The sequence below is a fragment of the Carya illinoinensis genome, chromosome 2, assembly GCF_018687715.1.
Source record: "Carya illinoinensis cultivar Pawnee chromosome 2, C.illinoinensisPawnee_v1, whole genome shotgun sequence".
NCBI lineage: Eukaryota > Viridiplantae > Streptophyta > Magnoliopsida > Fagales > Juglandaceae > Carya > Carya illinoinensis.
Window position 1 is genome coordinate 1,166,176 of NC_056753.1, and position 72,089 is coordinate 1,238,264.

The 72,089-nt window shown below is 36.6% G+C and overlaps 5 protein-coding genes and 1 pseudogene across 8 annotated transcripts in view; 4 read left to right on the top strand and 2 right to left on the bottom strand.

Annotated features, from left to right (window-relative positions):
* Positions 1 to 5,548: 5,548 nt before the first annotated feature.
* LOC122296138 (probable indole-3-acetic acid-amido synthetase GH3.1) lies at positions 5,549 to 8,374 on the bottom strand. The gene is made up of 3 exons (XM_043105587.1): positions 7,897 to 8,374; positions 7,431 to 7,532; positions 5,549 to 7,295 (listed from the first exon to the last, which is right to left on the bottom strand). The coding sequence occupies exons 1-3, from the start codon at positions 8,214 to 8,216 to the stop codon at positions 5,918 to 5,920; spliced, it is 1,800 nt and encodes a 599-aa protein (XP_042961521.1). The 5' UTR covers positions 8,217 to 8,374; the 3' UTR covers positions 5,549 to 5,917.
* An 18,296-nt stretch (positions 8,375 to 26,670) lies between these two features.
* On the bottom strand, positions 26,671 to 29,339 carry LOC122296144 (annotated as a pseudogene).
* Positions 29,340 to 42,776: 13,437 nt separating this feature from the next.
* On the top strand, positions 42,777 to 46,053 carry LOC122301950 (probable receptor-like protein kinase At5g24010). Its single transcript, XM_043113294.1, has one exon. The coding sequence runs from the start codon at positions 43,124 to 43,126 to the stop codon at positions 45,602 to 45,604; it is 2,481 nt and encodes an 826-aa protein (XP_042969228.1). The 5' UTR covers positions 42,777 to 43,123; the 3' UTR covers positions 45,605 to 46,053.
* Positions 46,054 to 52,651: 6,598 nt separating this feature from the next.
* Positions 52,652 to 53,471, top strand: LOC122301951 (F-box protein GID2-like). The gene has a single exon (XM_043113295.1). It carries the CDS (start codon positions 52,808 to 52,810, stop codon positions 53,318 to 53,320), a length of 513 nt encoding a protein of 170 aa, XP_042969229.1. The 5' UTR covers positions 52,652 to 52,807; the 3' UTR covers positions 53,321 to 53,471.
* Positions 53,472 to 58,325: 4,854 nt separating this feature from the next.
* LOC122301952 lies at positions 58,326 to 59,497 on the top strand. The gene has a single exon (XM_043113296.1). It carries the CDS (start codon positions 58,641 to 58,643, stop codon positions 59,259 to 59,261), a length of 621 nt encoding a protein of 206 aa, XP_042969230.1. The 5' UTR covers positions 58,326 to 58,640; the 3' UTR covers positions 59,262 to 59,497.
* Positions 59,498 to 60,737: 1,240 nt separating this feature from the next.
* The window catches only part of LOC122296153 (protein MRG1), a 12,918-nt gene continuing 1,566 nt past the window's right edge, over positions 60,738 to 72,089 (top strand). The window contains exons 1-9 of one of the 4 annotated variants that reach the window (XM_043105611.1): positions 60,738 to 61,010; positions 61,874 to 61,927; positions 62,475 to 62,488; positions 65,118 to 65,263; positions 65,674 to 65,709; positions 66,555 to 66,595; positions 66,905 to 67,006; positions 67,222 to 67,301; positions 72,072 to 72,089. The exon at positions 72,072 to 72,089 is cut by the window's right edge and continues 152 nt beyond it. In XM_043105611.1, the coding sequence (XP_042961545.1) occupies positions 60,873 to 61,010; positions 61,874 to 61,927; positions 62,475 to 62,488; positions 65,118 to 65,263; positions 65,674 to 65,709; positions 66,555 to 66,595; positions 66,905 to 67,006; positions 67,222 to 67,301; positions 72,072 to 72,089 (629 nt within the window). In that variant the 5' untranslated portion in view covers positions 60,738 to 60,872. Of the gene's footprint in view, positions 61,011 to 61,873; positions 61,928 to 62,474; positions 62,554 to 65,074; positions 65,264 to 65,673; positions 65,710 to 66,554; positions 66,596 to 66,904; positions 67,007 to 67,221; positions 67,302 to 72,071 lie in introns of all 4 variants that reach the window. The other 3 variants (XM_043105604.1, XM_043105619.1, XM_043105627.1) reach the window with 3 other exon arrangements.

The following is a 72,089-nucleotide window of genomic DNA, read 5'->3' on the forward strand; positions in this document are numbered from 1 at the left end:
TACTCGAAGAATGTAGAAAAATGTTAAACCAAAATTTAAATTGACTAACACAGGAGTTATAACTAAGTATATATGCCATATAGATGATAGAATCCCAAACTATCCACTTTGGACAATTCAAGAGTTATACCCAAATATTCTTTAAGAGAATATTTGGCCACAACTCTCGAACGGGTCTAAGGTTTAACTGCATGTAAAATAACTACAAAATCCAAACACTCAGTAATAAACATAACAAGCATATGTCACAAATACATGGGAAGATTACATTACAAGTATACATGATGGGCCTTGAAATATTTAATACTTGAGTACTCAAATATCTTCACATATTTAATTATAATTTTTTAATTAAATATCTTATTATTATATTTGGAGTATTAAGCTATTTAATTAGTGTACTTAGATATAATTAATTATACATTAGGTATTAATCATCTTATTACTTGAGTACTTACTTATGTTCAAATATGTAATTATAATTTTTTAATTAAATATCTTATTATTATATTTGGAGTATTAAGCTATTTAATTAGTGTACTTAGATATAATTAATTATACATTAAGTATTAATCATCTTATTACTTGAGTACTTACTTATGTTCAAATATGTAATTATAATTTTTTAATTAAATATCTTATTATTATATTTGGAGTATTAAGCTATTTAATTAGTGTACTTAGATATAATTAATTATACATTAAGTATTAATCATCTTATTACTTGAGTACTTACTTATGTTCAAATATGTAATTATAATTTTTTAATTAAATATCTTATTATTATATTTGGAGTATTAAGCTATTTAATTAGTGTACTTAGATATAATTAATTATACATTAAGTATTAATCATCTTATTACTTGAGTACTCAAATATCTTCACATATTTAATTATAATTTTTTAATTAAATATCTTATTATTATATTTGGAGTATTAAGCTATTTAATTATCACTGCAAATAATAAGTATTTAATTCTGTGATACTGTTCGAACAAACACTCTATAAGTTCGAATGGAACGCTGGTGAAGTTATATTCTGTTCGAACAAATAAAAATTAATTCGAACGGTATTCAGAGCGTTCGAATTAAACCAACCCAGAAACCAGTCACGAAACAGAGCACAAAACTGATAAACAAAACACAATTTCTGCATTCATGATGCCATATTTCAATACAACAAACTCAAAACATCATGAATATCTCTAAATATGATTATTAAAAAACTTAGAAAACTAATAAAACTTACCTCTTGTACTAGCAATTCAAACTTTAGTCAATCCACAATACCTATATATACATAAAACACATTAAACTGTTGTTCTATCCCAACAAATAAATGCAAAAACTCTATAGATATTTGTAAACGAAAATCGGAATGAAAAATACAAAAAAACACAACTTACCTCTTGTCCTTCTCCTTTCTCTCTCAAGAATCTCTTCTCTCTCAACGCTTTCAAGCTCTCTCTCTCCACAACACTCTCTCACAGCCTCTGCCACGCTCTCTCTCCTTTTCTCAATCTTCAATCCGAGTGAAAAATGAAGTGAAAGGATCGGATTAATAATATGTGCATTTCAATTCGAACTAAATTTTAATCAGTTCGAACGCGAAAGTCCAAATACCGCTAATTTTTCCCACAATTTTTTCGCGTTCGAATTAATATTTTTCCAGTTCGAACAGAAAAAGGAATATTCTCCAGCATATACTGATAACTTGGCGCGAATTTTCCCTCCAAACAAAAAAAATTCGTTCGAACATGAATTATCTCTATTCGAACTAACATTATATTAGTTCGAACAGATAATTAGATAAATATATAACTATACACATAATACACCCAATATTATTATGTGTATATGTAAAAATTATATAGACTATATAATACTAAGTGTCACTAATATCATAATACTAAGTTTCTTATCAATCTATAATATTAAGTATTTAAAATAGTATAATATTTTATTTACAATCACTAATAGTGTTATACTTATAAGTTAGTATCACTATAAGTATAATACTAAGTATCACTAATAGTATAATACTAAGTGATATTAAAGTATAGATACCATCAAAATATGAAAACTAATAATACTGTAATATTTTATAATATAGTCCAAGTACTTGGTTTATTATTAATATACAAACTAAACATATTAGAAATATGTTTTTTATACTAGTATAATTAATGCAATGTTTTACTATATACTTACTATATTTACTTTATAATGCAATACTTTAGACAATACTATTTTATACTCATCTAATCCATAATATATATACTATTACATATATATATACTAGATACTTACAATATATATAAGTAACTAGTATAAAACTCTATACTATCGATATATAGTTATCTAATATATATTATTATATATACTAGTGAGAAATTTGGCCATTAGTACTAGTATACTCTGTATTATATACTATTATTACTAATACTTCTCAATTGTTTTACCTCTTGTACTTATATATATATTTTTATGAAGTATTATATAATTCATTCGAACTTATACCCTTCTAGTTCGAACTTATACCCTTTTAGTTCGAACTAATTATACTTCCGTTCGAACGAAATCACGTTATTTAAGCCGCGAACCAGTTTCTTCCCCAGGAGATTTCGTGCCTCCTCTCATTCGAACTTTTCGATTTCCTCCGCCGTTAGCAGCCACAACGCCGCCACCAACTCCGACCAACTCCTCAAATCTCCTAGAACAAGAGGTATGGGTTAAATGTTAATTATTTTTATAATTTTTTTAGTTAGTTTTGGGGGGGTCGGATTTTGAATCAATCCGGCCCCATTTTGTTGTTTTGGGGGCAAATGACACAACTATAATCGGTAGAAATGATAGGGATTTACTCCTAAATCATTTCTACCGATTAAAATATTGGATTCCTTCATAAAAATGAATGTGTCGGTTCGGTTCTGAGTCGACTCAGCCATGTCTGTTTGGCTCAGGTCCGTTCGAATGAATACAAATTTCGTTCGAATTGAAGTCAAGTCCATTCGAATTAAATTTATGTTAATTCGAATGGAATATAATTTTATTCGAATGGATTTTAGGCTAATTCGAATGGACATATCTGAGGTCATTCGAATGAAAATTATGTTCATTCGAATGAATTTAAATTTCATTCGAATGAATATAATTTAATTCAAATGGAATTAAAGGCCATTCGAATAAGCAGTTGTCAACCATGATAGCACAATATCATCATTCCTCTAATTCACTTTAATTAGATCACATATATCTTTTATACATCAACAGTATACTAATGGCAAGCAGCAGCGGAAGAAAACGTTCCAGACCCCAGACAGTAGAAAGTACCTCCGCATCTCCTTCTCAGCCGGCCGTCAGGCCTATACTAGTTGAGCGGGAGATCATTTTAGGTGACTTCCGTGACCTCACTTGGGAGGGGCGGAGCATACATGACATCATCACCGATCGTGGATGGACCCCGATCTGTCAACAGAGGGGCACAGCATATCCTGAGATGGTCGGTGAGTTTTACCGTGCCATGGGTGAGCAGCCTGGTGATGCTCTATGCTATAACTTAGTAGTCCGGGGAGTGAGTATTATATTCTCTCCTCGCGTTATTGCTGAGTTCCTAGATTTGCGGCGAGAGCCCGGTGCCTATCCTGCAGCAGCAGCAGCGAGATCAGCGACTGCACCATCTGGAGAGGACACTACAGTCGCATCCTCATCGCCAGTGCCGGATAGACAGACCGCAGAGCTGGATGCTAGCTCGGATGATAGCGAGAGCGGTGATGAGGTACCTGATGATGGTCTCACAGACGATCAGGTTCGTGACCTAGTGCGAGACCCTGAGGCTCCTCCATATGATGGCGGTAAAGTGATCCGACAGGCCGACTATATAGCATTTTTCAGAATGCTTAATTTGATTGTTGGGTATAACATTGATCCGAAAAAATACAAGACTGATTTCGGGATCGAGCGGGCCAGATTTTTGTTACGGTTAGCACAGGGGGAGCCGATTGATCTGGCATTATATTTCTTCCTCCGCATTCGCACAGAGTCACGCTATTCGGGTGGAGGTAGTCTACCATTTGCGCTTTTGATATCTAACCTCTTACTCCATTCAGGGGTTGCAGTGACTTTGACTGAGCGGAGGTCGCCACAGATGGGGCCCGTTAACAAGATCACATTCAGTAAGAGCAAGGGTCACTTGTCGAAGACTCGTCCAGTCCTACAGGATCAGCCTCCGCCTACTGATCCAGCTTCTACTGCTGCTGCCCCTATTGAGAGACACCCTGCTGGGGCTACTCCAGATGAGGTACGAGCTATATTGGCGGACCACCGCGACATTTTATTGAGGGACTTCATTCAGCCCATGATGGAGAAGCTTAAGGACCTAGAAGGACAGTTGCAAACTTTACAGGAGGATTTTGATTTATATAATAAATAAATATTGTTAGTAATTTTTTTACTTTTTTATATTGTATAGAACGTCTAACTCATTTTGGAATGTAATTAATGCAGTATAGTTTTTTATTTTTAGTGTTTGCTAGCCTCTTTATTGTTAATAACACATTTCTTCTCATTATACTTAGTGTTCACGACAATTGAAAAAATGACACTATCTTTAAATTAATATTTAGTTAACTAAAATATTTTTAAATTAATTACATAAAATTAATTATTTATGAATTTGTAAATATTTTAATTCATTGTAAATCATAATATATAATATATAGAACTTTTTATTTACTTTGGAAATGATAAAAAATTAATAGAAAAAATATGTATTCTTACAATTTTAACAATATATCTTTTCAATTAAATAATACCGTTCGAACACGTTAATACTAATTCGAACAAATAATATTGCATTCGAATTAATTAATTTTCTGTTCGAATTAAATTTAATTAGTTCGAACGGCATAGATTTTTGGAGACGACCTAATTCGTCTCAGAATCTCAAGTTCGAACTAATTTTTTTTAGTTCGAACGGATTTATAAGGTTTTCCATGTTTTGAGACGAAATTAAAATTTCGTCTCAGAAAAGTACTTTTAGGGACGATGATGTAGTAGTCCACTTAAAATGTCGGCCAGCATATGCATATATGCATCCTCTTGGATATATATATATATTATATTTGCCTGCCTCTAATTTAATTAATTAAGAGCTCTCAGTCGACCGACATTAATTAATAATCAGTTAATTTGGGGATAAAAAAGCTAAATTAAATAATTATATATATATGTAGCTTGAATATTTGTATCCTGATCAACAGCTAGCTGTCTTCATCTGTAATGAAACACATGATGTTAGTGCGTTGAGAATCGAATACAATTCTTTTTAGTTTTGGAATGAAAAATAGGATAATTAATCTCATATCATCTATAAATAGTTGTAAAATAGTTTATAAATAGTAGTGAAGTAGTCTAAAAAAACCTGGAAATATAAGTTGTATTCCCCAACATAGCCTTAGAATTCCCTGGAAATATAGCCCACATACAAAAATAAATAAGATGAAAAATGAAAAAACTAATTAAATGCAAATTAATATTACAACCTTCAAAACCAAAATAAACTTTCAGATTTGCCACCTTAATTTATTGTAATGACACCACTATGATTCACAAAAGCCGTTCATGTTCCAAGACCTACACATCCGACGTTATTCCCTCGGCTTTCAGAAAGCTGAGATATATAAATACAGACAGACAGAAAAGAATAAGATACGATGCGCAAACAAGATTATCTGAAGCTATTATACAGACGCACATGATGCACCCTGCAATATATTTTAAGGAAAAAAAAAAAAAAACTGAATCGAAAGACACTTTTAAAAAGCAAAGAAAAATTCCACAAGAAATGTTCTTTTGGTTTGGTAGCCCAACAGAATCTTAGTAGCTTCTCTCTTATTCCAAGCCGTCATGCATGCGGTCAACATCGACGTCCTTCGGGGTTCCATTGCGGCGGCTCAGGACTGAAATGCACCGAGGCCACTCTGGAGTCGAGGAGTTCCACGATCGGGGAGGAGTTCACGCACCTTGGAACTTTGTACTGGTTGATAGATGCACCCCGGGAGATTGCATAATCCATGAGCTCTTCAAAGGTGCCATTATCGAGCACTCTAATCTCAAGGGGACCGATCGAGTTGTCTGCAACTCGGCTTTGTCTGTACACCGAGTTCAGAGACTCCTCCATGTCTAAGCAGCATCGGTTCAGGACCTCATGAGTCGGAGAGTTAGCCGGGTCCTTCACCAGCAACTCCCAGTAAAGTACATAGTGTCCTGGTATTGATTTTGTGTCTGCATAGCTCATGTACTCGACCACACTTGTGTTGAATTCCTTTAGGAGCGCTGATGCATTATCGATAGCCTTTTGCAACTCAGCTTCGTCCGTCTTGTCCGAGTCGATGCTCAACAACACGTTCTTTCTTCTTATGAAGCGAAATTGGGGAGCCGAGTTGTAGAAATCGGTGACTTGGAGGATGTCGCCCACTCGGTAGCGACAAAGCCCGGCATAGGTGGTGATTATGAGCTCGTATTGTTTCCCAACTTCGACGTCGGCAAGGTCAACAAGCTGTGGAGGTGAGTCACGAGATACAGCTGGAGCGTCCGGCTCGTGTGGCAAGAACTCGCAGTAACACATGTTTGGCATGATAGTGTAGGAAACCTCAGAAGGACTGGACATTGGCTTGAGGTTAAGCCCAAAGTAGCATTCGGAGGAGGCATACATAGTGCATGAAAGAGGCAGCCCTCCGCCGTAATATTCAAGAATGGGTATGTACTGAGCCATTGCACCCGTTACAATCACGTCTAGGTATTTCGTGTTAGGCCAAACTCTTGTGATTATACCTTCCCAGTTCTCTCCTGAACACTCTTGGGTTATGAACTTGGAGAGTTCGGGATTGGGTTTGATAATTTTGGACATGCAATCCCGGAGAGAAGGATCCGTAATTTTAGGGTTTAAGGCTCCAGTAGAGATGTCATGGGCCAGTTGTTGCCAGTGAAGTTGTAGGAACCGGATGGCTCTCAGCAGGCCGGAGGCAAACACGGCACCGACCCGGAGAACCTCTTCGCGCATAAGGAGGCCGCAGAGCATCTGGGTGTACATGCTCTGAAACGAGTCGGCGCAGAGAATAGCCTCATTCGGGCTGGTATAGACGTTGTAAGGGTCATACGGCCTGGTCTTGAAATGTTCACTCCTGTAGTAGCTGGTGAGCACCGGACGTGCCAAGAGCCCACCTGGAGTCTTTGTTTCTGCCTTAACGAACAAGAAGTAGAGTCCCTTCCCTTTGTCTAAACCGGAAACGTATCTGTGAAATATCATTTTTCAAATTAATACGAAACCGAATTTTAGTCTTCAAGCAATAAAACGAAATATGTAAGCCTTGCCAAAAATCAAAGGAGTCCAATATAAAATATATATATATATATATATATGTACTTACTGGTTCATCACCGGCATGAGAAGACTGTACAATAGCTGGCGACGGTCCAACTCTTCATGAATCGTCGGCATTAGTTTCCTCTCACCAGCCGAAGTCCCAGAGCTGCAAGTTTCACAATTAATTTCATAACAAAAAAAATGGAAAATTAAACCCAAATAATTTCGTTATAATATTCTTTAGGCGGCCGTTGGATTACGCAAAACAAACTAAAGAATTCTTGTGGTTTTATATAAACTGTGTGCAAGTTGGCCAGGCGGCTCAGTAAATTACCTGCACGTATGGATATATAAAGTACAAGCTAGCTAAATGTATTTTTTTTCTTCTACGTTAGAGGCAAAGGTTGAACCACTTTATATTTTCGTACGCATGCATGTTCTCTCTTTCTAGTTCCTTAATTTGTTTACTATTCTTTATATTTTAACAGCAAGTGTGAAAGTGAGATTGATTAGCTCGATAATATCTTCACCTGGTGAGGAACTCAGAAATGGGGTGAGCCGAGAAGATGGGGGATCGGTCACCATTAGCAATACGCTGGATGTCAGGCTGAAGATCCTCGTAAGTAACGACAGGGACTTTCGACTTGAACGTGTCACGGTCCGTAGCTCCATTGAGCTGGAACCTCCTGAGGTACTCAGTCTCGGCGTTCCGAATCAGTATCTCCCCCAAAACCCTCTCCTGTACAGCGCCTGTTTCCCTCGTCATCACCTCGATGAACTGAAGCGCCTTGGAATCCTTGTCGCACGCCGTAGGGCCAAGCGGGGAGGAGAGCTGTGAATCAACTGCCATTGTTGAAAGCTTAGGGAGAGATCACACAGTTCACTTCAAAAAAAAAAAAAAGGAAGAAATCGAAGGCAGAATATATGAGAGAGCTAGCTAGCAGTACAACTGGTGTAGTGTGGGTTCATGGTTCGTGAAGGAGCTTGCCTTTATAGGTGAAATAAAATGGAATTAAGACATTTTCTTTTTCTAGCTTTACTATCATGCCACGCCATAGTTCGATCACCAACAGTACAGTAAGCTTGGTGGGTAAGCTAGCAATTAGAAAAAATAATTTAGCCATATGTGCTATTAATTCACCACATGTACGTGCATGACATATATGGCGCATGAATTACCAATCAAACTGTGTCAAAATAAGAAATGTAAACCTCATGTAGCTGCGCGCATGAGAAAGGAATATTTGGAATTAATAATAAAAAGACATACTATGTTTTTTCATGGGTTATATATGCATCGACAGTACTCATTTTTTAACCAAAATTTATATGAAGCTAGCCCAACTACTACGTACCCAGCAACCTCGTTCCTTGATTGGTGCTCAAGCATACATGTCATTGACTAATGAATACGACCGGCCGGCAGAAGCAATATTCTTCGTAGCTAGTTTCTTAAGCAGTCACGGAAGCTTCTAATTAAGTAGTACTGAAATTTGTCAACAAAGTAGGTTTTTGACCTCTGAAAATTCCAGCAAGCATACTGAAAATTTGTCCAGCCTGATCTTATCGTGAAACCCTCCAACATTAACTGACCAAGCCCTTTGAATTTTCAAGCAAATTTTCATTATTTTAGTTGTCGCCACAGGAGCATATATGATCAAGAACTCAACAATATTTAACTGACTGAAATAAATGGATTCTGTGACTTCCAAGTTTTGTGGCGTCAAGTAAAAGCAGCTTTATTAAATTAATTTACCTAGTTAATTAAGTTTAACAGACTAATTATTTTTTTTAATTAGACACAAATACATGTTATTGAGGAATAAATCTCACATTGCACGTTGACAAAGTCTTGTGCATGTTTATAATAAATAAGCAAACATCTCTTATTGAACCAGTTTTATAAGATGAAATATTAGGCGCACTCATGAATTTCTTCGTAGTATCAGAGTTTGCCACAAGGACCACACTACTTATCCCTTTACAAGGATTATAAAAAATAATGGCCTGTACATACTGAATGAGAGTGTTGAAAAATAAATCACCCATTACCTATAGATATGGTCTTGGATATGTTTGTAATATTTAAGGTTAAAGCAAACCTCTCTTTTATGAACCAATTTTATAAAATGAGTTAGACCCATAAATTTTGTCACATGCATACATAAATATAACAGATCATCAACCCCATCTTGAGCAAGTCGATCTCTCTCAATCGGGGAGTTTTCATAGTCCATATTCAATCCTCTCCTGCATATAGAATCGATCGACCAAATTAATTAAACAACTGGGTCTTAGATTAATAATGATGTTCAGCATGCCATAAAGAACCTCGTGGATATAGAAGATTCGAATTTTGTCGAATATTCACCAGCCAAAAAAACAAAAGCGTGAAATAAGGTCATGAAAATGGTCGTCCAACCAAAATATGTCCAAACCTCAGGCATATTCGTATGGAATCAATATTATTACCTGAAAAGTACTACTGGGTAACCCGATCGTTTAGAAATTCAGATATATATACAAACATATACGGATCGAATCTCTCATCATCATGCTTACCTTAATCTATTAATCCAGCTTGCAAGGTTGATTAATTCGGTCCTAGTATATATACATTATATTGTGAAAACCATGTGCTAGAATAAGCAGTCCTTGACCCTAAATGTAATTTGGCCAATTACTAAAGTAATTAAATATTGGCGGCTCCTCCTGACATGGAATTAGTACTAATTAATAATTAGTATTGGTCCATTTAGTACTAATTAATTAAAGACGTGAAGCTGTAATCTAGCTAAAAGAAGATGGGGGCATGATCTATACATGTGTATATGACGCATGCATGCATGTAAGAGTTAGGGGCAAGTACGTACGTGCACGTCAGTACTCATGGGGCCAGGCATGCAATTACCTATCCTTCGGCCGTTAGATTCGTAGTAACTGAGAAATGCAAATTCTCATCCAGCAAAGAGGAGAGACCCACCGTCTCCGCAATTTACCTACTTGTCACCCTCCGACCGGGCATTTATATTGGTCCACATAAAGTTAAAAATTTCTAAGAGTACTAATCTGATATATATGATACGTTTTTATCTCCTTTATGAAAGAGGGACATTATACTCAATTTTATCGATAGTCCTCATTTATGGTGGAAAAGAAATGTGGTTAAAAAAAAAAAGTAATTCCAAAACTGAGGTTTAAAATATAATAATAAAAAATATTTTCTATATGTACAAACTAAAATTTCTTTCGATGAGGGCTCTACCGAGAAAAGAACTATACAAAAGTAATTTCATAAATTATAATGGTTTTATTTATCCATTAGATCTACTTTACAATAAAAATAACTTTACAATCTGAAAAACCATATGATCAAGCCATATCAATTTGTGATATTAGTTTTGTGTAATCTCTTTGTAGTTTGAGTATTTTCCATTTTTGTAATTATTCGACAAACTACAAGTACCAATTAAAGAAATCAATTCAACCAAAATTAACCTACAAAACAAAAAGTATCAATAAATTCACTTTACAAATCAGTGCCTAAACTAGGACTGAGTAGAAATTCGAAAATCCAACTCTAACCCCAGCTCCACTCTGAGTCGAAATAGGATTCAAGTTTTTTCTCCTTGAAAAGTTGGAGCCGGAGTCGGAAGTGGAGTTCCAATTTAACGCATTAGCACATTCAAAGCATCTTAGCAGTTTTCATTACCTTCTAATAGTATTATGGACAAAGCAACTTGAATTAGAAATGTATATATATATATTAAGAACAGAGCTGCGGGGACTAATACTTGTGACCATTCAAGCTGTAGAGAAGTTTCCCATGTTCCACATGATCCCATAACTTCATTGTTGAGTCAAATGATGCACTGTACAGAAACATAATCAACAACATATAGATTAATTTTTTTTTATAAGTAATAAGTTATTTTATTGATATAAAGATGGGCATAGCCTAGGTACACTGGAAGTATACATGTTCATACACTTATTTAAGAACTAGAACCAGTTATAAGGAAATCATGAAAACTAAGACCATTCAAATCTAAAGCAATGGCCCACAAAAACAAAGTCTTCTAGAAAAAACTCTGAAACTCTACCAAGGAGCATTCATGATTCTCAAAATGTCTCTTCTTTCTTTCACTCCAAATACACCAAAAAATACATATTGCAGCCTTATTCCACACGACTGAGATTTGTGGTGTCTAAGTGATCCATCTCTAGCTTGCTAATAGTTCAACCACCCTACCTAGCATTACTTATGCTATTCTCGTTCTGCTAAAAAATTAAATCCATCTATCACGAGTAAACTCACAATGTAAAAGTAGATGGTCTGCCATTTCACCACTATTTTTGCACAAACAGCACCAATCCGTTATTATAAGGTCACATCTTCTAAGATTATCAATGGTCATAATCTTCCCTAGAACTACTGTCCAAACAAAGAATGTGGACTTGATGGGTGCTTTACTCCTCCAAATATTCTTCCAAGGGAAATTGTGCCTTTGTCGCATGGTAATAGCATCATAAAAAGAGCATACCAAGAATTTCTCTTTTCTAGAGGGTCTCCATACCATCACATCTTCAGTTGTGGCATCAATAGAAGTGTTATACGAGTTAAGAAATTCCACCAAAGCATTCACTTCCCAATCATGTTCATAGCGAGTAAGGCTAATGTTCCACTCTTGTGAACCTTGATTGATTACCCTCAAATCAGCCACCGTGGCTTCTTTTTTCCAAGATCAGTGAAAATTTTAGTATAACATCCTTCAAAGTCGTGCATCCCACCCACATATCCTTTCAAAAACTGATCCTACTACTATCCCCCAAACACAACCGGGTATTACTAGCAAAAGAACACCAACCTTTCTGTATATACTTCCATAGTCCTACTCCATATGTCTCCCTACCTTCTTTAGTACACCAACCTCCCCTCCCCCAGGTTCATTATCATACTTCATATCAATCATCCCTTTCCATAAGGTCCTTCTCTCACAATTATAATGCCACAACCATTTACCTAATAATGCCTTATTAAAAGCCTTCATATTCTGAACCCCCAAACCACCATCTCTCAAAGGAGAACAAACCTTGTCCCAACCCACCAAATGAAACTTAAACTCATCTCCTATACCACTCAATAAAAAATCACGTTGAAGTTTCTCTATCTTCATTGCAATGCTAGTGGAAAGGGGAAATAAGGATAAGTAGTATGTGGGAAGGTTGGATAAAGTACTCTTGATAAAGAAACCCCAATGGAAAACCAAGGTACTTCAAAGGCAACAAAGAAACCACACAACCCAAAATGTTAGCCAATCATCTCATATTGCTTACTTCACTGATCGCAACCATCTTCATTTTAGCAAGATTAATCTTCAACCCGGATACTACTTCAAGAAAAAGTAAGATAGCCTTCAAAGATTGGATATGTCCTGCATTTGCCTCATAAAACAACAAGGTATCATCTGTAAACAAGAGGTGAGAAAGAATAGTGGAGCCATGGGTATCTCCCACTTAGAAGTCTGAAAAAATCCTCCCCCTATGGTCACCGACACTATTCTACTTGGAGCCTCCATTACAGGACAAATAAAATGGATGATAATAGATCTCCTTGTCGTAGTCTCTGTGAACTATGAAAGAAGCCCACGGGATCACCATTTAATAAGATCGAGAAGCGAGTCATTGACACACAATGTCTTCTTCACTTCCTCCATCATTTTTCAAAACCACATCTACTGAGCATATATATCAAGAAATCTCAATTAACATGATCATATGCATTCTTCATATCAAGTTTGCATATAATACCTGGGACTCCCAACCTGATTCTGCTATCTAGGTATTCATTGGCTATTGTCTCCCCCTCACAAAGGCATTTTGGGATTTAGATATAATCTTCTCCATGACCATATGCTCATTCTATTAGCAAGAACTTTTGAAAGTATCCTATACACGCTGCAACAAATCCACCTGACTCTTCATCTCTTGCAAAGCACACAACTCTCTTTCCTTAAATGGACCAACAACACCTCTGCCACCTTCCACCTGTGCCTGGGCTCCTACAGAAGTGATGACACCACTTTTAAGGCCAACCCCTCCTCTTGAGCTTGCCACGATGTCAGAGTTATGGCTACCCCTGACACTTCCTCTAGTTTGTAGCGCTTCCCAATATGACCGATATGGAGGTTGTTGTTGGACTCTCGATGTCGATTGTGTTGGCAGGAACACAGAGCCCCCTACACTATAAGCCTCCCTCAGAACCTCCGTTAGCTTCCTCCAACCTCTCCCTTCCCTATCCTCTGAAATGAATATAAAGTTTTGATACCCACACTCACCATAATCCATCAATGCCATGAAACAACCTCGTAAGTTAAGATGTTGTTGTGCAACATAGCCTCTATCTCCTTCCCTATGCATAGAATATAACTCTTTCTTCCTAGCCTTCAAGCAATCCTCCAAGGCTTTGATGAACCACCTTGCCGTGCTTAACCCCATACTAACCTCTTTCAACACCTTCCAGCCTTTCTCCCTAATGTGTACAAACCTACCATCCCTTACTACCTCAAAAGCCTTAGATTCAATAACCACCAGTTTTGAAAGACCCATAACTCACTAAAATCAAACACTAACTCACCATTACATGCACCAAAACATCACCTAAAAGAAAAGATAACAATTTTCATCATCTAAGTTTTCATTGTACGGAGAGAAAATGCTTAGGTGCCCTAAGCATTGGTTGCATATAGATTATTAAACAACTTAAATAAGTAAAAACATGAATGAAGACTACCATACGTTCATCTGTTGTAAGTCTGAATGGAAATATCTTATTATTTGCCCCAAAAGCAGTTTTGACAAACAATCACTAGCAACAGCTACAAAATAGGGGAGAAAAAAGAAAAAGAATGGCTATAATAGATACCAACGCAAGAAAGTAGTCCATCACTATAGTGAGCATGATTGAAGACTCAGAAAGTTATAAATATCAAAGTCTACATTCTATGAGTTAAGCAACCAGCACTTAAGATGGGGAAATGGGCAATTACAAACATAACCATGGTTTCAAATCACAACTCACAATGCACTCTACTTGTATTTGTATTGGAAACAACTCCATTTAAGATGTCAAAATCAACTTCTAAAAAACATAAAAACATTTTTTTTATCGGTAAATAAAATGTTATTGATCATAGGAATAGGCAAGAGCCTAGGTATACAGGACATATACAAGAGCACAAAAACCTCTTAAACAACACACTTATCATATACAACGAAGTATTACAGCACTACATAATAAATTGAGTTCTATAGTAGGCTGCAAATAGTTAACAACTTAGTGGCTCTATGCAACTTTCAATTCCCAAAAATAAGATAATGAAAGGAACAATTTGAGACCTAAATTTAAACAGTTTTTGGATTAAATCCCATACACTCAAATGTTTAAAATACGATACACTTATGGCTTTTCCTTGACAACTGATATTAACGTGGGAAAGTAGTGTTATGTGAAGAGCTAGATGATAACGAAATTAACGGCCGAAAAAAGTGAAGGAATGTCAAACGGGACATTTAGTGAATTAGTAAAATGGTGTGTTGAGAGAATAAATGAAATGTTGTGTTTCATGTTATGAGAATGTAGTGGGTGCGTTTAATGTGTAACAAGTTGTGTTTCTTTTAATTGTATAGGTGTGTTTTGGATTCCATTGTGTATATAAGGACCCTTACATGAAGATCAAGACATCAAAGTGTTAGTAGAAGAAATTCATGTGGAGGTTCAGAGTTCCTCAAACACTCTCAATTAAGAATTGAAGTAAAGGATCCTTGAGTTTTGCTAGTTCTCTTTGTTGATCATTCCTGAAGTTTCCCCTGTCTTTCTTTTATATTCTTGGTTGCCCCTGACAAGTCGGTATCAGAGATGACTGATCCTCTAATGGTAGCTAGAAACATGTGCAGCAGCTTTAAGATCATGACAGATCCAATCTTTAGTAGAGAATGGATAGCCTTCTTCTGTTAATGATGAATTTAAAGACTCTAGAGTAATTTGAGAAGCTTTGTCCCTAGGGGAGTACGACTGGATTTTCAACATTCTGATGGGAATAATCCAGTTGGGTGGGTTTTCAAAGCCACCCAATACTTTGAGTTTAATAAGACTCCTCCTATTCATACACTCTTGTTAGAACATATCATATGGAAGGGGAAGCATTAGTGTGGTATCAAGATACTCTTGATTGTGGCCAGTTCACAAATTGGGACTCTTTTGTGACGTGTTTGTAAGTTAGATTCGGGCCATCAGCTTATAATGACCCAATGGAGGCATTAACTCGCCTAAAACAAACTTCATCTATGTCAGATTATAAGGCACCATTTGAAGGTTTGTCTAATATGCTGAAAGGTTTATTTGAGAGCCACAAACTCAGTTGTTTTTTATTTGGATTGAAAGATGAGATTAGGCTTCCAGCTAGTATGCTTAATCCCAATCAATCTTAGTGCTGCTTTTGGGTTGGCAAAAATCCAAGAAGAGTATGTATTGACATCTAGAAAGTCTTGGAAGCACAATGAGGGTATGTGGAAAAAGTACATTTCGTATTTGGATTTTTTTCAGGATTTTCAATGGCTGATTCTCATCATAGCCCCACTATTATTTTCTATCACTTGTTTACAGATGATACGTTGTTGTTTTGTAAGGATAATGCAGGACATATTCAACCTTTGAAGGCCATCTTACTTTGTTTTGAAGTAGTATCTAGGTTAAAGATAAATCTCGTCAAAATGGAGATAGTTGCGGTGGGTGGTGTAAGAAACATTTGGGGGGACTGGCCAAAATATTGGGGTGCGTGGCCTCTTCACTGCCAATGAAATACCTTGGACTTTCGTTAGATGTTTCTTTTAAAACTAAGACAATTTGAGTAGAGGTGTTAGAAAAATTAAAGTGTAGGCTGGTCGGGTGGAAAATGTTGTATCTATCTAAGGGGGACTAATCACACTTATTAAGAGTACTTTATCTAACCTTTTCACATATTTCTTATCTATTTTTTCCCTTCCAGCTAGCATTACTTATAACATTGAGAAACTTCAACGGAAATTTTTGTGGAGTAGTCTAGATGATGAGTTTAAATTTCATATAGTTAGGTGGGATAAAAGGTGTACCCCATTGAGAGAGGGTGGTTTGGAGGTTTGCAATTTGAGAGCCTTTAATAAGGCTCTATGAGGGAATGGTTGTGTCACTATAACTATGAAAGGGATGGTTTATGGAAATGGGTGATTGATGCGAAGTATGGGAGTGCAAGGGGGGTTGGTGCTCTAATGAGAGGAGGGGGCATATGGTGTGGGATTATGGAAGCATATAAGGAAAGAATGGAGGGTTTTCTCTTATTGGGCTGTATATGGGGAATGTCCAGAGCATCATCTTTTGGCATGATGTGTGGGTGGCAGATACAGCTTTGAAGGTTACTTTCCCCACTATTTTCATAATTACAAAGGAGAAAGAAGTGATAGTGCCTGACTTGTAGGTATTTACACATGATTTTCAAGAGTGGAACATCAATCTCACTAAGGAGGCACATGATTAGGAAGTGAGTGTGTTGGAGGAATTTTTTAACTTGCTTTATTATATTATCCCTGCTATTACAGCTGAAGACAAGATGGAATGGAGACCTTCTAAGAAAGGGAAATGCTCGGTAGGCTCTTTTTATGATACACTTACAGCTCAACTTTGGCCAAATTTTCTATGGAAGAGCATATGGAGGAGTAAAGCACCTCCTAAGGCTGCGTTCTTTGTTTGGAAAATAACTAACGGGAAAATTATCCTAACCATTGAAAATTTAAGAATGTGTGGTTTTAGAATTACGGACTGGTATTGTATGTGCAAAACCAATGGGGAAACAGTGGACCATTTACTCTTACATTGTGAGTTTGCCCAGGATACATGGAATTATTTCTGTAGTAGAATAAGGCTATCATGGGCAATGCTAGGAAGGGTAGTTGAAATACTTGCAAGCTGGAGAGGGATCTCAGAGACATCACAGATTGTAGTTATGTGGAAGATGGCTCCCATTTGTATTCTTTGGTGTATTTGAAGCGAAAGAAATAATAGACATTTTGATAATCATGAATGGTCCGTGGAAGAGTTTACAAATTTTTTAAGGAAGACTTTATGTATGTGACCTGTTACTTTAGATTTTAATGGTCTTAGCTTCCATGATTTCCTCGTAACAATTTTTAATTCTTAAAGTGGTGTATTCACATATATACTTTCGGTATATTTGGCTTATTCACATATATACTTTCGGTATACTTGGCTTACCCTATCTTTATATCAATAAAGTTTCTTATTACTTATCAAAAAAAAAAAATTGCAAAAGGCTCAAAGTATGATGAAGTTGTTTGCTGATAGAAAAAGGATTGAGAGGTCTTTTGAAGTGGGAGATTAGGTGTTTTTGAGGTTGCAACCTTACCAATAGAAGACAATAGCCATAAGGCATAATTTGAAGCTATCACCCAAGTACTATGGGCCTTTTCAAGTTGTGAAAAAAAATCAAGCATAAAAACTTGGGTGAACAAATTTTTATGTGTCTTGTCTAAAGAAAATTTGGATGAACAAGTGTCTCCTTTACCCACATTACCACCTATGGATACTGAAGGCAATATAAAACCTGAACCAGAAGCAATTTTGGACAGGAGAATGAAACAAGTGGGCCACTAGGCAGCTACTGAAGTTTTGATTAAGTGGTTGGGTGCAACAGTTGAAGATAGTTCTTGGGAGTTACTCTGAAAGTTGCGCAGCCTCTACCCTCACCTTGTGGGCAATATGCTTTGATTGGGGGAACTCACTAGTCTGCCTTGCAGCCTAGGCTTTAAAGGGGAAGAGCTTGTTATGTGAAGAGCTAGAAGAGAACAAGATTAACAGCTGAAGGAAGTGAACGAATATGAAATGGAGTGTTTAGTGAAGTAGTAAAATGGTGTGTTGAGAGAATGTTAGGAACCCTAGAGCTCGAAAATTTGATTACGCCCAAAGACTAACGCGGTAGTTGTAGCACAGCTTTGGGGTGTCAATTCCACAGGAAGACAAATTAAAAGAATAGTAAGAGGAACAAAGAAACTAAAAAAAAATATTAAATAAGTAATAGAGAACAAAGATTAATTTTAAATGTAAATTCAAGTGAAGCAAAGTGATTAACAGAAAAAGTACTAAAATTTGACAAACAGTAGAGCGTCGAGAATCCCTTGCACAAATCTGGTATTTTAATTTATTCTTAATTTATGTATTTGATTTTCAATTGCTAAAACTCTTTTGTTTTATCATTCTCAATTCATCGTTGATGTTTTCTTCTCCGAATAATTATAGAATTTATTGTGTTTATGGATTCAGTCATGCTTTTTCTATTGAATGGATTAGTTCTTTGATTATGTTTGGATCAATTATTTATTTATATTGATTTAGTTTTTTGCTGCAATATCGCTTCCTGAGTATATTGTCGTTATTAGATTTTATCAATAGGGGTAGTAATTCACATTTTTTAAAAGTGGTGAATGTTTTTTCAAAGGGTTACATTTTATTTAAGTCTGGTTTATAAATCTATACCTTCCAATTGGGAATTGCGGGAATTGAGTTCCTAATTAAGTTATCCAATGAATTAAAAATAATTAAAATACCATATTTGTGCAAGGGATTCCCGACGCTGAAAATGGATCTAAGTTGAGGATTCGTGAGGGTTAACTAAAGTGGACCTAGAAGCGATGTCATTACGGGACAAATGCAAGTGTGTTTGAAGATGAAGCGGTGTCAAGTTGGGAGATTTCTTTAAGTTTGTACAATACTACATTTTGGGGGTATGTCCCAAACGTTGCGTTTTGAATTATGATGGTGTCTCAAATGTTGCGTTTTGTTTGGTTGTGAGCCTTATGTTGCTTCTAGCTGTTACATTAAAGTTTTGTATTTTCTGTTATGGGGTAATGGGAAGCATCATTTCGTTAGGGGGAATGGTGCTGATATTTGAAGGAAATTCGCAAGGAGAATCTTCTCTTTTGGAAGCTAAACTTTCTAGAATGTTCTGGAGGTTGAGCTACCTCAAATAGCTTTTATCTTTCTTTAATAAAGTAGAATTTCCATCCATTTCATCGTCCATTGTTACACTGTGTTTCTAGGTTAAAAGTTGAATCCTAACAAAGAATAAATGAAACAATGTGTTTCATGTTATGAGAATGGCCATAGTATGTAACAAGTTACATTTCTTTTAATTGTAACGATACTTTTTGGATTCAATCGTGTATATAAAGACCCTTACATGTAGATCAAGACATCAAAGTGTTTGTAGAAGATATTCATGTGGAGGTTCAGAATTCCCCAAAAACTCTCAATCAAGAATTGGAGTAAAGGATTCTTGAGTTTTGCTAGCTCTCTTTCTTGATCATTCCTGAAGTTTCCATAGTCTTCTTTTGTTTTCTTGGTTGCCCCTTACAGAAAGGACTTTCGAATGAGATATAGTGTGAAATTTCCTGACTTTAATTACTTGTCAAAAAATTTCCCAACTTCAATTTCAAAATTAGAAAAAGAACATCACAAAGAAAAGAAATTCTCTGTGTGCAAATAGCCAAAAAATTATCAAAGCACAATGAGTATTTAACGCAAGCCTGTCTTGTATAGAACAATAATTATTTGCATCATAGAACAACTTTTTATACAAGACCTAGAACATCTGATCTCCTTTGGAAAGTGAACTTAAGAAAATAAAACTATAAAGACGGTAGAATTCTGAGGACAGAAGAGTAAAACGTATAAAGAGACCTGATTCTTAAAGGTAACAAAAGATGAGGTAATACAATTCGACAGACGCAATGGACGTCATGGAGACATCTCGGACTGAACTATCCAACTTCGGAGACTTCTTTGTAAAGCTTTAAACAAGCATGTGGTGCGAGAGAGAAGAGAGAGAGAGAGAGAGAGAGGAGGGGGTGGAGGGCAAACCGAAAGGGTTATTAAATTTTCAAAAGTCACGGAATAAGGTCGTGGCGTTTTGTTTGTAGTGTATTTTTTGCGCACTCTATTGATGTGATTGACTGTATTAATTTTTTATTATATGAGCCAATTAGTTCATATAATATATATTAAATAACCAACATTCTTATATTAAATGAGTTCATGAAACCTTGGAAGGAAATGGTACGACAGTTTATATATTTAAATGACCGACATTCTTATATTATATGACCCAGCTAGTTAGCTAGGGTTCTATTAGGCAAGACATTAATTCAAAGATCTTACTTTCAGTAAAGTGAATCACTACTTTGAGCAGCCCCAACGGTGACAATATTCTAAAGCTAGATTAAGATATGGTACTTTTGACAGCTAGCTAGCTTTGTTTGTTGGGAGCTGTTCTGCCACAGAGACGATTCTAAATAAAGGAGGGACGAAATTTAACGTGGTTCGGCAATTGCCTACGTCCACAGCTGCTGTAATTTCACTATGAAATTATTTTTTACAAAAAACTCTCTCTTGTAAACTCTCTGCTCACCCACTCTGTTTTTCTCTTATTTCTCTCCCACACTCTACACACTTCTGCACATTTAAGCTCTCCTATTTATAGGAGAGCAAACCATTTACGGTGCAGCAATCTGCTGCAGAAACTAAGGAGTGGGTGCCTAATAAAACAAAGGAGCAAACGATGCATTGCTCACCGTTCACCATTTTGTCTCCACTCATAACAATCTCCCACTTGGAGACAAATGAGTCTACATATCTTCATAGCAATCATCACAACAACTCCAAGTCATGCCTTTAAGTACGAAGGCCAACTGAAGCTACACACAGCTTCAGTTTGTCAGCAGTAACTACTTTTGTGAACATGTCTGCTGGGTTCTCTGTTCCTCGAATCTTTTTAAGTATCAGCTATCCACTATCGGATAAAATGGTATCGCAACTGTATGTGTTTTGTTCTGGAATGAAAGGCTCGATTCTTTACAAGAAAAATAGCACTCTGACTATCACTGTGCAGAATACCTTTTTCATTCTTCTTTCCCAATTCCTCCAAGAATGACTGCAACCAAACCATTTCCTTCCCTGCTTCAGTTATAGCAACGTATTCTGCTTCTGTAGTTGAGAGAGCAACAATCTTCTATAACTTAGAAGCCCACGATACAGTTGTACCACCCAGCGTATACACAAATCCAGTAGTACTTTTTCTGCTGTCAACGTCACCTGCTAAATCAGCATCTACATATCCCTATAGTTTTAAACCTGCTTTTGTAAAGCATAGTGACGTATCTGAAGAGCCTTGTAGATATCTTAAAATCCACTTGACTGCTTCCCAATGCTGCTTTCCTGGATTACTCATGTATCTACTCACAGCTCCCACTGCTTGTGCAATATCTGGCCTTGTACAGACCATGGCGTACATAAGACTACCAATAGCAGATGCATAAGGTATTATGTTCATGCATTCTTGCTCTTCCTCCGTCTTTGGCGACTGATCCTTAGTTAGTCGAAAGTGACTAGCTAAGGGTGTGCTCACTGGTTTCGCCTTGTCCATGTTAAACCTTCTGAGCACCTTCTTCACATACTCCTCCTGCGAGAGCTTAAGAGTATCATTAGACCTGTCTCTAATAATTCTCATACCAAGGATTTGTTTTGCAGCACCCAAATCCTTCATCTCAAACCGCTTTGACAACTGCTTCTTCAGTTCATTGATTTCCTCGATGCTTGACCCTGCAACGAGCATATCATCCACATACAACAGTAGGATAATATAAGACTTGTCAAAGTTTTTCATATAGCAACAATGGTCAGCCTGCAATCTTGTAAATCCATTACTGCTCATGAAGTTGTCAAACTTCCGATACCATTGTCGTGGAGCTTGTTTTAGGCCATACAAGCTCTTCTTCAGTTTGCAAACTAGATTCTCTTTTCCCTTCACTGAGAATCCTTGTGGCTGGTGCATATAGATGTCTTCCTCCAAATCACCATGAAGGAATGCAGTCTTCACATCTAACTGCTCAAGATGTAGATTCTCTGCAGCCACAATTGCCAACACTAGCCTGATCGTTGTCAATTTTACAATTGGAGAGAAAATGACTGTGTAGTCGACACCTTCCTTTTGTTGAAACCCCTTCACGACCATTCTGGCTTTGTAGCGCTTGTTACCATTGTGTTCTTCTTTAATTCTGTACCTCATTTATTGTGCAAAGCCTTCTTGCCTTTTGGAAGCTTAGTTAGCTCCCATGTCTGATTTGACATAAGTGACTCCATCTCATCTTGCATGTTTTTCTCCCACTTGATCGAATCTTCAATTCGTAGAGCTTCATCATAACTTTCCGATTCACCACTATCTGTTAGCAAGATGTAGTATAGAGATGGTGAGAACCGCTGTGGTGGCCTAATTGTCCTTGAAGATCTTCGAATAACAGTGAGTGGTGTACGTTGTTTGATCTGTGTATCATCATTTTCTTGATCCTCGTTCTGATCAATGTTGACTCGAGTAACATCAAAGTCAACAACCTCAGGTTTCTTTGGCTGCTCTTCAGGTTCAGCTTGTGACTTAGCTTTGTACAGAATCTGCTCATTAAATATCACATTTCTACTTCTGATGATTTTGCGATTTTTATCATCCCAAAATCGATAGCCAAATTCTTCATCACCATAACCGATGAAAAAACATTTTCTAGATTTGGTTTCTAACTTGTTACGATCAGTAGAATCTATGTGAACATATGATAAACAGCCAAAAACTTTCAAATGGGAAAGATTTACCTTCTTTCCGCTCCAAACTTCCTCTGGTAGATCGAACTTTAAGGGAACTGAAGGTCCCCGATTAATTAAATAGGCTGCAGTGTTAACTGCATCAGCCCAAAAACATTCAGGCAATCCTGAATTCAGCCTCATGCTTCTGGCACGTTCGTTGAGAGTTCTGTTCATGCGTTCAGCTACGCCATTCTGCTGCGGTGTCCTGGGAATAGTCTTCTGAAATCTAATCCCATTTGCAGCACAGAATTCTTTGAACCCTCCGTTGATGTACTCTCCTCCATTGTCTGACCTCAGACATTTTAACTTCAAGCCTGTTTCATTTTCAACCATGGCTCTTCACTTCTTGAAAGTATCAAATGTGTCAGATTTATTTTTCAAAAAATAAACTCATACTTTTCTGCTTGAGTCATCAATAAAGGAAACATAGTACCGCAATCCTCCAAGAGAAGCGACTGGGGATGGCCTCCACAAATCTGTGTGCACCAACTCCAACTTTGTAGATTTTGGAGTTCTACCATTTTTCAGGAAACTAACTTTTTTCTGTTTCCCAAAAATGCAACCTTCACACATGTCGAAATCAGTTGATTCCAATTTTGGTAACTTCCCCTTGGATAATAGTACCTTCATTCCTTTCTCACTCATGTGACCAAGCCTTTGATGCCATAGGTTGGCATTTGCGTAAACAATTGTAACAATATCTCTAATGCTTGAAGTCATGTATAGAGTACCTGTTTTTGTGCCTCGAGCTACTACCATAGCTCCTTTTGTTATCTTCCACGTGCCACCGGTAAATAGTACCGAATGCCCATCAGCATCAAGTTGTCCTACAGAAATCAGGTTCCTCATGAGCTTAGGAACATGTCGCACCTTCTGTAGCAACCATGCACTTCCATTGGGCAGATTGATTGGTACATCTCCCATGCCTTCGATTTCCAACGCTTCACCATCTGCTAAGTACACCTTCCCGAAATCACCAGTGACATAATTCTGCATGATTTCTCGGTGTGCTGTAGTGTGGAACGAGGCTCCTGAATCTAACACCCAAGATTCAATTTGGTTGTCGACTGAAAGGAGTAAGGCATCTCGGAGATTTTCTATTGTGGCATTAGCAGAGTCATGCTCATTCTTCTTCTTTGCCTCCTTGCAATTCTTTTTGAAGTGGCCAATCTTGCCACAATTCCAGCACTGTACTTGTTTTCCGGACCTAGATTTACTTCTGCCTCTTCGGGACTTTGACCTGCCCCGATTTGAACTTCTACTAGTTCCTCTACCTCTCGTCTCGAGGTTTAAGGCAGAACTGGAAGTTGATGATTCTCCTGTATCTCTTCTACGAACTTCCTCGCTAAGAATATGGTCCCAGATATCTTGATACTTCATCTTTGTTTTGCCATAAGAATTGCTAACCGCTGTTCTCATGGCCTCCCAGCTTTTTGGCAATTGAGCTAGAGCAATCAGTGCATATACTTCATCATCAAATTCAATCCTCACTGAAGCTAATTGATTGATAATGGTGTTGAACTCATTCAGATGCTGAATAACTGGAGTTCCTTCTGCCATTCTCAAGTAGAATAGCTTGTACATCAAATGCACTTTGTTATTGGCTGATGGCTGCTCGTACATGTCTGATAGAGCTTTCATCAAATCCGCCGTGGTCTTCTCATTTCCCACATTGTGTGCAACTGATCTTGACAATGTTAGTCGAATGACTCCCAACACTTATCTATCAAGGAAATTCCAATCTTCATTGCTCATGTCATCTGGCTTTCTTCCTAGGAGTGGAAGATGTAGTTTCTTCCCATAGAGATAATCCTCTATCTGCATTCTCCCGTAGGCAAAGTCTGTACCGTCAAATTTCTCGATACCAACACCTTTAGCTTCTTCTCCAGCCATAACTTTACAAATGAGTTCAAATTCAAACAAACAAAGATCACCGTTGCGTCCGAAACACTCGAATTAGTTGGAAACGAGTCCAGAATGATCCAAATAGTTTGTCAGCACTATTTGATCGTCGCGATGGAACTCCAACTGGCGTGATCTAGTCCAAAATGATCTGCAACACGTGGATGGTTCAGATCCAATGTACTGATGCCGAATCTCAAACTTTCGACCGTACGGATGAGTCCGGAATGATCCAAATAGTTGGAAAGCACTATTTGATCGTCAAAATCGGACTCCGAATGGCTTAGATCTAGCCAAAAACAGATCTGAAAAACTGACGGTCCTGATCTGTTTGGCGCGTGGGATACACGCGGTGCACAGTGCGCGTGGGCAAACGCGTGGGCTCGTGTAATACACGCGCTACAGTACTGTGTGCGCGTGGGGGAGAGTGAGGCACGTGTGACATACGCGCCGAACCTCTCTAGGCGCATGGGGGCGCGTGTCCTTCACGCGTCTTCAACCTCTAGAGCGCATGAGGGCGCGTGGGCGCGTGTGGTGCACGCGTCTTCAACCTCCGGAACGCGTGGGGGAGCGTGGATTGCAACAGATGCGCGCTTCGATCTTCTAGGGGCGCGTGTAGGCTCGTCCGACCTTCGTTTTTTATTCCGTTTGTGGCAACGGATTCGTCTCGACATAAGGATCACCGTGGAGTTGTCAAAAATTGATTTTGAACAACTTGAATTTTCAGACAGCTCGAACCAATGCTTTGATACCAGTTGTTGGGAGCTGTTCTGACATAGAGACGATTCTAAATAAAGGAGGGATGAAATTTAACATGGTTCGGCAATTGCCTACATCCACAGCTGCTGTAATTTCACTATGAAATTATTTTTTACAAAAAACTCTCTCTTGTAAACTCTCTGCTCACCCACCCTGTTTTTCTCTTATTTCTCTCCCACACTCTACACACTTCTGCACTCCCACACTCTACACACTTCTGCACATTTAAGCTCTCCTATTTATAGGAGAGCAGATCATTTACGGTGCAGCAATCTGCTGCAGAAACTAAGGAGTGGGTGCCTAATAAAACAAATGAGCAAACGGTGCATGGCTCACCGTTCACCATTTTGTCTCCACTCATAACATTGTTCACTTTGACACATTATTAATGCCGCCGACCATATGATCCGGCTGGAATTGTTACCCCTTTAATTAGATCATCACCACTACTATTAACAAATTATTAACTACTATTTCACAGATGATTTGATTTTAATGACCTTCGATCCTGACCTTCTTGGGGAGAGAAACTCATAGGCAGTGATGTTCCCGCAAAATCAAAACCCACACGTTCTAGTTAATTAATTAGTTTTGTTTGGATGTTAAGAGTATTCAGATCATTTATAACTAGTAATAAAATAATTTATAAATAATAGTAAAGGAATATGAGAACATTGGGACAATTGTATTCTTAAACATAGCCTTAGAATTTCATAGAAATAGAGCCCACATACAAATATAAATAAGATGAAAAATTATATTTAACAACAGTAATACACCATATACTTGTTTTATTTTTATTTATTTTTTCAGATACGTGGTCTACTAGGACTGCTTACAAAAACTATTTAAATGCAAATTAATATTACAACCTTCAAAACTAAAATAAACTTACAGATTTGCCACCTTTATTGTAATGACACCACTATGATTCACAAAAGCTGTTCATGTTCCATGACCTACACATCCGACGTTTTTTCCTCAGATTTCAGAAAGCTGAGATAAATTCAGACAGACGGAAAAGGATAAGATACGATGCACTAACAAATACAACCATGACAATGACGTCAAGCGCACAGAAGATAATCTGAAGCTATTATACAGACGCACACCCTGCAATATATTTTAAAGAAACTGAATCGAAAGACACTTTTAAAAAGCAAAGTAAAATTCAACAAGAAATGGCTTTTGGTTTGGTAGCCCAACAGAATCTTAGTACGCAGCTTCTCTCTTATTCCATGCCGTCATGCATGATGCGGTCAACATCGACGTCGTTCGGGGTTCCATTGCAGTGGCGCAGGGCTGAAATGCACCGAAGCCACTCTGGAGTCGAGGAGTTCCACGATCGGGGAGGAGTTCACGCACCTTGGAACTTTGTACTGGTTGATAGATGCACCCCGGGAGATTGCATAATCCATGAGCTCTTCAAAGGTGCCATTCTCGAGCACCCTAATCTCAAGGGGACCGATCGAGTTGTCTGCAACTCGACTTTGTCTGTACACCGAGTTCAGAGACTCCTCCATGGCTAAGCAGCATCGGTTCAGGACCTCATGAGTCGGAGAGTTAGCCGGGTCCTTCACCAGCAACTCCCAGTAAAGTACATAGTGTCCTGGTATTGATTTTGTGTCTGCATAGCTCGTGTACTCGACCACACTTGTGTTGAATTCCTTTAGGAGCGCTGATGCATTATCGATAGCCTTTTGCAACTCAGCTTCGTCCGTCTTGTCCGAGTCGATGCTCAACAACACGTTCTTTCTTCTTATGAAGCGAAATTGGGGAGCCGATTTGTAGAAATCTGTGACTTGGAGGATGTCGCCCACTCGGTAGCGACAAAGCCCGGCATAGGTGGTGATTATGAGCTCGTACTGTTTCCCAACTTCGACGTCGGCAAGGTCAACAAGCTGTGGAGGTGAGTCACGAGATACAGCTGGAGCGTCCGGCTCGTGTGGCAAGAACTCGCAGTAACACATGTTTGGCATGATAGTGTAGGAAACCTCAGAAGGACTGGACATTGGCTTGAGGTTAAGCCCAAAGTAGCATTCGGAGGAGGCATACATAGTGCATGAAAGAGGCAGCCCTCCGCCGTAATATTCAAGAGTGGGTATGTACTGAGCCATTGCACCCGTTACAATCACGTCTAGGTATTTCGTGTTAGGCCAAACTCTTGTGATTATACCTTCCCAGTTCTCTCCTGAACACTCTTGGGTTATGAACTTGGAGAGTTCGGGATTGGGTTTGATAATTTTGGACATGCACTCCCGGAGAGAAGGGTCCGTAATTTTAGGGTTTAAGGCTCCAGTAGAGATGTCATGGGCCAGTTGTTGCCAGTGAAGTTGTAGGAACCGGATGGCTCTCAGCAGGCCGGAGGCAAACACAGCACCGACCCGGAGAACCTCTTCGCGCATAAGGAGGCCGCAGAGCATCTGGGTGTACATGCTCTGAAACGAGTCGGCGCAGAGAATAGCCTCATTCGGGCTGGTGTAGACGTTGTAAGGGTCATACGGCCTGGTCTTGAAATGTTCGCTCTTGTAGTAGCTTGTGAGCACCGGACGTGCCAAGAGCCCACCTGGAGTCTTTGTTTCTGCCTTAACGAACAAGAAGTAGAGTCCCTTCCCTTTGTCTAAACCGGAAACGTATCTGTGAAATATCATTTTTCAAATTAATATGAAACCGGATTTTAGTCTTCAAGCAATAAAACGAAATATGTAAAAAACCAAAGGAGTCCAATATAATATATATAAATATATATTTATATATATGTACTTACAGGTTCATCACCGGCATGAGAAGACTGTACAATAGTTGGCGACGGTCCAACTCTTCATGAATCGTCGGCATTAGTTTCCTCTCACCAGCGGAAGTCCCAGAGCTGCAAGTTTCACAATTAATTTCATAACAAAAAAAAAATGTAAAATTAAGCCCAAATAATTTCGTTATAATATTCTTTAAGCGGCCATTGGATTACGCAAAACAAACTAAAAAATTCTTGTGGTTTTAATATGTAAACTGTGTGCTAGCTAAGTTAGAGGCAAAGGTTGAACCACCTAATCTATTTTCGTACGCATGTTATATCTTTCTAGTTCCTTAATTTGTTTATTATTCTTTATATTTTAACAGCAAGTGTGAAAGTACTGATCGAGATTGATTAGCTATAATATCTTCACCTGGTGAGGAATTCAGAAATGGGGTGAGCCGAGAAGATGGAGGATCGGTCACCATTAGCAATACGCTGGATGTCAGGCTGGAGATCCTCATAAGTAACGACAGGGACTTTCGACTTGAACGTGTCTCGGTCCGTAGCTCCATTGAGCTGGAACCTCCTGAGGTACTCAGTCTCGGCGTTCCGAATCAGTATCTCCCCCAAAACCCTCTCCTGGACAGCGCCTGTTTCCCTCGTCATCTCCTCGATGAACTGAAGCGCCTTGGAATCCTTGTCGCACGCCGGAGGGCCAAGCGGGAGGAGAGTTGTGAATCAACTGCCATTGTTGAAAGCTTAGGGAGAGATCACACAGTTCACTTCAAAAAAACGAAGAAATCGAAGTTAGAATATATGAGAGAGCTAGCTAGCAGTACTACTGGTGCAGCGTGGGTTCATGGTTCGTGAAGGAGCTTGGCCTTTATAGGTGAAATAAAATGGAATTTAGACATTTTCTTTTTCTAGCTTTACTATCATGCCACGCCTTATAGTCCAGGTAACAGTATAAGCCACAGTAACGGCTGGACGCATAGCAGCTTGGAACTGTTCTAGCGGAGCCTTTCCTGGTCACTGAGGCAAACCAATAGAAAAACAAATGTACGTGGAAGAGGCAACATGTGGGGTCCAAGAGATGTAGGGTGGCTGTTTGTAGCCCGACATGCGGGGCCCATATGTTTGCCTGGTCAGAAGTTTTGGTCTTCGACTGCCTGAACGACAGCGGCTGGCCAACGAAGCTGTTTTGGAGATGGGGAGACGGCCGGGACCGTTAGAGTAGCTAAATTATAAGCAAATTTAGTACGTGTTGGCAACGGGAGATAATCTGACTTTGAATAATAAGCTAAGTCAGAACTTTGTTATGCAAGTTATACATACATATATATATATATATAATAAGCCACATGACATATATAATTAGCCATATTAAAGTAGGAATTATCTTAAAACAGCACATGGTGTTAATGCAGGGTCAAGAATTCGATCGAAATCTAGCTAGCTTGTACGTGTTGACTACGACAGAACACTTATTCTTTATACCGATGGTAAACATGAATTGGTCATATATTTGACATAGAGACAATTAAGAAAGAAGCATTAATAACCGCTTAAAACCACGCATAAATATATACTTCCTGGCCTCTATGCAAAAATAAATAAATAAAACATTTTTTAGTGTCGCGGATGTTTGTTTTTGTCTTGATTGATCAGTTTGACCTTTATTTCTCATGTGTTTTGATGAGAAGCATGAGTTGGCTTGTGCTTATTGCAAGTCTACAAACAGATTTTATAAAAATATATATATTGACGTGAAATATCATATCTATATATCTTATAATTATAATAAAAAATAGTTTTAATGTATTATGAATCAAATGATCATATCAATTTATATGTTCATTTTTGTGAGATTTCTTTATTGACCAATCATCTCTTTTATTAATGACTTCACGATCAATCTTAAAAGTGAAAACGAAACATTTTCATAAAAGTTAAAGAATAACATAAATTGATGATTCGAGCCGGCAAACGGTTGGTTGAAACTTGGACCACTAGCTAGCCATGAGGAGCTAGTGTTGGGAGCTGTTCTGACACAGAGACGATTTTAAATAAAGGAGGGATGAAATTTAACGTGGTTCGGCAATTGCCTACGTCCACAGCTGCTGTAATTTCACTATAAAAATAATTTTTACAGAAATCTCTCTCTCACCCACTCTGATGCACTTCTCTGCTGCACTCAGTCAGCACACACTCTCACCTCATCACAGCACTTCTATTTATATTGATTGGGAGTAGTCGATGAGAAGGTGCAGTTGAGAGAAGTTGCAGCCGCACCTTTTGAATTCGGTGCATTCGGTGTCTTTCGGTGCATTAAACAAGCACATGCCACCCACCACTTTTGTCTCCATCTGCAACAATCTCCCACTTGGAGACAAATGAGTCTACATATCTTCATAGCAATCATCACAGCAACTTCAAGTCAAGCCTTTAAGTACGAAGTCCAACTGAAGCTATACACAACTTCAGTTTGTCAGCAATAACTACTTTTGTGGACATGTCTGCTGGGTTCTCTGTTCCTCGAATCTTCTCAAGTATCAGCTGTCCACTATCGAGAAGAGATCGGATATAACGGTATCGCAACTGTATGTGTTTTGTTCTGGAATGAAAGGCTCGATTCTTTGCAAGAAAAATAGCACTCTGACTATCACTGTGCAGAATACCTTTTTCATTCTTCTTTCCCAATTCCTCCAAGAATAACTGCAACCAAACCATTTCCTTCCCTGCTTCAGTTATAGCAACGTATTCCGCTTCTGTAGTTGAGAGAGCAACAATCTTCTGTAACTTAGAAGCCCACGATACAGCTGTACCACCCAGCGTATACACAAATCCAGTAGTACTTTTTCTGCTGTCAACGTCACCTGCTAAATCAGCATCTACATATCCCTGTAGTTTTAAACCTGCTTTTGTAAAGCATAGTGACGTATCTGACGAGCCTTGTAGATATCTTAAAATCCACTTGACTGCTTCCCAATGCTGCTTTCCTGAATTACTCATGTACCTGCTCACAGCTCCCACTGCTTGTGCAATATCTGGCCTTGTACAGACCATGGCGTACATAAGACTACCAATAGCAGATGCATAGGGTATTCTGTTCATGCATTCTTGCTCTTCCTCCGTCTTTGGTGACTGATCCTTAGTTAGTCGAAAGTGACTAACTAAGGGTGTGCTCACTGGTTTCGCCTTGTCCATGTTAAACCTTCTGAGCACCTTCTTCACATACTCCTCTTGCGAGAGCTTAAGAGTATCATTAGACCTGTCTCTAATAATTCTCATACCAAGGATTTGTTTTGCAGCACCCAAATCCTTCATCTCAAATCGCTTTGACAACTACTTCTTCAGTTTATTGATCTCCTCGATGCTTGACCCTGCAACGAGCATATCAACCACATATAACAGTAGGATAATATAAGAGTTGTCAAAGTTCTTCATATAGCAACAATGGTCGGCCTGCAGTCTTGTAAATCCATTACTGCACATGAAGTTGTCAAACTTCCGGTACCATTGTCGTGGAGCTTGTTTTAGGCCATACAAGCTCTTCTTCAGTTTGCAAACTAGATTCTCTTTCCCCTTCACTGAGAATCCTTGTGGGTGGTGCATATACATGTCTTCCTCCAAATCACCATGAAGGAATGCAGTCTTCACATCTAACTGCTCAAGATGTAGATTCTCTGCAGCTACAATTGCCAACACTAGCCTGATCGTAGTCAATTTTACAACTGGAGAGAAAATGTCTGTGTAGTCGACACCTTCTTTTTGTTAAAACCCCTTCACAACCATTCTGGCTTTGTAGCGCTTGCTACCATTGTGTTCTTCTTTAATTCTGTACACACATTTATTGTGCAATGCCTTCTTGCCTTTTGGAAGCTTAGTTAGCTCCCATGTTTGATTTGACATCAGTGACTCCATCTCATCTTGCATGGCTTTCTCCCACTTGATCGAATCTTCAATTCGTAGAGCTTCATCATAACTTTCCGATTCACCACTATCTGTTAGCAAGATGTAGTATAGAGATGGTGAGAACCGCTGTGGTGGCCTAATTGTTCTTGAAGATCTTCGAATAACAGTGAGTGGTGTACGTTGTTCGATCTGTGTCTCATCATTTTCTTGATCCTCGTTCTGATCAGTGTTGACTCGAGTAACATCAAAATCAACAACCTCAGGTTTCTTTGGCTATTCCTCAGATTCAGCTTGTGACTTAGCTTTGTACAAAATCTGCTCATTAAATATCACATTTCTACTTCTAATGATTTTGCGATTTTTATCATCCCAAAATCGATAGCCAAATTCTTCATCACCATAACCGATGAAAAAACATTTTCTAGATTTGGCTTCTAACTTGTTACGATCAGTAGAATCTATGTGAACATATGATAAACAGCCAAAAACTTTCAAATGGGAAAGATTTACCTTCTTTCCGCTCCAGACTTCCTCTGGTAGATCGAACTTTAAGGGAACTGAATGTCCCCGATTAATCAAATAGGCTGCAGTGTTAATTGTATTAGCCCAAAAACATTCAGGCAATCCTGAATTCAGCCTCATGCTTCTGGCACGTTCGTTAAGAGTTCTGTTTATGCGTTCAGCTACGCCATTCTGCTGCGGTGTCCCGGGAATAGTCTTCTGAAATCTAATCTCATTTGCAGCACAGAATTCTTTGAACCCTCCGTCGATGTACTCTCCTCCATTGTCTGACCTCAGACATTTTAACTTCAAGCCTGTTTCATTTTCAACCATGGCTCTCCACTTCTTAAAAGTATCAAATGTGTCAGATTTATTTTTCAAAAAATAAACTCATACTTTTCTGCTTGAGTCATCAATAAAGGAAACATAGTACCGCAATCCTCCAAGAGAAGCGACTGGGGATGGCCCCCACAAATCTGTGTGCACCAACTCCAACTTTGTAGATTTTGGAGTTCTACCATTTTTCAGGAAATTAACTTTTTTCTGTTTCCTAAAAATGCAACCTTCACACATGTCGAAATCAGTTAATTCCAACTTTGGTAACTTCCCCTTGGATAATAGTACTTTCATTCCTTTCTCACTCATATGACCAAGCCTTTGATGCCATAGGTTGGCATTTGCATCAGCAATTGCAATAGTATCTCTAATACTTGAAGTCATGTATAGAGTACCTGTTTTTGTGCCTCGAGCTACTACCATAGCTCCTCTTGTTATCTTCCACGTGCCACCGGTAAATAGTACCGAATGCCCATCAGCATCAAGTTGTCCTACAGAAATCAGGTTCCTCATGAGTTTAGGAACATGTCGCACCTTCTATAGCAACCATGCACTTCCATTGGGCAGATTGATTGATACATCTCCCATACCTTCGATTTCCAATGCTTCACCATCTGCTAAGTACACCTTCCCGAAATCACCAATGACATAATTCTGCATGATTTCTCGGTGTGCTGTAGTGTGGAACGAGGCTCCTAAATCTAACACCCAAGATTCAATTTGGTTGTTGACTGAAAGGAGTAAGGCATCTCGGAGCTCTTCTGTTGTGGCATTAACAGAGTCATGCTCATTCTTCTTCTTTGCTTCCTTGCAATTATTTTTGAAGTGGCCAATCTTGCCATAATTCCAGCACTGTACTTGTTTTCCGGACCTAGATTTACTTCTGCCTCTTCGGGACTTTGATCTGCCCCGATTTGAACTTCTACTAGCTCCTCTACCTCTCGTCTCGAGTTTTAAGGCAGAACTGGAAGTTGATGCTTCTCCTGTATCTCTTCTGCGAACTTCCTCACTAAGAATATGGTCCCGGATATCTTGATACTTCATCTTTGTTTTGCCATAAGAATTGCTAACAGCTGTTCTCATGACCTCCCAGCTTTTTGGCAATTGATCTAGAGCAATCAGTGCACGTACTTCATCATCAAATTCAATCCCCACTGAAGCTAATTGATTGATGATGGTGTTGAACTCATTCAGATGCTGAATAACTGGAGTTCCTTCTGCCATTCTCAAGTAGAATAGCTTGTACATCAAATGCACTTTGTTATTGGCTGATGGCTGCTCGTACATGTCCGATAGAGCTTTCATCAAATCCGTCGTGGTCTTTTCCTTTCCCACATTGTGTGCAACTGATCTTGACAGTATTAGTCGAATGACTCCCAACACTTGTCTATCAAGGAAATTCCAATCTTCATTGCTCATGTCATCTGGCTTTCTTCCTAGGAGTGGAAGATGTAGTTTCTTCCCATAGAGATAATCTTCTATCTGCATTCTCCAGTAGGCAAAGTCTGTACCGTCAAATTTCTCGATACCAACACCTTTAGCTTCTTCTCCAGCCATAACTTTACAAATGAGTTCAAATTCAAACAAACAAAAATTATCGTTGCGTCTGAAACACTCAAATTAGCTGGAAACGAGTCTGGAATAATCCAAATAGTTTGTCAGCACTATTTGATCGTCGCGATGGAACTCCAACTGGCGTGATCTAGCCCAAAATGATCTGCAACACGTGGATGGTTCAGATCCAATGTACTGATGCCGAATCTCAAAATTTTGACAGTACGGATGAGTCCGGAATGATCCAAATAGTTGGAAAGCACTATTTGATCGTCGAAATCGGACTCCGAATGGCTTAGATCTAGCCAAAAACAGATCTGAAAAATGGACGGTTCTGATGTGTCTGGTGCGTGAGATACACGCGTTGAACAGTGCGCATGGGCGTGTTTAATATACGCGCTACAGTACTGTGGCGCGTGGGGGAGAGTGAGGCGCGTGTGACACACGCGCCGAACCTCTCTAGGGCGCGTGGGGGTGCCTGGGCGCGTGTCCTTCACGCGTCTTCAACCACTGGAGCGCGTGGGCGCATTTGGTGCACGCGTCTTCAACCTCCGGAGCTCGTGGGGGAGCGTGGGTTGCCGCAGATGCACGCGCCGATCTTCTAGGGGCGCGTGTAGGCTCGTCCGACCTCCGTTTTCGATTCCGTTTGCTACAACGGATTCGTCTCGATGCGAGGAACACCGTGGAGTTGTCAAAAATTGATTTTGAACAACTTGAATTTTCAGACAGCTCGAACCAGTGCTCTGATACCAATTGTTGGGAGCTGTTCTGACACAGAGACAATTCTAAATAAAAGAGGGACGAAATTTAACGTGGTTCGGCAATTGCCTACGTCCACAGCTGCTGTAATTTCACTATAAAAATAATTTTTACAGAAATCTCTCTCTCACCCACTCTGATGCACTTCTCTGCTGCACTCAGTCCGCACACACTCTCACCTCATCACAGCACTTCTATTTATATTGATTGGAAGTAGTCGATGAGAAGGTGCAGTTGAGAGAAGTTGCAGCCGCACCTTTTGAATTCGGTGCATTCGGTGCATTCGGTGTCTTTCAGTGCATTAAACAAGCACATGCCACCCACCACTTTTGTCTCCATCTGCAACAGCTAGCTTGCTAAGCACAACGTGTGCTGAGAAAACATTTTGAATTAAAGTCATATACGCGATGTTGATATCCATAACCAAAATTAAGATCAAAATACTGATATGTGTGCAATATTGTTCCAATACGAAGATTTTTCACCATTTCTTGCCGTATTTGCAATGATCTACCTTCTTAAGATATATAATCCAACAGTACTATCAACGTAAAATTTATCAATTCAGCATCATTTGAGCTAGGTTCTCTTGCATCGATCACCAACAGTACAGTAAGATTGGTACGTAAGTTAGCAATTACAAAAATAATTTAGCCATATGTGCTATTAATTCACCACATGTACGTGCATGACATATATGGCACATGAATTACCAATCGAACCGTGTCAAAATAAGAAATGTAAACCTGTAGCTGCTCGCATGAGAAATTATTATTAATTTTCTTCTGCATTATATATTAATAATTAAGACCAGCTCTCTAGAAAGGAATTGGAGTTAATAATAAGAAGACATACTATGTATCTTCATGGGTTATATTTGCATCGACATTACTCATTTCTTAACCAAAATTTATAGCTAGCGCAACTACTATGTACCCAGCAACCTCGCTCCTTGATCGGTGCTCAAGCATACATGTCATGATTGACTAATGAATACGACCCGGCAGAAGCATACTTTGTAGCCAGTTTCTTAAGCAGTCACAGAAGCAGCTTCTTAGTACTGAAATTTGTCAACAAATTAGGTTTTTTACCTCTGTGAAAATTCCAACAAGCATACTGAAAATTTGTCCAGCCAGATGATCTTGTCCTGAAACCCTCCAACATTAACTGACCAAGCCCTTTGAATTTTCAAGCAAATTTCCATTATTTTTTTTGTCGCCAGAGGAGCATATATGGTCAAGAACTCAACAATATTTAACTGACTGAAATAAATGGATTCTGTGACTTCCTAGCTTTGTGGCGTCAAGTAAAAGCAGCTTCATTAAATTAATTTATCAAGTTAATTAAGTTTAATGGACTAATTACTTCTTTTAATTAGACACGCATGCATGCATAATTAAATATATATAACAGATCATCAACCCCATGATCGAGCAAGTTTCTCTCGGCAGTTTTCAAAGTCCATATTCAATCCTAGCCTGCATATAAAATCTATCGGCCAAATTAATTAAGCAGCGAGTCTTAGCTAGATTATTAATATTGATGTTCACCGATCCATAGGTTGTTACCTACTCAACTATTTTTAATAAAATATAGTGTACGTATATATAAATATATATATATATATTCAGCATGCCAGAAAGGACCTAGCCTCGTGGATATAGAATATTCGAGTTTTGTCGAATATTCACCAGCAAAAAAAAAAAAAAAAAGGTGTAAATTAAAGACGTGAAGCTGTAATCAAGCTAAAAGAAGATGGGGGATAATTCATAAATTAAACAATGCTGGAGGTAATGATCTATCATGTGTGTATGACGCATGCATGCATGCAAGAGTTAGGGCCACGTACGTGCACGTACTCATGAGTACTCATGGGGCCGGGCAAGCTAGGACGTCCTTCGATTAGATTCGTAGTAACTGAGAGAAATGCAATTTCTCATCCAGCAAAGAGGAGAGACCCACCGTCTCCGCAATTTACCTACTTGTCACACTCCGGCCGGGCATTTATATTGGTCCACATAAAGTTAGAAATTTCTAAGAGTATTAATCTGATATGTATAATACGTTTTTTTTTTCCCTTTCCGAAAGATGGACACTACATTCAATTTTATCGATAGCGCCCAAGTAAAAAGGAAAAGCAATTTGATCGATCGACAAGACTAGTAAAAAGCAAGCAGTACTTGTAATTATCAATTTTGTCAAGGTTTTATATATGTCAGTTTCATTTATTAACATGTTAATCTTACACGTGCTTGTTCATGGCCAATCTGCATCAATCTTAATTTTCCTATCGATCATAGACTTTCGTTTCGATGTTTGTACGTGATCAATCATCAACTTCTACATCTATTTAGTCTGTCTGATGTGGTTTTTATTTGTAGGGTTTTTGCAGTACTACATACTATTAAAGGACAGAAAAAAAGTACTATGAAAACTTCTACTATTTTGTTCATAGATATGACCACTGCATTATGGAAAGATTTACGTAATAGGTTTACACAAAGTAATCAACCTAGAATATTTCAACTAAGAAAAAATCTTTCCACTCTAACTCAAGGGAATCACTCTATGAACATTTATTATTACCAATTGAAAGGGTTTTGGGATGAATTGTCAACTTTAAAGCCAATGGCAGTATGTGGATGTAGACCAATCTGTACTTGCACTTCTACGAAGTTTATTGGGGAGGAACAGGAAGAGTAGTCTGTTACGCAATTCTTGATGAAGTTCTGGTACGATGGCAACGGTAAACGCCGGAAGACGCCACCTGGGAGCCCTACCACCGCCTGAAAGACGCTACCCCGACCTTGTGGGCAAGTTGGGAGCCCAAGTAAAAAAGGAGGAAGACGGAGGTTAAGACTTCTGGATTCGATGGGCTCAAGGCTTGGGCCAATGCAATTATGGGCTTTTTCTTTATAAACTCATGTAATGTATGGGAGTGGGCAACCCGTCCTATTATTAGTTAGTAAAAACCTATGTTCCTTGTGAAGTAGGCTTAAATATTTTCTGAGAGCATCGCCCACCGGTACTGCAAATGGTATTTATTCCCATAATTTAATAGAAATTATAGGGATTTGTTTAAAATTATGCCTATATCTAGATTTTCATTTTGAGAAAAGTATTTGTAAAATATATAGTGATTTTCTATATTTGGAAAACTACTGTACATCCCATATTATTTTTTATTAATATTTTATTCTAATCATTTATACTTTTTATTATATTTATCTACTTCAAAGCATTTACACTTTCTATTATACTCATATTTATTAAAGTTTTAAATAATAATTTTAAAAATAATTTAAATAATTACGAAAATATAAAAAAAATTAATTATAAAAATATTATCATACCCACAAAAAATAATTTAAATTTTTGTTTAAAATATTCACTAGAGTAATAATTCAAAAAATAAGAAAAAATATTGAGTAGTTAAATTTGTAAACAGAAGTGAAAGAAAAAAATAATAAAAAAAGAATAGAAAAATATTATTTTAATAGAATAGATAAATGATAGGAAATGAGATATATGAAGTTTTTGAAAGACAAGGAAAATTTAGGAAAAAATTTTAAGGAATGTACTTTTTAACTAAATTATAGAAAATTTTATGTGGAATGGAATGCGAATACTCTTAGTGGAGCAAATAATTTTGTGCCTCAGATATTTTCTACAAGACCTGCAGAGACTTGAATTTGAATTACAACGTGGGATCATCAAGTTCTCCTAAGAGCACTCTCAATCTTCCTTCATCCTACTTTTCAGAATACATCATTAAAATTTATTTGTTTTATTTTATATATTAATTTTTACAGTTAATCATATATCAGTTTATCTATTTTTTCTTTGTATCATTTAAATAATATTTTTTATTTTTTTTAAATATTTCTTTCTACCAATAAATTTTTAGTATCCATATATTTTTTTATATTTACAATATATTATTATATATAATGTAATATAATCCAGTCCTATAAACACAAAATAAAATTATATAAGTTAAATAAAAATAAAAAATAAATCAAATATGAAAAAATTAGATAAATAATATTTCCAAGATTTTTTTAGAAAAAATAAAATAGAGGTGTTTAAATTATAAACAATAAAAAGAGTTTGTATTTAAATGTAAAAAAAAAAAAAAAAAAAAAAAAAAAAAAAAAAAAAAAAGATAAGGAAATGAGGGGGTAAATGAAGTATAAATAATTAAAAAAATATTTGAATGATGAACAGTACCTGCTACATTTAACGGATTACTGTAGCAATTTGTATTTTACAAAATCTTTTTCCTAATTAGATGGATCGCATTTTATAAACATTTCTTCAAATATTTTACATTTTTTATATTACATTAAGAGTGCTCTTAACATAACTTGGCGTTTGGAAGTGAGTAGGAGTGCCATACATCTGGCCAGGCTGCACTTTTGCGTTATTGTCAGCCAGAGTTCTGATGAAATCCACTTCAATCTCTATTTTGACGGAAAGATCAGTGAAATGATAGACGTTTAACATAAGTGTAAGGAGGGCTACTCCATTGTCTTACGATTTGGTGGTTAATTCAGATGATTCAGGATCTATGAATATATATAAGTGTAGGACCTGATCAGGATTGAATATATATATATATATATATAATAAACAGTTTGTGAAATATTTAAGCTCTTGGAACCATGAGTGAAATCTCACGACTAGATATTTTGTTACTACAATTAGATATTTTGTCACTATATTATAGAGTGAGATGAGATGTGATTGTTTTATATGAAAGATAAAAATTAAATAAAATATTGTTATTATTATTTTAGAATTTAAAAAAATTAAATTAAGATTTAAAAAAATTAAATTATTTATTATATTTTATATAAAATTTTATAAAAATTATAATCATAAAATGAGATGAAACCATATCTAAATCCAAACAACGACTCACCTTTTTGAACATTTGCAACTCATATCCATTTGAGGTTACAGTAGAAATTTTACAGACTGCCTATTATTGCTTTAAATTTATTTTGCATTTTTGTCTCTTCCTTTCTCCATATTATAACATGTCTCTTCAAAATAGCATGTGTGACGTGTTATTTATAACAAAAATAATTATTTGTGATAAAAATAAATTCATTGATAGAGAAGAATCATTTTTTCTAAGAAATAACTGACGTACAATAAATAAATAATTTTCTTGTATTAAAAAATTCTTCTTCTTCTTTAGCAATAACATGTGCTTATAGCATGTAGTAATCACCGTCGTTGCATTATTTAAGAAGACCGTAACTTGATGATAATGGTGATAGAGATGGACGAAAAAGAGCTCACCTTTAATATTTTTAGTATGACTCAGTCTGTTTTAAATCTTTTGCCATATCGGACGTGGAAAAGGGGAATAAAAATCCAATTCCAGGAATTAGCATACATGCATGCAACACCGAGTAAGACTAGTCGTACAATTGCAGCTTCTACTTTCTTTGAAGACTTTAGATCAGTAGGTCCTGGAGTGCACGTTACTGTTTTCCCTGCTTGCCTAGTCGACAGGGCAGACTCCTTTCTTGGCTTTTTCCATGAAAGGAAGATGAAGATATCTACAGCATATATCATTCGGTAAATTTAAAGTTTAAAAGTAATTTAAAAGTCCATTATGCAATTTGAAATTTTAAATATTTGATAGACTTTCATTTCTTTTTCAATATAAATTTCTTTTCTTCTTTTATCTATTTTCAATATGTTACTATATATTTGTGATAAAGAAAAAAATGTCATGTTTAGATAGTTCTATAATCAACTGCACATCGCACGAGTGCGCAACTAGTTATTGAGAAGGACAATGCTAGGGATCCCGTTAATTTGTTCTGCTGAACTTTTTTTTTTTTTTAAATTTTTTTTTATAGAAAGATTAAGAAAATTATATTTAATTATATTGTGAATTTTATTCATTTTTTAAAATATTTAAAAGTGTTAAAAAAATGATATGAAAAAAATAAAAAACAAAACACTTTTAAATATTTTTTTCAAATCATTTTCTTAACACTTTTAAATATTTTGAAAAAATGAATAAAATTCACAATATAATTAAACAATATTTTCTTAATTTTTCTATAAAAAAAATTCAAAAAAAAAAATGAGCGGGATAAATGAACGGAATCCCCCAAGCAGGATCCCTATCATTTCCCTATTGAGAATGTTTGTGTAACAAAATATTGAGATTCTCGAGATAAAAATTTAGAGCTACAAGGTGCATGTCAAAGAGCATGCCACAAATATAGATATGAGAGAAAAAAATCTATTTATTAATCTACCAAGTTTATCATTGATTTTAGACTAACTTAAACAAAATAAAATTGTGTTTTTAAGGCTTCGATCTATTAAATAATGAGATGAGATTATATGAGATGTGAATAATAATAATAAAATAATTTGTGAATAGTAATGAAATATTTGAATTAATGTGTTTTATATAGTTTTGGGAAAGGAGAAAAATAATTGAATAAAAATATTATTAGAATATAATTTTGTAAGATAATATTTGTTTTAGAATTTGAAAAAGTTGAATTATTTATTATATTTTATTTAGAAGTTTATAAAAATTTGTAATAATTAAGTAAAATAGTTAAAGATTTGAAATTAAAAATTGTTAATTTATATCTATGATGTTTAAATATTGAGATGAATTGGACGGGGTAACTTAGGACGTCTATTATAATTGTTTTGGATCGTACGGTAAGTTTTGTGCTTACACGCCGGCTTGGAACTCTAAATACGATGAACTAATGAAGCCAACAATTTTGTTATGGATAATGCTCAATGAACCGATAGTATACCGCCGATTGTTGATCGATTTTGCTTTTTTTTATTTAAAAAAAATTAATAATTAAGTAAGTGAATATTATTAAGTGTATGTATTTTTTATATAAAAAAACTTAAAGATATTAAAAAAATGAAAAAAATAAAAACCAAAAAAATAAAAAAATTTTAATTGCAGTGATCGGTTGGATTTGTAGGCAGGGACATCGGCCTGTAGCAGTATCCTTTTGCTATTTGTAAGTCGTAAATTTCAGTACTTTTTTTTTATAATTACACGACTCACTTTGATATTTAGTGAATTGAATGTGACAAGATGTCAAGAACCGAGCTTGAAATAGACTTTTCTTTTTTTTTTATTTGAACGTGCTAATTCAATGTCCTTTTTTTCAATGAACGTGCTAATTCCCGTTCCTTTCCTGGAAATCCTGTAAAGATAATCTTTGGAGGATGCCCTTCTCCTTTTCCATGCAGTGGTCCAGTGCTTTCTTCTCTGCCCATTGAAGACGTCTAAGTTTTAGCAAGAGTAATTCCGTTGTATGTTCCTTCACTTTTCCTTGTTGGGTAGATGCAAAAGCTGTTAAAAAGAATTGGGAAGATATTCTTCCCTCCTATTCTACAGAAGGTCGAAGTTCATGTGCATGTCCATGCATAAAATATTGTCATCCAGTCGAGAGTCCTCTCTATAACACTTTCAGGTTCACTTCCAGTTTCCTACTGAGAGAGAGAGAGAGAGAGAGAGAGAGAGAGAGAGAGAGAGAAGCTAGTCCTGATGATTTTAATGGAAATGCTTCGTTTCTTTAAGGTTCTTTTCCCTCTCTTTTTTCTGCTTCTCTCACCAGCATATACTCTTCCAAATAAGTACTTCATCAATTGTGGGTCAAAGTCCAACATAACTGTCGGCGGTCGGAGCTTCCTCGGTGATCTGAATTCTGGGTCTTTCTCAGTTGGACCAAGCTCTATTATCGTTGCCACCGAATCATCACTAGATACGTCTCTTTATCAAACTGCAAGAATATTCACAAACCGATCTTCATTTGAGTTTGATATCATCGATATTGGCATTCATTATGTACGCATTCATTTCTTTCCGTTTGTGTCCGGGAGGGTTAATCTGGCTGATGCCAGATTCGATGTTTCAGTTTCTAATTTTTCACTGTTATCAAATTTTGGTGTTAAAAGCATTGGTAAAGCGCCTGTGATTAAGGAATACTTGCTCACTATCAATGGAAGCAAGTTCAACATCCACTTTAATCCTGGGAGAAAATCTTTTGCTTTCGTAAGTGCCATTGAAGTCTTCCGTCTTCCAGATCAGGAGTTTGTCGGGGATAATATTGATCTTGGTACTCTCGGGCAAAACAATAGTTACCGTGGTGTCCGGTCTCAGGTTTTACATACGATTCACAGGGTCAATGTTGGAGGTCCAGAGACTAATGACACACTGTGGAGGAATTGGATACCGGATCATAATTATTTACTCCCTACAGGGTCTGCAAAAACATGTGTTCCTTATGAAGGTACGCTTTTATATGATATTAATGGAGCAAGTAATTATAGTGCCTCAGATCTTGTCTACAAGACCTGCAGAGAACTGAATTTGGATTACAATGGCGGATCATCAAATTCTCCTAACATAACTTGGCGTTTTGAAGTGAGTAGGAGTGCCACACATCTGGTTAGGCTGCACTTTTGCGATATTGTCAGCCAGAATTCTGAGGAAATCTACTTCAATCTCTATTTTTACGGAAATATCGGTGCAATGATAAGTACGTTTAACTTAAGTGGAACGAGGGCAGCTCCATTGTATTACGATTTTGTGGTTGATTCAGATGATTCGGGATCTATGAATATGAGTGTAGGGCCTAATCAGGATTCAATATATAAAACAGCATATCTGAATGGGGTGGAGATAATGGAGTTTATGAAGGAAGCAAGTTTGGTACCTTCTGGCAGTAAGGAAAAGAAAACCCTTCATGTTATAGTTGGTACCGTTTGTGGCCTGGCATTTGTCGTCATTTTGGTAGTGCTGTTCTTGATGGGTTTAAAATGCAATAAAGCAAATCATGGTGATGGAGTGGGCTCATTGCCATTTTTTCATGGAAAAGGAAGTCCTGGTAAGGGAGCAGCAAGTGCCTCCCCTGTTCGTAATTTGAACTTGAAGTTGAGGATGCCTCTTCTTGAGATACTAGATGCCACTCATAACTTTGACACCAAATTATTGATAGGTGAGGGTGGGTTTGGGAAAGTTTATAGAGGGTATCTTCGGAGTGGCATGACTGTGGCAGTCAAACGAAGTGATCCAAAACGTGGCCAGGGACTTCCAGAATTCGAAACAGAAGTATTGGTCTTGTCGAGAATTCGTCATCGCCATCTTGTTTCTTTGTACGGATATTGCGAAGAAAAGTCAGAGATGATATTGGTGTATGAATTCATGGAAAATGGGAGCCTGAGAGATCATATCTATCATTCAAATGACAACTCTGACTCTGAGGGACCATCTAAAAGATCTAAGTTGTCTTGGAAGCAACGGCTTGAAATTTGTATTGGTTCGGCTAAGGGCCTTCATTACCTGCACTCATGTTCAAGTGGGGGAATCATTCACCGTGATGTTAAGTCAGCAAACATCCTGCTGAATAAACATTACGTGGCTAAAGTTGCTGATTTTGGTCTTTCAAGATCAGGTCCTCTCGATCCAGATCATATCAGTGTTGGCATAAAAGGTAGCTTTGGCTATATGGATCCCGAATATTTTAGATCTCTTCAATTCACAGACAAATCTGATGTCTACTCCTTCGGTGTGGTACTTCTTGAAGTTCTTTGTGCTAGACCAGCTATCATTAACTCACCCAACAGGGAGGAGGTGAACCTAGCTGAATGGGGGCGGTTTTGGCAAAACAAAGGACAACTTGAAAAGATTATTGATCCCTCTTTAGTGGGAGAAATTAACCCTAATTCATTAAGAAAGTTTGGCGAAACAGCTGAGAAGTGTTTGAAGGGTGATGGAGCTAGCAGGCCTACCATGCTTGATGTGCTGTGGGACTTGGAATATGCACTGCAGCTTCATCAAACTGCGGTGCATAAAGAGCCGCATGAGGACACTGGAACAAATGCCCTTTTGGAGTTACCTTTGCTTACCATTCAGCATTTGCCTTCTAAAAGCATCCCAGATTGGGGAGATGATAATGTGTCCATGGGAAGCAAAGGGATCAAGGGTTTGGATACAACAAATGATGGGAGTGTTCTCTCAGTTTAGGATTGATGGTGCCAGATAATCTAATCAACTGCTTTGGAATGTTTTCCTGTCATTTTGATTTCCATTCTTCCTTAGTATCTATGAAGCTTTAAGTGTATTTTGAAGTGTTGCCTTGTTTACCATCAGTGTGGAGTGGCCTGTTGTTATAGCTATTTTGAAGTACTGTTATGCTTGTTATCTTTACTTCCAGTTAAGAAAAAAGGTTCGTTAATGTTATAGCTTCTAGAAAATATGAAACTATACTGGTAAGGAAGGAGTGGGAACTGGAAAGCCCTATCTTCATTTTTTTATACAAGCATTTTGTGAATGCTTGACATGCCAAAACAAAACCTGACATGGGTGGTTTTACCAGTAAAACGAGTTGATGTAATTAATTGAAGATAATTTTGAGTCACTCTATTTCATCTTTGATCGACCTCAGAATAGGTGAGATTGCCTTCATCAGAAAAATTAAGCCTGGGACAATTTGGAAAGCTTCCAAGGTTAGGTATCATTGCTTGCTGCATTATTATTTAGAAAATCCAGCATATTGTTCATAAACAATAAATGCTGACATAATTTCTTTCTTTTCAGCATTCTCTTGATTTGTTTCCTCTTATATTTCTATTCATTCCTTTCCTTTTTCTTTATACTAAAATCAGTACCAATTAAATAGGTCCTTGACAAAACAGAAATCGTGCGTTGTGACCTTGTCTGGGATATGTCTCCTATTCAACCGGTTTAGTTAGAATTGGACCCAAGCCAAAACCTATTATATTATAACTGCTACGAATCTTGTGGAACATCGGACTTGTTGTATGGGTGGGATTTGCTTGTTCTCACCTGATATGATTGCTTTGAGATATATTCATTTAGATACGTTGGTACATGTATCACACTCAGTTATATGTTCATAAGTAAAGGAAAGAATATGTATTTTCATCATCTCGCTTATCTTTCTTATCATTAGTTATCTATGTTAAGAGTCGAAAGAATCTGTATTACAGACCTACAATGTACTGGCTTCTACCTATGAACTATCCCACCCAGCCTCAGAAGGCCATGCCGCTCTCCATGAATGCATGGAAGTTAGCCCTTCTATTTTGGAGCAGTTAACTTTGGTTTTCAAGTATGTAGACTGCACCAAAAAGTCCGAAAGTTTCCTATAATTTGGGTAATTTTCAACATGGTGCCAACTTATAGTCATAACAACATAACTTGGCAAGTTTCAAGGCGACATGTAAGGGATTAGCAGCTTCCATGAATGTTTTTGGACAAGTTGCAGTTATGTTTCTGTTTCATAAAAATAATCAGCTCACTAGAATCAATGCAAAAAAAAAAAAAAGGATAAATGCCTCGTGTGAAGTTCGAAAATGCATTATTTATAACTTACAAAATGACACAAGAAATAAACAGAGGAAACTTGCAAGCGAGATGGTTAGTGACCAGAGCCTTTCCTGCTAGGTCCAGAGGCCAACGGAATGCCTCCGTCCCTCACAAAAACCCGACCACCCATCCTGTTGGCAGCGCTAGAAAACGAAGCATCTCCAATGATTACACCGCCATCAACAGCCTCAGGATGATCATCCTTGCTCTTCTTCATCTCTGCTCCAAGGGCTCGACCATGAACCAGACTCGGCTGTGTGAGCACCACGAACATCAAGACCAGTAGAACCAGCATCAAACACTGTCTCATTGATGATGGTCTGGGGCTGTTTTCCAGGAAGCCCATGTTTGATGTCCCTTTCAGTTTCATTTATATTCTCTCAACAAAGGATGGAGAAGAGAAGTGATCTTTTGGGAATCTCCAGCTGCATAAAAGCTAGCGGCCTATAAGGGGGAAGGTTTGGGTGGCCAAGGTGTGAGGACTGAAGACGGTGCGACTTTTTGGTAATGGAACCCTTTTTAAGTGGGTCTTTGACTTCACTTTTCCCATTAGTAATGAGGAGCTGAGATTACAAAGGAATTTTTCCACTTCTCTGGTCCAAATTTCCATTTTACAACGGGCGTGTGTGAACGATGTATCGGGAGTTCTGAAAGTCGATCATTAACGGTCCAAATTTTACTTGCATTAATTTAAAAGAAAAGTAAGATAACATACAAAACCCACGAGTAAAATTATTAAATCTTTTTTTTCATAAATTTAAGTTTTTCTAAGTGATAATTTTATATGATATTAGTATAGAGTATGGGTTTTGAACCTTAACTTTATATTTTATCCAATTAATTAAATATCTCGTATGTTAAGCTTACTTATTTAAGAAGAGTTTAACCCGCAAATGCAGAGATGACTGTTAAAATAAGTATAAAATCTATATTTTGCTCGTTCACTTCAACTTTTAGTATAATTGAGAAAAATACCGAGATGTTAATGCTGTTGTCCACAATCTTGCTAGTTGAACCTCCGGTCATGAGAAAGAATTTGTAAATTGAGAAAATAAAATTAACGAGTTTTGCTATGTAGAGTTATTTTTACTTACTTTTTACATATTTTAATAATGTAATTGATTAAAATAATTATTTTATATTAAAAAATTATACAATCAATTACATTAATGAAGTATGCAATACGCAAAAGTGATAATATATAAAAATTTAAAAAACTAAAACCCGATGGACGAATTTTCCATCTTCGAGAAAAGTTAAAACCACTATAATCCCCAATTAGAAAATTTTCCAGCCTAGGCTTTTCCTCTTCCTTGCGAGTTGCGACCTTGAGTCATTTGCAAGTAATTAATCTGTATCTTAGCTTTTCCTTGTTCCTTGTCCTTCCCAAACCAACCACTGAATCAAAGGTGCCACCAAAAATTTTGATGGACATGAGTAAAAGAGCCAACGAGTGTAGGATTCTCAGCCTCTTTAATGAAAGGGAGTCGACAGCAAAAAGGTGTCTATTGTTCAAACATGGTGATAAAATTAATAATACAAGCAGTTCAAGATTCAGTCAAAAAAAGAATTGTTGTATAATATGTAGTTTGGACGAATATTCCTGATATTAGAATCAATGAAATAATGTGGGGTTCCAACTTCCACGGTTCCAGGTAAGCCCTCATATTCTCAATGGGAAGTACTTGTTTGGAATAATGTTCTGGAGGTGAAAATTAAGCAGATTGTCATGTGTTCATGTTACTTATGTCTGCAGAGAAACCAATTAAAATCCAGACCTTTTTTTTCCCAAAAGAAAGTTAAAAGGGTGGTTTCATGGCAGCTTTCGTAGCCGACTTGAGATGTTAATGAGTTTGTATTTTCAGTTTTGCTGTAATTTTGTCTGTCGAAGGCTTTTGCTTTCTACCCTGACGGGACTTTTTGAATTAAGAGAGAACTGAGTTTTGCTTAAAAACATCCACACAGTACGTGCTCTACCGTTGGACTACCTTGGTAATCTTTGGTATTTTATTAAAAAAGAATAGAAACTGTAAAGATAGGTACTGTATCCCTTAGAAGGGAGCTTGATTCTAAGATCCACCTGTCGAGAAGAGATGAAAGTTGGCCTTAGTGATTCAACACCGTGACTCAAATGATGAGAGTTTCACTAACAGAAATACTCATCTCTAGAATGCTCAATTGAGGGTGTAAGGGGAAAAGGGCCCAAGCCCAATAACCTAATCTGGAACCCTCCAATAGCCCCAGACCAAAGCACGTTGGGGGACCTATGGCAGCCTAAGGTCGAGGCCCGCTTGATGGTAAGCACGGGAATTTGAGGTAGGAGGGACTCAGCCCACCCTCATAGTGTTTCCACCCATCAGAAGGGCCCTAAGGTGGTCTAGAAACCCATTGCGAGCCATGATTACCCAGAGCCTCAATGGGGTACCGAGACCTAACAAAAGGTACACAGACAGATGACCGGACAGAGTGCTGGCAGCAAAGACATGCCCAGTTATGGGCACACCCAACCAGAGACACGCAGCATTTAAGGCATGTCAAGAAACATGAACACACAACTGCGTACCCCTAGGATGATGCAATCTCGGCAATACACTACACCGCAATGGCAAGGAGGTGGCAGGTCTAACCTGGGCACAACCTGACATCCATCGGTCTCTCTTGATAACAAAGCCCAAGTCGGGTATAAATACCCCGATCTCACCCACGAGAAAAGGTCTACATACTCGTTCACCTAAGAGCTCTCAACTAACTTTAGCATCAAATAATTCATGAACTCTGGCCACTTCGTCGGTGTCCACTCTTTGCTCTTCTTGTAGGTGCCAAACGCGTGGGCTTTCCTGGAGTTGCTCAGAATACAAAACACAACATCAATAGAGGGTTTTCTAGCATGGACCCAAAAACTAAGCAAAGAACTCCCTTGCATGAGAGTAGATTAAAACGTTAGGCTAATCTTAACGAAAAGGAAAATTCTATATATTATAGCTACATCTCACTTTTTTCTCATTATGGTGAAATAACATTGCTCTCATCTATTGGACTTTTTTTTTAAAAAAAAAAATTATAAAAAAGATGATAAAGTTATTACATTTTATAGGAAAACTCTTCTTGTAAACGAGTAGCGCACCAAATCCGCACAGCAAATCCTGAGGTGGAAAATGAAACAAAGCGTTTTATTGAAGAGGGACTTTTGGGACGTCTGGAGCGGGGAAGATTGAAACCATTCCCATACCATTTCTCTCTCTCTCTCTCTCTCTCTCTCTCTCTCGGACCAAAATGGCATCAGCGTCTCCACCATCGTCACCTCTGTAGGATAATGTTGACGGAGAATGCCCGCTCCAGGAGGCTGAGGACCGCCTCCGTGAGTCTATCAAGGAGCTCCAGCACTGCCAAGTACAATTACAGAGTTTAGGACTTTTTTTTTTTTTTTTTTGACGAAGTGAGATTCTGGATAACAAACATAATAGATAGGTGAAGAAGAAAATAAACAAACCACAAAATGTGCACAGATGGAGATGTCAAACTAAAATTTAGGGAAAAATTATTTTTTAGTACTAATACCGTTCGCTTGAAGGTCCCAGACTGTTTGAATGCATTTCTGGTGAAGATCCTTTACCTCTCCTATGATCCCTACATGCGAGGCACAAAGGAAAAAAAACCCAGATCGCCTCTATAATTCCTTCGCCACTGATTTAGTAAGCCCCACCTTTATTTTGGTCTCTATTTTTCTCTTGCATGTCTACACATCATCTTCAAATAGATTTATTCGTATTTTTTGCATGCTCTGTTTTGGTTGAAACTTGGTTTAATGTTGTGCAACCTTACCTTTCTCTCATTGCCTTTCCTCTTTAAAAACCCAAACACATCTCCCATTTCCCGTGCTGTTCTAAGAGAAGGAGGCTCACCCGTCACTTATTCCTTCTCCAATTTTCCTTAAGATTTTCTCAAGTAATTATATATATATATATATATATATATTTCCTTCTTTAAGGCCGAAAAATCTCTAAGTTGTTTCCTATTGGCCACCAATAGTTCACACCCGCCTATGGACATATAGAATCCGAAGGTTAGAAGAAGAGATTTGGAGTGGGATTTGGGAGAAATGAAGGAATCTGAAGATTAAGTGGCCTACGTTGAGGAAAGAAGATAAAGCCATGTCCTTCTTTCTCTTTTCTTCTTCTTTCTCGTCTATTCATTTTTTCCTTTGTTTTTCTAATAAAAGTGACATCTAACACGGTCCACATAAACAATTAGTACACGGATTGGTACGCAACCCGCATGTACCTAGAAGAATTGTATTTTATATAAAAGTTTTATTACCTACAAGCAAAGTCGCGTATTAATATACGTACCAATACTGATTCTTTCATACTTAAAAGTTAAATTAGCACTGTTTTCAATAAAATCTACTTTTTAATTAATCAGAATAAATTAATACACATATTAATGTATAAGTATGTTTACAATTAGATTTTTGCTTTATATAGTAGATAAAAGCATAATGAAAGTGTGATACGAACCATTGCTCCAACTAGAATAGAGTTATTCCAGTTTTCAAAGTAGTTTTGGCGTTAAAGTAAATGGGCTGATCCATTATTGTTTCTTACTAGACATGTGAGAAATATCGGCCCGATTTTGAAACAATGACCAGCTCAATTGTTCAAGAGGATAAAAATATAAATGGGCTTTAGGTTGTCCAAGATAAAGCTTAGCACAGTGCCATTGACAGTGAGAGAGGTCAGAAGGCCGACAAAGTCAGAATCGAGGTTGCTGCTACAGAGTACAAACGTTGGGCTTATAAAAATAAAGCATTGCTTGTTGTCTTGGATTTTGTAAATTCTTTTTAATATTAGAGGATTTTGTAATATTTAGTCAAAATTTACTCACCTGATGTATTATAAAATAATTATTCAAATATTTAAAAAAAAAATTTGAAAATTAATTAGCATAAAATGATAAACTTATGATTTTTATCTTAAAATAAAAAGAAAAAAGAAAAAAAAGAAGAAGATAATAAATGGGGTTGGAATCTTTGGAATTTTAGCTAAACGCCACCCACAAAGCTACATGTTTACTCAAGAGGAGGCATTAGGCCGTAAGCATCTTTTTGCTGTGTCTTCTTCCTCCACCACTTGCCCAAAAAAGCGAAAATACCCTGCCGCTTTACTTTGCGTACAAAGAAAGTTTTAACTATGAATTGTTTTTTACGTGCTTTTTTGTCTATAATGGCGACAAAACGCAATGTCTACCCCCCTACACTTTTGTATCTTCTGTTTTTTTGTTTTAATCCTATCCGGTTACAATAAATTATTATTTCAAATTATTAATTGTTCGGAATATTTTATAATATTACACTTTATAAGTAAAATAATAAATAATAATAATACAGTCGATAAATCATTTAAATATTAATATTTGGTTAAATAATTTACTTTTTTTATTATTTTTATCAATAAATTTATTTTTATTATAAAATAAATCTAATATATCATATAAAATTATATAATTTCTTATCTTAGTAGTAATACTTCACAACTTCGACGCGGACTTTCACTACAAATGTTTGCTTTTCCTTTTTGACATTGATTTCATCAAATGTGACGGACATAATGTGTGATTTTTGCTATCAATGAATCATCATGAGACGTGATTGCGAATAGATTATATTAGTCATTAGAAATGTTAGCATTAAATATGGTCCTAATACCAACCTGAAGGGCATACCGGTCATTCCGCTTAAACATACTTTCTCATAGTTTCCTTTCCCCCACACACGAACGCACTCGACGCGAAGCGCAGCTTGAAAGGGACTCTAATATTCCTCGTGTCTGTGATCGGAAAATGAAGCGAGCACTCCACTCCAGCGAGTTTCTCGAGGCCGGAGACGATAAGAGAAAGAGAACAAAGCTCTTAGACAAACAAGACGAGAAGCACGAAGAGGATAGGTTCGTGAACCTCAACGAAGATTTACTGTTTGAGGTACTGAAGCACGTGGACGCGGGCACTCTGGCCACGGCGGCGTGCGTTAGCAAGAAGTGGCGGAACACGGCGAACGACGAGAGGTTATGGGAGATGATCTGCACGCGCCACTGTGCTAACGTTGGGTGCGGCAGCGACCAGCTCCGCTCGGTGGTCCTCGCTCTCGGAGGCTTCCGTCGGCTCCACGCGTTCTGCCTCTGGCCGCTCCTCAAAACCTCGTCGTCGCGCACTCTCTCAGCGTCGTCGTTCCCGTCGAAGAAGGGGTGTCGGAGTTGGGGAAAAGATGAGGTTCAGCTCTCGCTGTCGCTGCTGTCCATTCGGTACTACGAGAAGATGGATTGCAGCTCCCAAGCTTGTTCGAATAGAAAATGTTGATCGTATCTCCGAACTTGTGAGTATTCCATGTTGTGATTTGGTTTGTTTTGTGTGAGAATTTTGGTTTTTTAATTAGATTCTGCAATTTCTGTAACAGATTTTGCTTTATTTTTTTATGGGTATAATATAATACATATGATGTTTAATGGTATCCAATCTTCTCATTAGATGTATATAGACAGCAATAATTTACCTTTTTTTCCATCAATCTCTTATTAAATTCCAATTCAAGATATATAAATTAACATGGAAAAGTTAATTTTCTTTATTTTTCAATTTTTAGATTAGAATAATATTATATACAATCATTTTTATATATTTGTTATATATTTTATTGATATAATTAGCTGCATTAATTTTTTACATCAGCGTATAAAAATATATATAAAAATAACTAGGTATAAAAATTTTGTTTACGTAAAGGTGTGATGCCTAATTGATTAATTTTATTATTATGAAGTTTGAAAAGAGAATTATAAGAAATTATATTATAGATTTATGTGTCTAATTTTTTTAGAGTTGGCTGTAAACTATTCTTTTACGCCATAAATTACACTTATTTTTATTATTTTTTAATATATTTCTTTTTAAAATAATTGATTTATTCTATTCCTCATTTATATACTACATATTTTATTAGAAAAAAAAGTAAAAAAATAAAAAATTTATATATAATATATAGAGTAAAAATATAAGTAGAATTTTTCAATTTTTCATAACCCAACAGTCACCATTAGTATTTTAGGAAAATACCTAGTTTGTCACCTAGGTTTGCTTGATTTTGTCCGTTAGTGCTTTTTATATTTTCTTAAATGTTTATAAAAATTATTGCTAGTAAATTTATATATCTTTTTAAAAAAAATTCTATTCATCATTTTTACGCACAACACATAATTTTTTTAATTTTTTTCTTATTAAATAAATAGTGTAAAGATGATAAGTAAAAAAATTCAATTAATTTAAAAAGAATAAAAATAAAAATAAAAATAAAAAATATGTGGTAGGTAATATGTAAGAATAATAAATAATAAAACTCTTTTTAAAAAATTATTTAAAAAAAAATAAACTACTGGTCAGAATCAACAATAAAAGCTGGGTGCCTTACTAGCATGGTCCAATTGTTTATAATCCCTTTGAATTAAGCAATCCATTACAGGCGCGTGGCTACTTTGTACTAGGGTAATTATGAACAGGTCAATAAATCCCATCAACATTTTAATACTCATACAATTAAGTGTTTATATAGGATTGTATATATGCATGTGTTTATGTATAAGCTTCTTAATATCTATAAATAAATGCTTGCTCTGTACAAAAGTCTTATATTATACAATAAAGTTTACAAATTAGCGTGGTTTATTATGATTTATTACACTATAAATTTGTTTATTATAAAGTATATTTGAAAAAAAAATTATTAAATACGAGAAAAACTAAGGAATGAAAGACAAGACACTTGCCTGAATTGAAATTCAAAATCAAAGACAAGATGTTTGTTTTCATAAATCATTTAATTTCATCTTATCTTATCTAATTATTACAATTTTTTTAAATTTTTAATTCAAAAAACTAATTCGGAAATGACACCACATATATAATTGGTTCAGTTCCATGGTCAGCAATTTTGAAGATGGTTGATAGAGCAATCCATTGATTGAAATGCTTGATAGATACATTGCGAAAAGATTCACAATATGAAGATGTGCAATGGCTCTAAAATATCTAGAGTAGGTGAATAAAAGCCACTTCTCGACAAAAGAAAGCACTAACGAGCATTTAGAAACCGGTGGGAGAACTGAACATCTTGCAAATTGCAACAAATTGAGCTTCCAAATACTTACACAAAAATACAAAACAAAAAAACTGAAAACAAAAACATAACGTAATGCTGCTCAAGATGGACAGAATTTGTGGAAGGGAATGCAGGGTCAAGGGCTTGATTTGGAGGAGGAAGTGTGGCAACACGTGGACCGAGCAATGAGCAAGAGGCTAATGTAAGTAGAGAAATGATTTGTGCAGTCGGCAAATACAGTCGGCGTGCAGTCGCTTTGAAAAAAATGAATTAATATGGGACCTATATGAAAAAAAAAATTATTTTTATAACTTTTTTTTATTCATTATGTACAACCATGAAAAGAAAAAATATTTTTATAATTTTTTTTTTATTTATTCCGTATAGCCGACTGCATGCCGACTATATTCACCGATTGCGTTTAGCAAAGCCCATGTAAGTATACATGTGGGGTGGAAAGAGGTTGAAAAGGTTGGGGTTTGTTAGAGTTGTTTGGGAGAGGATTGTGATGCGCGTGACTCGTGGAGACGCATGCGTGGGTTGTGAGGCTCATGCGCCCATCTTAAGGGGTTAGGATTTGGTTTATCAGAAAGAAAATGAGAAGAAAGTCGTGGTGAGGTTAAGGTTTGGTGTGAGTGACAATGAAGGATAGAAATGTGTAAATTTTAGCAACGATGAAAACAAACTTAGAAAAAATAGTTTAAAGAAAACAAGAAAAATTGAAAAATGTAGCTGACTGACCAGAGAATACAGCATCTGGCTAGATTTATTTTTTAGAGGACAAGGGAGAGGGAAGAGCTGGATCATATACATCATAATTAATCAAGGTAAATATTTCATTTTATTATAAATAAATTTTACAAACCTACCCCTCATTTAATATGAAACTGTAAAACAGTACTTGTAATTAATTGGAAATTGCAAATTAATCATTTTTCTATGTACTTTAAGTTCCTTCATGAACGCCGTAAACCCAATTAACCTGACATGTGCGAATGCGATGGAGCCATTTTCCTTTCAATAATTCATTCATAATACGGTACCATGCATGCATTAATTTGCAGTATTCCTTTCCCATCATGTGACATGTCATTATCATATTTATTTTTTGAATGCTCTACGAAAGGTATATTTACCAGAAAAGAAAGAAATTTAGAAAAAACAAAGTATATATAGTTGAATAGATACAGATAGTCTAGCAAGCAATCTTACAGCTTATATATATATATATATTAATGTTTGTTTCATATATCGACAACGTACGTGTCATCTCAACTTTAGATCAGTCGAATCTTAGTTGTTGTTATTTTTGTAGTTTGATTTTCAAAATCAAAGCTGGATAACCTTAATGTCGCTCATCATGTACATTGTGGCCACGTACGAAAACATTCCCAAGTAGCTGGCTTCGTTTACCACCCTACTAAAGATTAATCAAGATAGCTAGTAATTAGGATACCAAAGACTTTTCCTTATAAATTCATGCGATCGAGGAGATCATTCATGAAATCCAATTCCACTTAAGTTATAAAACATGATGTAATTCAAGGAATTTAGGTTTTTTTAAATTGTTGTGTCAACTCACTATAAGAAAAACGAGCATTTGTGATGAATTATTTGCGATAAAAATAACTATTTGTAACGAAAATATACTTATTTTAGTAGAAAATAGTCATTTTCGTAGCAAATAAATAAACAATTTTCTTAGAGTGATTTAAAAATGTTAATGAAATAGTATATGAAATATGCCCTATATTTATTTGTTGTCTTGGAAGAGAGATGTATCAAGTGGGAAATTTTCTCTCCTATATATACTAGCGTGCATCTTTTCAACTTAATATTTTTAAATTCAGGCAACAATTTGATAAGATCTTTTCCCAATTCAAACATTTGAAAAAAAATTCAATTTTTTTTTTTTAATTTTCTAAGAAGTTCACGACAATTTCTCATGACATCATATTGTAGAGACTACACCTAAGATATCGGTTGATCAATACTCTTAGAAATTATTAATGTTTATCGAACTCTAGGATATAAGCAAAAGAAACTGAAAAATAGAATCCACTTCTAAATAGCATAAAATTTTATTTAATTATGAGTTTTGCTACATACAAGCATCATCACGCACTAATCTGTGTACCAATACTGATTTATTCATACTTAAAATTTAAATTAACACTGTTTTCAATAAAATTTATTTTTTGACCAATCACATCATATTGGTACATAGATTAGTGCACAATTATGCTTGCAACTATATTTTTCCTTTAATTATTGTCCATATCTCTCCCATTCAAGACCTTACTATTTAGTAGAAGAAACCATAACATCCAAATTTAAAGATATCCAATACTCTCTGATCATCATGTTAACAAGTTTTTTACATGGTCATCAACCCTTACAATTAATCCACATAAATAACAATTTAATTAAGTCCAAAATTACATACAAAATCAACAAATGACCAGTCTTTTGCTTAGTTCTTTGGTCGCAGCTTCTCATTGACATTTTTTCCATCCCCACGTGGTTTTTTTGGTTTCTCGCTGACAATTTTGAACCCCCTCCCCAAACTTTATCCCTGTTAGGAATGACATTTCCATGTATAGTTTTTCATTGAAAAGAAATAGGCATTTTTTCATTGAAAAGAAATAGGCATCGTTTGATTGTATAAATAAAATGAAATGAGATGAGATGAAAGTTAAAAATTAAATAAAATATATATTGTTAGAATATAATTTTTTAATATAATTTCTATTTTAAAATTTAAAAAATTAATTTATTTTTATTTTTTATTTTTATTTAGAAGTTTAAAAAAATTGTAATGATCTAGAAAAGAACCCAAGCCTTAAATTTCTCATTCACGTGATATCATTTTTCAAAAACTTGGCCACTACGTACCATGAACTTAATGCATTTTCCTTCCCGAATATGTATGGTTCCCTCGCTCATAAGTCATAACTATGACCGCTGACTCCAAGAACCCCAGTTAGACCACCAATCTTAACTCGTTTCTTTGGAATTCAAAGGCTTTGCCCCGTCTTTAGTCTACCTATAAGACCGTCAATGCATAAATTTCCGATGATTTCTATGCAGCCGGCGAAACGCAGCTAACGTACACTAAACACGAATGAACATCTTCAATCTGAGACATATTTTAATTATTTCTCTACACCCTTGATCAACTTGGACTCGCAATCTCCATTTTTCTACATTCCTGACTCCATCTTAGTTTCTCTTTTTCCATTGGTTTTTTCCTCCTCGCTTCTACTTCTTCAAACCAAGAACCTCCCCAGCTGTTTCCTGCAAGAAAACATACATAGTTAATTGTATCTCACGTTTGTTTTGAATATTGTGCCTCCGTCCCCACTACTGTCAAAGCCAAAGAAGTCTGATGATCTCATCAGTACCCTTCAATCCCACTAACACTAGTATAAATACGGCACCCCGAGCTCTCTTTGCTGCATCTCACATTGATCGATTACGTATAAACCTAGTTTTATTTATTGCACCAAAAAGTTTGTGTTGTTCAACATGACAACCGCTCACAAATACTACGCCTTTTTTGTGTTTTTTCTGTTCCTAAACTCTATTTTCATTGCAACTGAAGCCCGTCCCTTCAATGTCATGGAGACTCGAAGTGCTGTTGATCATGGAGGGTGTGGTGGTTTCTTTGATGGTTTGTCTCTCGGAGCAATCAAGCAATCGGGTCCGAGTCCTGGAGATGGACACAAGTTTACACAACAGCAAATCCTTGGAGGAATCAAGCAGTCTGGCCCGAGCCCTGGAGATGGAAACAAGTTTACACAACAACATACCCTTGGAGGAATCAAGCAGTCTGGCCCGAGCCCTGGAGATGGACACAAGTTTACACAACAACATACCCTTGGAGGAATCAAGCAGTCTGGCCCGAGCCCTGGAGATGGACACAAGTTTACACAACAACATACTCTTGGAGGAATCAAGCAATCTGGCCCGAGCCCTGGAGATGGAAACAAATTTACACAACAAACTCTTGGTGGAATCAAGGACTCTGGCCCAAGTCCTGGCGACGGAAACAAGTTTACACAACAACAAACTTTTGGTGGAATCAAGAACTCTGGCCCAAGCCCCCCTGGCCAGGGTCACGGCTATGTTAATGGCGTGCACCAATAACGACTGTTGCTTGAACCTATTTAGGAATATCCAGATTAAATGTTGATTGCGTCACAATAAGTTCTTTTTTAATTATTCATTTGTTTGTTGTGTACAAGCAAAGATCAACTTTAACTACTCTTTAGCACACAGCGTAATTATATATGGTTTATCCACTTTGTTTTGTAATAATGGATTTGTTGCCCTTTTGTCTGGATAGACTAGTCAATACCAAATAAATATACCGATTCATACCATTCCAAGTCCACACCTAAAAATATTCCACCTCGATCGGAGTACTTCAGTTCACGTGTATAGAAAAAACATCAGTTCGGATACCATTCATTAATATCACCAAAAACAAGATTGAGTTGTAATTGATACCTAATTTGGATTGTAAGAGTTTTCGTCTCAATATTTTATAATATTTTTATTTAATTTTATTTTTTCATTTTATAAATTTTTATAAAACATCTTAATTTAAATTATTTATTATTATTATTTGCAGATTATCTCGTTTCACTATTCTCCTTAGTCAAACTAGCTAGCAGCTAGGAAGTTGCTCTTGGTCTTCCTTAAACATATCCGAATGAAAAGCAGAAAATGGCTGTTTGTCAAATATTACTGCTACCCCTCCCCCCAACACACACACATGAAAGGTACGCATAAGAAAAAACTTTGCATTGCACAATCATGTTTATATAGACACGTCTCAGTAAATGAAATTAATAGGGGCAGAATATACACTATTTATTTTGGTGTATTAATATTAAGAAAAAAGCTACACATTTTTCCGTTTTCTGAAGGCTTAACACGAAAAAGATAAAATTATAAGAAATGATATTTACAGTCGTGGTTGTGTAAGTACCATACAGTCTTTTTAAAAAAAGTAAATTAATACGGGACTCACATAAAAAAAAAATTAATTTTTTAATCATAAATTCTACTATTTTTCAAAATAATTATGCGACGTTTGTATATTCTACAACTGTTTATAGCATTACTCTAAAATTATATCTATTAGTCAAAGAACAAATACTTTTCTTTGTTAAAAAATAAAAAGAGCCACTTGTTTTTTTTAATTAAAAAAAATAAAAAAAAAAGATCGGTCGTTGAGGAGGTTAAGGAGGTAATTATGGTATTTGGTCATGGCTTATTTCTGTATTTTTAGAACTTTTTGGTATTTTTGAATAAAATATTATAAAAATAGTCATGGCGGGATCAACATCTTTAGAGTATTTTGAATAATTTTATAAATTATTAATAATAATCTTAAATTCTTACAATCATATTATAATATTATCAGATTTTAAACCTTTTTAATAATTTGAAAATAAAGACTGGATTTTTGGTAAGGATCTGGAATCGTCAGTTGGCAGTAGGCTCTTGTAGTTGTGGGGTCTTTTTTTGAAACGCAGCAGTCGGTAGCCTCCAAAAGTTAAATTAACCTTAAACCTAGGTCCTTACTTGCAAATCTACATCTTATCGATTTTGAACTGGGGGGAAAAAGTGGAACAAACCTGCCCCCGCGAGGGAACGAACAAAAGCCAGGGTTTTCAACTTTTCACTCCTGGTTCTCTCGCTCTTCTCTCTCTTTCACTCTCCGTTTTGGCCTTTGGGGGTCTAGCGGAAATGGTAAACTCGTCGAAGGACGACTCGGCTACCGACGCCGACACCTCTAGCGGCGGTACTCCTCCCTCCAATTCCAGCGTCTACTCCGAGGGCGAGAAGGTCCTCGCCTATCACGGCCCTCGCATTTACGAAGCCAAGGCACGCTCTCTTTCTGTGTTTAGCCCAGTTTTTCTTTTTTAATCAAGTTTTATCTTTAAAGTCCTATTATAATTCTCTATATCGTGTGGAATTTTCGATGCTTGAGGTTCTATTTCTGCTTAGGAATGATACAAGAAGGTTAGTTGCTCTGGGCTTCAATGATTGAGAAATTGCAAGCGTAACCATAGGTTAGGCTTGGCTCCTGAGAGATTGGGCTGAGTGATTAGCAAATTAAGGCTGTGAGAGGACTGGTTAATGATAAGATTAGGGTTTGTTGAATTCCATTTTTAATATAATTTTACAGATTTGTCTCGAATTGCATAAAAATTAAGACAAAGATTGGTTGCCTTTGATCATTAATGTTAGGATTGTTATCACTCACTCATGCTCCAACTAAAAACTGATTTTTCTGGTAAAGTGGTGTTGGTTTATTTTTCTTTTTTGCTTTGGCCTGATAAATGTCAACTTGGGGAAAGCTAGTCTTTCTATTAAGACATTAACAGGATCAATTACTGATACACTTCTTAGATCAATTAAGTATAATTTTTTTTTAAAGTTTTGTTGGTATGGCTGTAAAATCTACTGCTCTGCTGCGACCTTAGTGTTTTACAAAACTCTCATGTTGAGGCTGTTGAAAGGCGTCTTATTTCATGTCAATGCAGTATAATATAGTTTGTTTACGAACTTTTCTGTGTCCTACTTTGTTATTTGAGTTTTTATGTTCATCAACTATTCTAAGAGGACCTTCAAAAGCATGGTCAAGCGAATTTATATAATTAACTAATCATTATTTATATTCTTGGTTTAATTTTTGTTTTTAATTGTTGGAATAGTCTGATGAACTATAAGTTTTGATATTTTAGGTCCAAAAAGCTGAACGTAGGAAGAAGGAATGGAGATACTTTGTTCACTATCTTGTAAGTTTGATCTTTTCTTTTCCTTTTTTATTTTTAATTATTGTTTTTGATTGTGTAGTGCACAGTACCATGCTTATAGTCTTTTGAGATTTTAAATTTTAAGGCCGATAAAGATGGCTACTGAATATTTAGAGTAAGCCAAGCATTACGTAATTATGCTAGTAAGGCCCTGTTTGGGGTTGCTGTAGGAGTCTTAAAAAATGCTTAAATATTCTTAGAAGCTCTTTAATGAAAAAATTAGGCCGTTTGGGTGTTACATATTAAAGTACTTTTAATATCAAATAAGCTTTAATATTATACAACTTTTAAACTTTCAAGAATATGATCATAATTTTTAAAAATTCAAATAATTGTCATTTCTACCTCAAAAAGTACTTTTTTAATTTATTTCCAAACAAACGTAACATGTTTGAAAGTGTTTTAAACATATGGTTACCAAACAGTAAATAACTTTTTAATAGTAGAACATATTATTTAAGTTATAAACTATATTTCTCACCGTAATCCCAAACATGCACTAAGTGACGCTCCTCTTGCTATTTTGCAGGGTTGGAACAAAAAGTGAGTATGTCTTCCATCCTTTTCACTTTGTTACATCATTTGGGTTTGGATTTCAAACTAATGAGGTATAGAAACTAGAATTTAAAGCACAGTTAATATTTTTGTCATTCAACTATTTTAAGCAATGAAAAAGCCTTGTGTTTCTTTTGTTACTTTAAGTACCATCTTTCTTTTGTGAATTTTGGCCACTCAACTGCTTTGAGAATTTAAAGCACCATCTTTCTTTTGGCCACCCCCCCGGGGGGGGGGGGGGGGGGGGCAGGGGCTCTCTCTCTCTCTCTCTCTCTACTTTTACCACATGTTACTTGCACTTTGGGATCTGCAACTTGGATGGCACTATTTGAAATATGCTAAGGAAGTTTGTAACTTTTGATCTATATTTATGTCATCCGATTGCTGCACTACAAAGTAACTAGAACAGTTTAAGCCTCAGACTTCCATCTTTTTGGTTTTTAGTAGGTGATGCCCCAAAATGGTTGTAGAGTTGTTAGCTTGTTGGAGAAGTCAAATGCAGGTCATTGCAACATGAAAGTTCGTTGGATTGTTCCGTTACGTCTAATGCGGTGCATGTGGAAGGAACATAGTACTTGGAACTTTCAAGATTGAGAGAAGTGGATGGGCTTAGATCTTTAGTGCTAAAAGTTCTTTATGTCTGGTTGACTTTGAATAGCTTTGGCTTTCTAATTATCTTGATATTATTTCCTTTTGTTTTCTTTCTCCTCCCTAGTCGGGTGCTTTCTTCTGTATGCACCCAATGTACTTAGGTTGCACTGCTCTACACTTCTAATAAAATTGACTGACTTATCAAAACAATTATGTCATCCAAATATAGTGTCAAAATGCAACAGTCATGCCCTTTTGAAATAAACTTGTTTTGTAACACCATTTAATTAAAGGAAAATGATTTTCACATTATTTATTGTATCATATGTTATAACCAAGTTTATAGAGGGATTTTAAGAATCTATTCATTTCGTTCCACATTTTAGGCTTTTTTTTGTAGTGCACTGATTTGTCGTAATGGAGTGAAACATGCTGTAACATCAAAGTAACTCTAGTGTTCATTCAAATCCTATGTTAATAACATGTTTCCCTTTATTGTTATAATTTTGGCCTAGTCCTTGTTCCTACTAACTTTTATGTGATGTACTCACACAAGCATTCAATTTCCATTTACACTGTTGTGTCGGGCATTGATAAGTGCATTCTATTTTTTTTAAGAGTAAAATAAAAAGTTTTATGAACACAAAAAAAAAAAGGCATAGCCCAAGTACATAGGAAGTATACAAAAGAGAACACCTAATTACAAGTTAGGAACTAGAAATTCATGGCTGATAAGTGTATTCTTTAGTGGTGGCATTCAAGGATGAAGGATGTACACTAGGTCTTAAAATTGTTCTCAATCTTGACAAGAAAGAGGAAAAAGATTGGTTTTTAAAAGTATTTCATTGTCAAAATTTAAGCTAGTTTTTAAAAATAAGGAATGTAATTTTATTCAATGCGCAAAGGGGTGCGATCTAGTACACAACAAGTATACAATAGGAAACACCCATATGTATGAAGAAATAGAAAACAATTCCATGACGTCTAGTAAGCTAGATGAATGGAAATACTGGCTTTAAATTTTAATACCATCCTCTCACAATTTTCAAAGGTTCAAGCTTTACATTCTTGCCAAATACACTACATCAAGCACAGAGGGTCAATCATCCAAACCTCCATATTTCTATGGCTATTAGGGGAACTTCATCAAGCAGCCATTGAGTCTACTTTTAATTGGACATGACACACTCAATTCCAAAGGTGCAAAATATTGATTCCGAAAGATCCCTAGCCAACTTGTGAGTGAAGGAGAAGATGATCGATGTTTTGTTCAACTTGTTTACATATTCAACACCTGTCCACTACTAAAACATCTCTCTTCCTCAACTTATCTCTCGTTAAGACCTTTTCTAATGTTCCCAACCAGATAAAGAGCGATACCCTTGAATGTGCCTTATATCTCCAAGTGTACTTCCAAGGGAAATGAGAGCCCTCTTGGGGGAAGAGTGTGTGGTAGAAAACCTTGACCTCAAAGGTCTGTCCTTCAAAATGAATCCAATATATCTTATTTGCTCCTACTCTCAATTTGAAAGATACAAACAACTAAAAAACAAATAGATCATCCCCACTTCCCAATCTTAAGCAGTTTGTCAGTCATATAATTTAAACTTATGGATGAACTATCAAGATACAAATTGATAAGCACGATAGAGAAATGTTGCAGAGAGGATGTATTGTGTTACTTGTGTTGTGCTTATTTCTAGCTCTAAGAATGTTCCTAGATACATGATATCATTAGTTTACTAGGACGCTGCATTAGATTTTTAATGGCTACCTAGATAGATATTTAGCATATGGTTCATTTACAAAAAGCTCTAGTTTCTCAATTTTTATTTATCGAGTAACGTCTTGTGGTATTTGATTCCAATATCTGTTGAAGGTACTTACCTATCAAAAAAATATCTGTTGAAGGTACTTCATAACCTTTATTATTTTTGTTGGAAATGTTTGCTTCCATTAATAATTATGCCCCTATTTAAAAAGGGAAACAGAAATCATTACTATGGCTTCGACATCTTTCCAACAGTTGGGACGAGTGGGTGGGTGTGGACCGTCTGATGAAACATACTGAAGAGAATGTCATGAAGCAGCAGGCCCTTGACAAAAAACAGGGTGTAGACAAGAATCCAAAGTCAGGACGTTCAGCTCAAACAAAGCCAAAAAGCTCTGCGGGTTAGCTTTATTTTATTTTTTATGTATAGTTTTTTTAGTGTTTTAAAATCAATTAGCAGTTTCGTAAAGCTTTTATTCACCGTATGCATTTGTGTGTGCTTGTGTGGATTATCCCCCTGCTAAAAACCACATTTAATATCTAATTAATCAATAAGTGTTATGTCTTTTTATCTTCGGGTGGGAGGTAATTACATTGCATATTTCTCTCCCTGTGAAACTATAATGTTCCAGAGGAAGTGCCTATAACCCCTTTTTCTCCCCAAAAATCACACATCACAATAAAATCGGATTCACTAGAAACTTATTGTACAAACTGATTCTGGAAATTTTTCCCTTACCATTATGTTATTACCACATTTCCCTACTGTTGTGGCTATTAATGTTGCCTATTCTGTCTTTGAACTTTGTAGATGCAAAACTTGATAAAGAAGACCTGAAGAACAATGGTATCCGTTATTTTTATATCCAATTCCCTTTTATCTTATTGAATTGGTTGTTCTTGATTCTCTAATTGAGTAACTTTTCTTTATAATCAATATCATTTGATTGCTGCTGCTGCTGTTGCTGTTGTAGTTTTCGTTGATACTTTGTGAGTTTGTTTAGATGTCTATCAAACCCTAAGTTGTGAATTTGGGATGTTTATACTCCTGAAGTGGGATCAATTATTTTTTTTGTAATTTTGGATGATTTTTCCCTCTTTTCAGATTATTAAATGCATGGTCTGTCTGTGTAATGATTTCCTACTATGAAAAGTGTAGATAAAAGTTTGGATTTTCCAGCCAGTTTACTCGAGTCCCTTTCTTATCACAAAAGAAAAAAAAATTCAGTTCAGTCCTGTTATACAATTTATAAAAAGGGGTTAAAGATGATATCTAAACTTCAAATGATACGTTTTAAGAATTATCTTCTAGATTGAGACTGGATCCAATGTCATGTTCACCAAGCCTTCTCAAGTTGTTTCTTGGGCTTCAAGAATTACTGAGAATTTGGCTTATTCTCTCATGGAATGCCAAATTAATGGCGATTCAGTGTTTATTGTTGATTGACTATGGACAGTTGATGCTAAAGGTAGAATGGTAAATTTTTCCTCGTCTTTGCTTTCTGATAAACATGAGGGAGGTGGATTTCCCTCTCTTCCCTCTTCTTTTTTTTTTGTTTCTACCTCCTAACAGACATAGTATTTGTAACTTTTTTTATCCTCAAGTGGTCTAACATCAGTCATTGCATAAATATGCTAATAATTATAGAGAAGTTGGGTTAATTAACAACTTAATGTGGAAATTGTTTGCAGTGTCAAAGGGGAAGAAGCGAAAGAGTGACTCAGGTGCTGAGGTCTGGTTTGTTTTATGTTGAAATAGATTACTTAAATATTCTTGTTTTTCATATTCTGGATATTATCGGACACATTGGTGCTCACATGCAAAATGTCTCTGTGTTGGTCTGCTATTTCCTTGATGGAGATTGGATTTTCTTTTGTAAATGAGTTATTTTTTTATTTGAGGTGAAGCAGCCTTTAGTCATATAAAAGACCGCTGCTTGCTTGGAACATTCTTATATTAGTAGCACTTGTTTTGGTTTTGATGGTGTATTTTTTTTTTTTTTTTAATAATGCTAGACTTACTGTGGTTTAATGAATTTTAGAAGGACAATGTATCTCTAGAAAAGCTTGTCAGGATACAAATTCCATCTTCACTAAGGAAGCAACTGGTTGATGATTGGGAGTTTGTTACTCAGCAGGACAAGGTAAGCTTGGAATGTTTTTTCAATCTAATAAATAAACAGTGCGTGTAAAGTGCTGGAATGCTCTTCTTTTATTTTTGCTATATGGATGCTTGTAAATGATCACATTTTTTGAACTGAAACATTTTTCTGACTAACCGCACCTGTATTAGTCTGTATGCTCATGAGAAATTTAACTTCCAAAATATCGATTCAATGGCGAATCCTTTTTTCTGCAGCTTGTTAAACTTCCACGTTCACCAACTGTTGATGATATTTTGACAAAATACCTTGAATACAGGTCAAAGAAGGATGGCATGTAAGATTTACTTAATTCCTAGTATGGTTGCATGGAATCAATTATAATCATATACCTATCCTATTTCTGTTCCTTTTATGTCTGTGATTGTGATTTGAGTTGTTATTACTGTAATTTCTTTCCAATGATAAAGTAACATGTTGCACTTTCTCCCAAAGTTCTATGAGCAACAAAATTCTAGAATATCATTGGCTGGGTTAAGCTCCAAACTGGATGCTTATCAACACGATAGTAATTTCATAGCACATGAAACTATCTTACTTTCTGTTTCTTGGTTTAATTGTCTAAATCCAACCCTTTCTCACCCTTGGCAAGGAAATCCCGATTGGATACCCTCATATTTCGACTTCTCAAACCAACAGAGGAGATTGGGGAGCATATATTGTCCCACTTGACCAGATGAAATTTGAGTTCATCCCCAAGTCCACGCCAAAGGAAGTCACAATGTAATTTCTCAATTTGTGTCGCCACACTCGCTGGAATTAGGAACAAGGATAAAAAATAAGTTGGTAGATTGGATAGAGTGCTTTTAATTAGGGTAATCCTATCACCTTTCGACATATACAATCTCGTCCAACCTGCCAATCTTTATTCAATCTTCTCAATTACTACATCCTAAATGGGTTTAGCCTTGGAGGTGAACCCTAGAGTAAGGTCAAGATAATTTATAGGGAAAGAGGAGACCTTACATCTGAGGGTGTTAGCCAACAGCCGGATGTTATGAACGTTGCCAGCTGGGACAAACTTTGACTTGGATAAATTCTCTTTCAACATGGATACAGCCTCAAAGCAAAGTAGAAGTGCCCTTAGTGAATAATTCTGGTTTTGATTTGCCTTGCAAAAAATTAAGGTATCATTTGCGAACAACAAGTGAGAAATGTTAAGAGTACCTCAATTTATATAAACAACCGAAAATCCAGCCAAGAAACCACTAAACGCCTCAATGACTATGACAAAGAGTAGGGACAAAGGATCCTCTTGCCTTAGACCTTGAGAGCTGTTAAAAAAACTAATTGGGCTACCATTCACCGAAATTGAAAACCTCGCCATCAATATGTACCACCTAATTCATGAGCACCACCTCTCTCCAAAACCACACCTCCCAAGCAAGTACAATAAGAAATCCTAGTTAACATGATTGTAGACCTTCTCCATATCCAACTTGCATATGAGACCTAGATTGCCAAATTTTAGTCTACTATTTAGGCATTCATTGGCGACGAGTATTGAGTCCAATATTCATTGGCGAATGTGTTTTGGGGTTTTGTAATGATCCACTCCAAAACTTCTCCTAGTTGATTTGCAAACACCTTGGAAATGATGTACAAGACTAATGGGGATAATCCTTAACCTCTGATGCCACAGTCTTCTTGGAATAGGTGCAATAAAAGTGGTGTTGAGACTTTTCTCAAATTCCTCAATTGAAAAAAAATTCATGAAATACCTTCATTAAGGCCCTGTTTGGATTCAGAAAATGTTTTATCTTATCTCATCATTACAATTTTTTCAAATTTTCATACAAAATATAATAAACAATTCAATTTTTTCAAATCTTAAAACAATAATAATAGTAAAAATAATATTTTAACAGTATTTTATTCAACTTTCATCTTTCATCTAACATCATCTCATCTCATCTCATCTCATCTTAGAATCTAAACCAGCCCGTCTTTCCTTCACCACCTTCCCAACAATATTTGAAGAAACCCATAGAAAATCTGTATGGGCCAAGTGCCTTGTCTTTGACCATCTTCCTCACCACTTCATGAACCTTAGTCTCCTCAAACGATCCCTCCAACCAAGAGACATTCTGCTGCTCAATGGACTCAAAAGCTAGCCCATCAATCTTTGACCTCCACCATACTGGCTCGGTAAGCAACTGTTCAAAATAACCACCAACATATTCTTGAATCACAAGAATCTCCGTGCAAACAGCTTCTTCAATATTCATCATCTCAATGGCATTAGTTCTCTTATGGGAATTGGCCACTCTATGAAAAAACTTTGTGCTTCAATCAACTTCTTTCAATCACAAAGCTTGAGATTTTTGCTGCCAAGAGATCTCCTCCAATAGGGTAGAGCCCTCTCTAGTTCTGAAACTAGTTCTATCCTCCAAGAGAGTTCCTCCAAAAAAAGGGCCCATCCCTCGTGTGCCCTCTCTACCTCATGAAGCTCTTCCAATAGTGACTTCTTGCGGGGCCTATATCTCCAAAAGATTGCACATTTCAAAGCTTTAAATCTTTCTTTAAAGCATTTAATTTACCTGCAAGAATGAAAATAGGGGTGCTTTGAATCTGATAAGACTACCATTGCCTAATCCGTTTCACAAAGCTTTCAGTTTTTAGCCACATATTCTCGAACTTAAAATATCTCCATCTTCTTTGAATACCCCCACAATCTAATAAGATGGGGAAATGATTGAAACATAGGCGAGGTAGTCTTTTCTAACATAACTCCTGGTAATGAGTTTCCCACTATGGGGAAACTAATAATCTGTCGAATCTAGACCACATTTGGTTATTGCACCACCCATTAGAGGAATATCCACCAACCCCAAGTCAAAAATACAATCTGAGAAACTCAACATTGCTGGCCGCAACATACTTTCTCCCAATCTTTCACTTGGAAATCTTATAACATTAAAGTCCCCTCCTATACACCAAGGTACGTCCCACTAGTTGTGTAACCCGGCTAAATCCTCCATAGAAAATGTTTCTATTGTTGTCGTAGGTCGGCTCATATATTTCAGCAAAAGCCCAGCTAAAATTAATAATTATCCTCCACATTTTGAAAAGAACAAGCCACTGCGTACTCCCTAATATACTCCATTTTATCCACCACCCTTCTATCCCACATTACTAGTACTCTACTTGATGACCCAATTGAAGCAAGGAAAACCTAGTTGACATATGGACAACTCCACAAACTTCTAATGATGCTTCTTGAAATAATTTCCATCTTAGTTTCTTGCAAGCATACAATGTCCGTCTTCCACTCCCAGAGCAAATTTTTTATCCGCAGGCGCTTATGAACCTCATTAAGCCCTCAGACATTTCAAGATATAATCTCCGGCTTTGTAAAGAAAATGTCGACCCCTTCCCTTTGGATCTTTTTCTACTTGAACTGCCCTTATAATTGATAGACCAGGTTAATCTCATGAGCTCCCTTTGTTTTTTTAAATGAGATTTCTTGAGTTGTGTTTCCAACTTCAATGGCAGTTAGCAAAGCCATGAATTGTTCTTCAAACCTTCACACTCAATCCCCACACAATGCTGGATTTTCTGCACCATATGAATAACCCAGTCAAAAGTAGTATGCTGACACGGTGATAGAGACTTCAGAGGTATAGGCTCTCCATACATCTCAACCCCTTCCCTTGATGGATGCCTACTGCAATTCCAAGAGCAACCCTGTCTCCTCCTTGGTGGAGACCTGCATTCCCGCTCAAGTCAATGTCCCTGCATCACAGGCTTCATGTCTCCCAACCAGCAGCACAACTAGTCCTCCTTGGACCAACAGCTCCTCCCAGACTAGCTGACATGTCTGACCTTCTTCTTGGCCTGTTTTGTTCACAGAACGGCACTGGTGCCCTTGGCAGTTGGAGGATCTTCCTGTATGAATGTGTGTGCGGTTGGTTCACCACCAACATTGCCATTGCCGGCACCTAGAATGACCCTCCTTTGTTGCGGCCCACGTGTCCACCCTCTCTTCCAGGCTCCCTCAGTGCATCTGCCAACTTCCTCCATCCCTTGCTGTCCCTCTCCTCTGGAATGAAGATGAAGTTCTGTCTACCACTTCCTCCATACTCCACTAATGCCATGTAATGGCTGCGGGAATTAGAGCATCTTTACACGATGAATCCTCTATCTCCCTCCTGATGAGCAGCATAAAAATCTCCTTTCACCCTTCAAACTGTCCTCCAATGCTTTGGCAAACAATAGCATCATGGACATCCCAGACTCATTTCCTTCACAACCCTTCAGCTCCTCTCAGTAATGTGCAAATATCTTCCATCCCTTGACAATACAAAAGCTTTTGATTTGATTACTACCTGTTTCGGAAATCCCATATTCCACTCTGAAGCAACAGGAAGCTCATCGTTAAATGCCCCCAGCCACCATTGAATGTTAACTGTACGGAGAGAAAGCATTAACTTTGATATTTTGATTAGGGAAAAAAAAACTAATATGATATTTAAAAAAAAAAAGAAAATTCAAGTCTTTAATTGTCTCAAATGTTTTTATCCTTATGCAAGTAGGCCAATATTCTCTTAAAATTTTGGTACTCATATTTATGGCTTCTAAAGAATGGCAAATACACATAACCCCTTAAAATTGTGACCCGATTTGCAATCAACCCCCATGCTATTACAAACTACCAAAATATTGCAATGTACCCACACCTATAAAAAAAAAAAAAAATATTGCAATGTACCCTCTCTGTGAAAACCTACACTGATAGCTTAGTGGGGTATTTGATGATATGGAGAAAACTGGCAAATATCCCAAAAAAAAAAAAAAATTACAAGTATACTTCTTCTATGAAAACATTATACAAAACGTAAGAGGTAAATATGCGTGACTTGTAAACCATTGAGGACAAGTATGCTGGAGGAAGAGTAGGGAAAACAGTTGAAACATTATCACATATAGGAATACTTTTCTGTCGACTTATCAAAAAGAAAAAAGGAATACTTTTCTGTCAAATTATGTACGTTTGGAACCTCCACTGGTACTGAATCACCGGCATGGACAATAATTTCTCGTGCAGGATGACTGATTCAATAGG

Bases quoted from the DNA above. Each gene is read 5' to 3' on its own strand.
- LOC122296138 (XM_043105587.1), bottom strand. From the start codon at position 8,216: ATGGCAGTTGATTCACAGCTCTCCTCCCCGCTTGGCCCTACGGCGTGC. The intron at 7,533-7,896 runs GTGAAGATATTA...TGAAACTTGCAG, and splicing joins ATTTCTGAGTTCCTCACCAG to CTCTGGGACTTCGGCTGGTG. The intron at 7,296-7,430 runs GTAAGTACATAT...GATATTTCACAG, and splicing joins CTCATGCCGGTGATGAACCA to ATACGTTTCCGGTTTAGACA.
- LOC122301950 (XM_043113294.1), top strand. From the start codon at position 43,124: ATGATTTTAATGGAAATGCTTCGTTTCTTTAAGGTTCTTTTCCCTCTC.
- LOC122301951 (XM_043113295.1), top strand. From the start codon at position 52,808: ATGAAGCGAGCACTCCACTCCAGCGAGTTTCTCGAGGCCGGAGACGAT.
- LOC122301952 (XM_043113296.1), top strand. From the start codon at position 58,641: ATGACAACCGCTCACAAATACTACGCCTTTTTTGTGTTTTTTCTGTTC.